The sequence below is a fragment of the Panicum virgatum genome, chromosome 2K, assembly GCF_016808335.1.
Source record: "Panicum virgatum strain AP13 chromosome 2K, P.virgatum_v5, whole genome shotgun sequence".
NCBI lineage: Eukaryota > Viridiplantae > Streptophyta > Magnoliopsida > Poales > Poaceae > Panicum > Panicum virgatum.
In genome coordinates this window covers 20635576-20707664 of record NC_053137.1, presented here as the reverse complement: position 1 = coordinate 20707664, position 72089 = coordinate 20635576, and the positions used below count along the sequence as shown (strand labels likewise).

General features: G+C 47.2%; 1 protein-coding gene, 1 long non-coding RNA gene and 1 pseudogene across 11 annotated transcripts; 2 read left to right on the top strand and 1 right to left on the bottom strand.

Moving 5' to 3' along the window:
* Positions 1-13783: 13783 nt before the first annotated feature.
* Positions 13784-19122, top strand: LOC120671104. 10 transcript variants are annotated; one of them, XM_039951385.1, is made up of 12 exons: positions 13784-14413; positions 14831-15272; positions 15317-15378; positions 16085-16251; positions 16354-16421; positions 16528-16571; positions 16649-16726; positions 16803-16978; positions 18063-18277; positions 18367-18423; positions 18534-18592; positions 18729-19122. In XM_039951385.1, the coding sequence occupies exons 1-3, from the start codon at positions 13844-13846 to the stop codon at positions 15337-15339; spliced, it is 1035 nt and encodes a 344-aa protein (XP_039807319.1). In that variant the 5' UTR covers positions 13784-13843; the 3' UTR covers positions 15340-15378; positions 16085-16251; positions 16354-16421; positions 16528-16571; positions 16649-16726; positions 16803-16978; positions 18063-18277; positions 18367-18423; positions 18534-18592; positions 18729-19122. The 10 variants fall into 10 exon arrangements, with proteins under 10 accessions (XP_039807319.1, XP_039807341.1, XP_039807333.1 ...); XM_039951407.1 differs by having other exon boundaries at positions 14831-15286; positions 15331-15378; XM_039951399.1 differs by having other exon boundaries at positions 14831-15291; positions 15336-15378.
* A 7501-nt stretch (positions 19123-26623) lies between these two features.
* On the bottom strand, positions 26624-27345 carry LOC120671099. Its single transcript, XR_005673509.1, has 2 exons — positions 27088-27345; positions 26624-27009 (listed from the first exon to the last, which is right to left on the bottom strand). It is a non-coding gene; the product is annotated as an uncharacterized LOC120671099 (long non-coding RNA).
* A 16458-nt stretch (positions 27346-43803) lies between these two features.
* LOC120671089 lies at positions 43804-65017 on the top strand (annotated as a pseudogene).
* Positions 65018-72089: the final 7072 nt, after the last annotated feature.

The following is a 72089-nucleotide window of genomic DNA, read 5'->3' as shown; positions in this document are numbered from 1 at the left end:
TCAAGTGTCGACGGAAAGCTGCCGAGGAGGTGCTGTGGCCGATGGACCCTGCGGTGGACGGCGGTGAAGGGCAGCCGGGACCGGAGCTCGAGCTGGGCGGCGGCTGTGGCGTCCACTCCTGGATCAAGGGCGCAAGCACCGACGGATGGCGGGTTTCTTGGTTTGCGCCACAAAACCAAGCTGGCGGACGGCGGTTGAAGACGCCAAGTCGTGGAGGCACGGGCGTCGGTCTCGGGACTGGTGGAGGAACGGGCGTCGACGGCGTCTAGGGCCTCGCTGCGGGCGAGGAGGTGACGGGCGTCGTGCGGCGTCTAGGGTCGTCAGAAGGCCGAGGCGGGAACGGCGTCCAGGGCCACGGCGTGGAGGCGGGAATCTTCCCGCGCGTGGAGTTTTGTCGGTTTTCTCTCAAAACCGGCCACCTACCCGGGTTTCGCGGACCCTTCAAAACCGCGAACCGGATCTTCATCGACCAGGCGGCATCGTGGAGAAGACTTCGACTCGAAGAAAGAACCTCGGCCGTCGGATGAGTCCTTGTATCCTTTTCCAGTTTAGCCCCTACGGGCGTTTTAGACTCTAGTTTAAGTCTGAGGGTATTTTGGACCCCTGCGTGGGCACCATAAATACCCCCTCCTCTCTCTCCCTCACCCCTGTGCCAGCCACCCAGACAGAACGCCGCTGCCCTTCTCCTGGCGCCTCCCCTCTCCTCCTCTCTGTTCATCCTCCTTTCTCTTCTCTAGGGGTAGGATTTGAACCATGGATTCTTGAGTCCTTGTACTGAGATTGAATGGGAAAGGAGGCCCTTCCCTCCTTGTGCCCTCCGGGGATTTGATTTCGTTTCGATCTCATGCATCTTGTGCTTTGTTTGTGACGAATTCGATTTTCCTTTGTCGATTCTTGAGCACGAGATGAGGGGTTGTTTCTTGATGATCACGTGACTCTTTGAGGTGATTCTAATCCATCTAGCCTAGTGCTAAAACCCCCGGAATCACGAGTCCACTCGAATCGAAGTTTTTGCGTTCTTGAGAAAACCCCATTCTTGCTCAGGAATTCCTCGATTCCTCCCAAACCATGGAGTGATTCGTCGATTACTTTCGTAGACATGTTTACAAGGCCTTTGTGATCATGCCTACCAAATTTGAGTTCATTTGGACTTGATTTGATCCTTCAATCATCGAGTTTTTGGCGAGGCGCAGACTGAAAAAATCATTTCTGGGCTCGGGTTGAGTTTTTTCCTATCACCGGATGAACCAATGTTTTTCAAAGTTACCCACGTCGGATCAACCGGTGAGTAGGTTGCTCTGAGTTAGGGTTTTTTTGGGGTTTTGATTGGTTGCACCGGTGCATTCTCTCTCTTGTGCATCGGATCAACCGGTGATACTGAGACAGTGCTTCTCTTATTGCAGTTTGACTCGTTTAACCGACGAGTTCATTTTACTCCTCACCGGTTTAACCGGTGAGCGATTCTGTGCCTTGACTGTTGTAGCACATCGGTTAAACCGACGAGGTGCCCTCTGTGCACGTCGGTTCAACTGGTGCTCACAAGTCCGTTTGAGCTCTCTCTGGACAACTACACTGATGTTTTAAGTCGATTTTGTCGGATCATCTGGTGCAGGATCGTCGGTTGAACTGACGCTGTCTAAGCCACTGCATCGGTTCAACCGGTGCTTACTTTTTACTGCTACCGGCTCTGTGACGTCGGTTTGACCGACGAGTTCAAATCTATACTCGTCGGTTCAACTGGTGTTTATATACCGTGCTGTTTTCCGCTGTCTCGTTGGCATTCTTTCTCTGATCCATTCTCGTTTGTTCCTAGGGTTGTTTTGTGTTTGTGTAGCTCCTCTATAGCTACTCTACACTTCACCTAGGACTCTAGGGTTGGGTGCGCACTTGGGATCATAGGCCGAGCTTCCGATTGCGAGAATTTTTGATCGGCTCCCATTCACACCCCCTCTGGTCGCCTTCTCGGTCCCTCAGAGCGGGCTGCCGGCAGCCCGCGCGGCCCGCGTGGAAGGCGGCGGCGAGGCTTCTTCCTTCTTCTTCGGTGGTTCCGGGCGGGCGCGGCCGCCCGTGCCGCCTCAAGGTTGGTCGCCGGCGACGCAGCGGCGGCGGCTGGCCACGGATCCGGTGGCCGCGCGATGGGAGGCACGTGGAGGTGCGTGGGGGGCGGCAGCCGGCGCTGGGATGCGGCGACGACGGTGGCAACCGGCACGGACGGCCCCGGCGGCCGCGGCTGAGGCTAGCGCAAGGCGGCGGCTGGTGCGGGGCGCGGCTTGCTCGGGGCTGGCGGCAGCCGGCCCAGGCCGTGGCTGGCACGGGGCTGGCGCCTGCGGCCTGTTATGGCTAGCAGCGTTCGATCTAGGCCGGCAGCGGCCGGTCTTGGCGGGCTACGGCCGGCCGGGGCTGACTGCAGCCGGCAGGGGCAGCCTGCGGCTTGGCCGGGGTTGGCGTATGGCTGCGGCTATGGTGGGGCTCCTTTCCCTCTCTCTGCAATGGTACTGCTGGGTCGGCGTCATCTTGGTGGTGGAGCTGGGTGGTCTGTGCTGGGCGTCTCTAGCACGGAGGCATGCTTCTAGCGTCGTGGTGGCGCTTTGGGCTGCGTCGGGCCTCCTTCCGGCATGTGACGTTGTGGTGGCGGCGAAGTGGGCTTTGCAGTAGGTTTGGGGTGAATCGGGCCAAAGCCTTCACCGATAGCTTCTGTTGGTGGCAATGGTGGCGGCGCCATGGTGCGTTGCTTTCCCTGCTGGGGGCATCATTGTGGTGAGCTCCTCTACCATGTTGCTTGTGGGTCTCGGGTGAAAACTCTATCCAGTTCTGGACGAGCGACGGCGGTGCCACCGGCACCGGCGTCGTGCCCTTCTTGGAGGCGTCGCTTTTGAGACTCATGGCGATGGTGGAATTGCGCTTAGTCTGTGTTGACAGGAAGGTGCAGAGGGACCATGGGTGCTGAGATCTTGAGCCGCTGCATGGTGCTGTGGTGACTCCGGTGTCGGCTGGACGGAGGTGTTGCTCTCATAGCGGTTTTAGATATCTGAGTCCTTGGCAGATGAGTGCGAGGCGGTGGGAGAGACGAGGCCCCCACGCAGAGTGGCTAGGATCAGTGTTTTCCATCGTCGCTGCGACGGGAGTGTTCTGCTGAAGTTCGACTAGGACTGGAGGATCAACGATCGTGTGTGGCTTGAGGGCGATTTTCCCATGGAGGAGGAGTTTCGAGTTGCCGCTTTTGTTTGCAGCGGGCCGCGTTGGTGAGGCACAGCGTTGGCGATGACGGCGCAGCTAGCAGTGGCTTCTTTTGGCTTATATCCCAATTTGTGGTGGTGTAGCGTTTTGTCGCGTGTGTTGTTTGCGTGCGTTGTTTGGGTGGTGGCGGTGGTGGTGTTTCGTTTCGGCGCGTGATGTAAACTTACTATCTTCTTAAATGACATGGCAGTGCTCCTGCCCTTTATTTCAAAAAAAAAAAGGCATCCAGGAGCTGGGGTAGGTGGCGTGGCTTCCACGCCGGTTTTGACGGAGGGCAGCGGCGGGAGGACGGAAAGCAGCTCGTACGGAGAAAGAAGGTGGAGACGGCGCTGTTCGGACGGGCGACGGAAGGGCAACGGAGGTTCTCTACTTCTCTCCTTTGCTGCGGCTGACAAGTGGGGTTCACTGGAAAGGCGTCCGTACAAGAGCATGCAGCGCCCCCGCGCGTGAAACGCAAGCGACACGGAGCGGCAGCGTTGCTCGTGCAGCGCACGTGAGGGGGAGGGCAGCTGGGTTGTGGCCGGGATGGTTCTTCGAACTGGGCCAACGGGAGTGGGGCACTAGGCTGGAGGCCGGCTGGGCTGGTGGCGCGAGCTGGGCCAAGGTGAAGGAGAGGTGGGCTGCAGGAATGGAGAAAAAGGAAAGGAATTTCCTTATATGATTTTGCCAATTTGAATTAAGGAATTAAGAGGAATTCAAAGGAGATGAGAGATATATCCAAACAGGATTGATAGGGATTTTCAATTGAGAGTTGGGAGATATTCGAAAGGAATTTGAGATGAATTTAAAAGGTATTTGACAGGGAAAAGGAAAAGGAATTTTCCCTTTTGTGACTCAAGGAATTTGCAAGGAATTTCGGAGAAGATCCGAGAAGAGTTCAAAAGAGATCATAGAAGTCACAAAGGATTGAGAGAAGTTGCTATGAATTTGTACACTTTGACACAAAACCCTAAACCAACTAAGAAACTCCGACAAACTCCTACAAGCAATTCTATATGAGTGAAACAATTTATTTATAAATTGTTCTTAGTTTGACCTAGCGACTACATGCTTCACACATTGCAGAAAAAAATTTAAAAAGTTCAAATTTTTGGCTTCCCCGAAAACCTAGGTTGTTACAATTTTCTTATCAAATATTTATATAGCAGTCATACTGGTTTGCTCACAAACTCTTTCTCAGGAGGTGGAGAAACTGGATTATAGGCTTGCTCACAAAGCCGAGCAAGCCAATATTCCAGTTTCTCCACTTTGTGAGGATGAGCTTATGGCACCTCCTCCACAGCAACTTGTGGAACCTCCACTTCCAACTTTACTCAGTGTGTTGAGGAGGACGCATATGAGGAGCACATACAAAGGATGCAGGTAATGAGACTTGGGATTGGGATGCAGCCGCTCATAGATAGGGTCCACAAGAGCGACTCAGCCTTCATGACTTTGACATGAATTGAGATTGATCATGTTTCTTCCCTTTTTGGCGCTTGATGACAAAGGGGGGAAATTTTAGGACATTCATGTCGGGTCATTTTCTATCCTTATCTATTGTTGTATCATTGGTGGACCTCTACATGTCTCATGTGATGTTTATGATGAACGTTATCTATGTGGTGCTTTGTTTGGACCTTAATCTATTGGCAAGACATTTATGTATGGGCTATATAAGACTTTGTGATGAACAATGTGATTGTAAACTAATTTGTAGAACTTCATTATTTATGCAAGATCATATTTCTAGCTTATGTTGCTTATCTCTCTTTGTGATGATGTATTGTTTCTTTTTGTTTATTGGGTGATATATATATATATATATATATATATATATATATATATATATATATATATATATATATATATATATATATATATATATTTGTCATATATGCATCATAGTTTTTATTGCCTGACCCCACATTCTTACACCCCCACAGATTCATATACATAGGGGACCTCACACATTTCCCTTTTGTTTTTGCAAATGTGGCATTTCATGGCCCTGAAAGATTTCAATTCTATATGCACAAATTTAGGGGGAGCAAATTCTATTATTATGAATTGAAATGTATTTCAATTAAAATATCTTTTGTAAGCTTTATTTGGTTGTCATCAATCACAAAAAGGGGAGAGCATTTGCTCCTACATTGGGTTTTGGTGGATTAATGACAAGCAATCAAAGATCTAATGTGTTTTTCAAGTGTTTGGGCAGGTTTAATCTGGGTGAAAATGACCAATTGGAAGAAGGACGGATTTTTATTCAAGATGAACTGTGGCATTGGAGCTTCATTGCAATTTTTATTCTTTATATTTTTGCATTTTGAGTATTGGAAAATACAGCACTATAAAGAGGGATTCCAAGTTTTGATCTTGCAGGTGTCTCAATGCTAAAAGAGTGGCCCCAAACATCTCTACGCAAAAGGTTTAATCAAAAACTATTTTTGACTTTTTTGACACCAAATTTTTGTAAGGATTTTTCTGATATGGGCCTGGGTGTCAGAAGGACGAGATGGCCAATTAGAGGATCGGCCCAAAATGAAAAGAGATCGACCGAAGCAAATTACGTCGTCATAAGAACATTACGCAAGTTGAAATCAGCAAGGACAAGACGTGTCGGGCTCCACCAGAAGGGAAAGATTGGAGCCCAAGTTATCTTTTTAGGTTCTTTTCCTATTTTGTAAATGTATTGGATTAGGACTCGCGTTATTCTCGGGATATAAATATAAAGCCCCGGCTATTGTAATCGGAATCAATGAATCAATCAAAACAACCGGCTTCATGCCAAACCCTTAGGAGTAGGAGCAACGTAGATTCTCGGCGAGATCTTCAAACAAGCTAGGCTGCATCGGCTGACCGACCTCTGGTTTGCTTGTAAGTATTGCCACGGTTTATATCATATTTGTACGGCTGCATTGTTATAACTCGTGCAAGTTTGGTACAAGCTAGTTATCAGTTTAGATCTTGTTTATAAGGTTGTATTGCTTCATTCTCTTATAGATATTGATCTAGGCTTTTGATTTCATCTTGTTTATCTTAGGCTGCAACGGTTAGGTCCGATCTCTACGCTAAATTTGATAAAATCATAGTTATCGGCTCTACTAGATCGGCAATCTAGTAGATTCATTAAGTTACCGATAAACATATAACAATATCTTTGCCCGACCGAGATTGGTAAGATTTGGCCTTAGATCTTTATGAATTCAACCATCTCCATGATCGTATATGCTTATATTGCCATGATGATTGTTTTCTTGCGCTTATCGGCTAAAATTTATCAATCTTGATCGTCACGTGTTGTGGGTTCAAGGCTTATCTTAGATACGGATAGATTTGAGGGTTGATTTAGAGCCGCCAGCCATTAGACCAGCTCTGCTTTAATTCAATAGTTTGTTCGTGTTTGGAAACGTCGTGTTCCTGCTTCATGGACCCTGTTTTGGCTAAATAGCCGATGTGGTTATGCTTTCATGAGTATCACATGTATATAGATCTATCTAGATGTCAGATGATTATAGCTTTGCAATGCTGGGTTTGTTGAAGCCCGTTGGTCGTCAGGTGAATGTAGATTTGGCATGCTTAGTGAAAAGGGTTTGCTAAAACCGCCGGCCGTTAGACCAGTTTTAGTAGATCCCTATTCGTTTGCTATTTAGGTTAGATCCGTATATATGATCTATCCATCTTTATATTATATCGACTAAGTTAGACCGGCTGAATGAATTACTATTTATATGATCATCTGCATAGCTGTTTTACCTTATTCTTTACTATTTCATTCATCGTACGCACAGGAGTTGACTTTCTAGTCAATGCCCTCAAGATATCGGTTATATTATAGTCGTACATTCTCGGAACTGTCTGGAAATCAAAGCCGGCATGTTCCACGTTGACTTCTTTCTTCTCCTTGTCAACACGCCAAGGATCGATCAAGACCTCACGTACCCGGCGTTGATCGAGGCTCAGGGAATCAACAAGTTCCTGCTTCCCACGGTTCCTGTCTACGGCCTCTACGTGTGCTACGCGAGGATCCACATTTTTGCGTCAACAGACTTTGACTGAAGGTCAGGATAATATTCAAATTTTAGTTGGACCAGGTTAAAAGCTCCTATCAAAGCTCCAATTCTTCAAACCGAAGGTCTACGATTTACTATAAAATGATTTTTTTTAACTTGGGACCTGGAACAGAGGTCTGTTTGGCCTGACCGGAGCTCTGGTTCTGCACTAATAGTTCCACTCTAGATTTGATTTCTAGAGCTCTTGTCCTCACCGAAGGTTTGGGATTTATCATTGTAGCGCTCCAACGGCCGGATCTGAGAGGGGTGGTATTTATACCCTCTCTCTCCGGCCATAACCCTTCACCTACCTTGAGCCAAAACGCTCGTGCACCATTACTCTCTTCTTCCTCTCTCACACCTTACTTTGACTTGAGAGCTTGTTCTAAGTGTGGATTTGAGAGGAGACTCCCGCAACCTTCACATCCATTCTATTAAGCATTTGAGATTTCTCCAAGGGAGCCTCTTGAGTTTATTGCTATTGAATTCTTATAATCCCAGCTAGCAAAGAGTTGTCCAGAGGCTTCAAATTTGTGGATCCGTCTCGGAAAGTTTGTACCCATTTGTTTGTAGTGGCTCAAGCGAACGTCGTGGTCACTTGAAGAGAGGCAAGGAGGTGAAATAGACTCTAACCTTTGTGGTCACCTCACCAATAGAGATGTAGGCTTTCCTTTATGGTTTGGCCGAACCTCGAATTAAATCGTGTCTCTTGTGCTCTACTTGTTCTTGTTGTTTTGCGCCATTATTGTGAAAATTTGTTACTCGTATATTTGAGTGCAGGAACCATTGGAACTTTTTTTAGCATAATCATTGGAACTCTACCTTGAGGTGCAAAGGGCTATTAAGGAGAAGAAGGGGTGTTTCAAGCGCCTCTACCTTGACAAGAGTGCAGCCAACATCGAGGGCTATAAATTAGCCAAGAGGGTTGCAAAGCGAGCTGTGAGTGTAGCAAAGGGTAAGGCGTATGATGACCTATATCAGTGGCTAGGCACGAAAGAAGGGGAGAAGGATATTTATAGGATGGCTAGGATCCACGAGCGGAAGACAAGGGACATCAACCAAATCAAATGCATTAAGGATGGGACAGATCGACTGCTTAAGGATGGGACAGATCGACTGCTAGTGAAGGATGAGGAGATCATGGATAGATGGAGAGAGTACTTCGACAAGTTGTTTAATGGGGAGAGTGAGAGCCCTACCCTTGACTTAGATGACTCTTTTGACGATACAAACAGACATTTTGTGAGGAGAATTCAGGAGGTAGAGACCGGGGAGACTTTGAAGAGAATGAAGAGAGGTAAAGCGATGTGCCCTGATGGTATTCTCATTGAGGTGTGGACATGCCTAGGAGATAGAGCAATAGTATGGTTAACTAAGCTTTTTAATCTCATTTTTCGGTCAAACAAGATGCCGGAAGAATGGAGGAGAAGTATATTAGTACCTATTTTCAAAAACAAGGGCGATGTTCAAAGTTGTACTAACTACCGTGGGATTAAGCTGATGAGCCATACGATGAAGCTTTGGGATAGGGTTATCGAGCATCGCCTAAGAAGAGTGACAAGTGTGACCCAAAACCAATTTGGGTTCATGCCTGGAAGGTCAACCATGGAGGCGATTTTCTTAATACGATAATTGATGGAGAGATATAGGGAGCAAAAGAAGGACTTGCACATGGTCTTCATTGACCTTGAGAAGGTATATGACAAAGTACCGAGAAATGTCATGTGGTGGGCTTTGGAGAAGCACAAAGTCCCAACTAAGTACATTACCCTCATTAAGGATATGTACAAAGGATGCGACGACGTTTGTCCGGACATGTGATGGCAACACCACTGACTTTCCTATTAACATAGGCCTACACCAGGGGTCAGCATTGAGCCCTTATTTATTTGTTTTAGTGATGGATGAGGTCACAAGGGATATACAAGGTGAGATCCCTTGGTGTATGCTCTTTGCTGATGATGTGGTGCTAGTTGACGAGAGTAGGACAGGGGTTAATAGGAAGTTAGAGCTGTGGAGACGCACGTTAGAGTCGAAAGGGTTCAGACTTAGTAGGACCAAGACCGAGTACATGATGTGCGATTTCAGCGCGACTAGGCATGAGGGGGGAGACGTTAGTCTAGATGGGCAAGTGATGGTCCAGAAGGATACTTTTCGGTATTTAGGATCGGTGCTACAAAAGGATGGCGACATTGATGAAGATGTTAGGCATAAAATTTCAGCTGGCTGGTTGAAATGGCGGCAAGCTTCTGGCATCCTTTGTGACAAGAGGGTGTCACAAAAGCTAAAAGGCAAATTCTATAGGACAGCAATTCGTCCGGCGATGTTATACGGTGCTGAATGTTGGCCTACAAAAAGGTGACATGTACAGCAACTGAGTGTAGCAGAGATGCGGATGTTGCGGTGGTTTTGCGGGCACACAAGGAGGGATAGAGTTCGTAACGAAGTTATTCGGGATAGGGTCGGGGTGGCACCAATTGAGGAGAAACTTACCCAGCATCGGCTGAGATGGTTTGGACATGTCCAACGAAGGCCTCCTGAGGCGCCGGTGCGTAATGGGGTTCTTGAGCGGGTCGATAATGTAAAGAGGGGTAGAGGTAGACCTAAACTGACGTGGGATGAGTTGATTAAGAGAGACCTTAAGGATTGGAATATCTCTAAAGAGATAGCTTTGGATAGGAGCGCTTGGAGACTAGCTATCAATGTGCCTAAACCTTGAACTTATTTCTTTCGGGTTTCATCTCTAGCCTACCCCAACTTGCTTGGGAAAAAAAGGCTATGTTGTTGTTGTTGTTGTTGTAATCATTGGAACTCTACCATTCTTTTTTTAGATTACTAGGTAGCATACCCATGCATTGCTACGGGACACTAAAGTTTTATAAAAAAACACGGATCACATGATAAGATAATAATACTATGCTATTATTAAATAGCGACAAGTGACATGTGTAATCTAAAAAGGCAAAGTTCATTAACACAGTTGGGGAGCGTGGCGTCACAGGCTCACTAACTCTACTATATAACCTTCTCATGTGTTACAAGGTAACAAATAATGCCCTGATAATTTGAGAACGTGTTGCATTGTTAAAAAGCGATAATGCGAACGTAATGTTCAGAATATCAATATTACAAATTGAATTTTGTGCATGGCTAAAATTCTCATTGATGGTTTGCAATCAACAAGGCCACCCTTCATATCTACTACTCCTATAAGAATAAAACCCCACTAGCTATTTCTCTCAACATGCAAACTATCCACCTAGACAATGCACTATCAGATACAATTAATATCCACTAAGAAAAGACCCACTAGCTATATGTCTCAACATGCAAGTTGTCCAACTAAGCAATGCACTATTACAAAACAATTAAAATCTACTACCAAATGCAACTACAATATCCATGTTATCAAGACACATGAGCATTTTATTGTCCACGTCATCACATCGCACAATCCGCTAATTCTTAGTGATATATATTGTACCATATCATGTTCTTGCATACATATGCATCTCCTGACTCTTAGTGATTAACATCCTAATCCATTTATATTACTTCTTCAAACCCGCCGCAACGTGCAAGGAATCCTCCTAGTTTTAGATAATAACATGCCTTCAACCATATGTGAAGGGAGCTAATTATGAGAAACCAAATGTTAATGAACAAGTACCCCTCTGTAACTACAAGTAGGAATATTTCACCATCTCCTTGAGTACCTTCTAGAATCCTAAGGTGATGCACTGCTAGCAGGATATAGAATCCAAAGGTGAAGATGGAATTCACCTGGGAAATTAAGATGGCAGAACCATGTTTTTGCTTGAACTGAGTATTGTTTGTGATCAGGTAGCACTTCGGAACGTCGCTAGTGCTTTTGATCTCCTTCGGTAAAGAGGCAAGTTAATGTAGCAGTGGTTGCTACCGTTTTGACATGTTATTTTCATCACCTAATAAAGCATAATGTGGATAACAATGTCATACCACTGTCCCTCTTATTCATTCTTATAATTATGGTCTTGTTTATATATTCATGGTGATACTTTTATTCTATATTGCTATATGTGGTTAGCCATAACCAAGAAGAGGAAGTTGAAGTTTTATTGGAGGTTTGTGTTAATTTAATTGCAGCATGCCAAGTGCATTGCATCATTCATTTGCATTGGAAGTTATGTCGTTGACCTATGGTCACGACCGTACCGATACAACGTCATGGGATGCAGCTCCACACCTTGTTGGGTGTGCAGGCAGGAGACATTTTGCATTGCATTCATATGCATTCACGAAGTGTATTGAAGTGATATGTCTATGTTGTTATGAAGCTATGTCATATGGTTATGTTTAGGATTATAAGGAAATTTATGTTAAGTTGTTGTTTAATTCAACTTGTGGTTTAAATAACTTGTCGAAACAAGTTCGTTTGTTGAGATGTTTTCATCTCACCCTTTCTTTACTCAATCCAGGTACTCGATGCTTGCGTGGAAGGGAAGGGGATTAGCTGCACGTTCCACACATCTTCATTTAGAGGCTTCATGCTTTAATAAATATTAATTTGGCTTGTTCATTAGACTTGAGAGTGAAGGTTAAACTATGGTTGCTAAATTTATTTCTGTTGGAGTTTCTCATAATCGGGGTAGGATGTTCGTTAATGCTAGTTGGATGTTCTTGATAATCTATATATATTGCTTCCGTGTTGTTTTAAAATGCCAAAGAAATGCTGCTAAAATCTTTATTTATCTTGTGCGGCTGTTGTTTGTGAAGTTTAGTAGCATCCCGGTGGCTAGTTGGTTTCACTAATTTGGCCGTCCTAGGTGGGGTGGCACGACAGACCTCGGCATCAACAACTCCGTCTTCTTGCTGTGTTTTCGTTTCGTCGATGCCGATATAATCACATGGCACATAATTCAATTATAGACACGTAAATTTGACAAATTTGAAACATTTGCTATTAGAAACATCATTTCATAAGTGCATGGAATATACCACGTGTATATACATTTATACTACAAGGACAAAACATGTATATACCATGTGAACATTGCAAAAAAAACTATATCATAGAACATCCTGTGTACTCCCTCTGTCCCACAAAGGATACAATTATGGGTTGCGTGCCAGTGAAAATACTTCCTGTTTGACCAAGTTTCTAGTAAATAATATTTACATTTGTAGCTCCAAATCTATTTATTATGAAAATATATTTCATAATTAATCTAATGATATTTATTTTATATTATAAACATTTTATTATTTTTTATTTATAGTTGGTCAAACTTGTTGGCGTGCTGAAATATGACACTGTTCTATAATTGCAGTCTTTATGAGACGGAGGTAGTATACTATATTATAAGAGTGATAGGAATGGTTGATTGTATTCCATATCTTGTACAGAGATACATATAGGCAGTTGGGGTGGCATGCAAGCCTATTGCACAAGCGCGGGATTACATCCACTAATAGGGGAACCTACTATGGTAACACTCCCCCTCAATCTGATCAGGAGCACGGCAGACGTTCAGGCTGGATTGAAACTCCTGAAACACAGAGGTAGGAAGGCCCTTGGTGAATACGTCAGCGTACTGGGATGTGGTAGGAACATGAAGTACCCGACACATGGCCGAGGGCGACCTGCTCTCGAAAAAATGGAGATCAATCTCAACATGCTTCGTCCGTTGATGCTACACTGGGTTGCTGGAAAGATAAACAGTAATAATGTTATCACAGTAACACAAGGGTGGCACGGTGGACTCCTCCTTGAAGCCGCGAGCAGTGGCGTACAACAGCGACGACACGTCGGCCTTGACGTCGGCGGCGACGCAGATGGAGTCGGTGGCGGACAACCGGTGGTTGGCCTGCGCGTCGATCCTTTACGGCTTGCCGTCCGCGGTCACCGTCCCACTTGCCACAGGTCGGCTTTCGCTCGTGACATGCGCTCCACCGCATTCTCCACCACAAGATGAGCATCTTATGGCCTTGATTCGAGTTTTCAAGGTTGCATAGGGGCTCTGGTTCCCACTACATGCGGTGCCTAAGTTTATAGAGCATATATCAACATTTAGATTCTTAGTTAGATTTATTATGAGGATACATCACATTATTAATTGATGAAACTTATTGTGCATCATAAACATCAATACTTTTATAAATTGATTTTGTCAGAACTAAGAATCTTTTGTCATCCCCGGACGTGAGATTTCCATTTTTTTAAACGGAGGAAGTATATAATAAATAAGCCACAAAACATATGTTGGCACAACTAAACTTTGGCCAAACGCAGCTTTATCTTCGCACATGCATCAACAAGGCAAAATAACTTTGGCAATTTGCCCCCTTTTTTTTAAAAAAAGAAGCAAAACTTTGGCAATTTGGTGTGCACAAATCTTGGCAGGATTTTTGTGGGTTATAAACCAAACTGGCCCTGCTACCGAGTTGGGCTTGTTGGCCCATTTGGCACCTAGGGTTTGCGGAGGGAATCATATATATATATATATATATATATCGGGGGCTCCCCCTCCGCCTCTTCTCCTCGGTCTCTCTAAGCCAGCCGCAGCCGCCGCAAAAGGGGTGAGCGGAGGGCGATGGAGAACGGGGGTGAGTGGGCGATGGAGAACGGGGGTGAGTGGAAGCGGAGGTTACCAGAGATGGTCATGTGTTCCACTTGCTCCGGATTTGTGTTGAGGAACAAGCGCAAGCCTAACCCTGACGAGGAGGTGGTGGCGGAAGTCGAGAAGATGCGGGACATGCTGAGGGCGGTGCTGGTGCACGGGCCCCTCCAGATGGTGGAGCCGGCTGAGGCGACCAGGAAGCAGCGGCAGATTTTGCAGAGGAGGAGGAGGATCCTGGTGGCGACCAAGAGGTGCCCGGCTTGCTCCGGTTCGCCGTTAGAGCCGTGCCTGACTCGCTTCTGTTCGCTGTTAGCGAAGAAGCGGGAGGAGGTCAGCGAGTTCATGGCCCTCCTTTGGTCGGATGGCGGGAAGGAGATTTCGACGGAGGACGAGGCGATGGTGGCAAACGCCAAATCGTCGGAGCACAAGTTGAAGCGATCGAGGGAGGAGGGCAGCAGCGGATCGAAGGAGAAGAAGAAGGCCAAGGGTGATGATAAGGAAGGCAGCGGATCGTCGAAGAAGAAGGCTAAGAGATCGAACGAGGTATTTTGTTTTTCTTTTCTTTTTTTGGCTTCAGAGTGCTTTCTTTTGAATCCAAGAAGGATAGATAGATGGGAATAGGTAAAGGAAAATAAAATATTTATTTCAATGACTTCTCCCATTTAGCTAAACTGTTTAAGTCCGACTTTCTATAACTACATTAGTATCAGTCTCGAAATGCTTTTAAGCTGGAAATAGCTTGTGCAGAATTTATATCTGATATAGAACACTCATATCGACAGAATAGTTTTAACTCTTTACTAGAAAAGGGCACGCATCCTCTTTTGAAATTCAAAATCGGTGACCTATGTGTGCAAAAAGTTTTTTTTATTTGAAGAAAAATAAAAGGAATTCTATCTTTTTTCCCTATATTTAGTTTGCGTTTCTTAATGAAATTAAAATTGTTAACTGACATAACAGGTGGAGGGCAGTGGATCGAAGGAGGCGGAGATGGAGGGCAGCGGATATGGGGTGTTGATTGAGGGCATCGTCGAATCAGTCGGTGGAGGTATGAAGACTAAGGTGCAGGTTAGGAGGGTGCTCAAGAAGATTATTGAGATTTTGGATAAGCCCCCTGTCAAGATTGAACGGGAGGAGCCAATGAAGGAGGACATTGAATTGCCCGGTGGAGATAGGAAGACTAAGATGGTGACTCAGAGGTTGGACGAGAAGTGCGTTGATCTTTTGAAGAATCGGCCCTGTCCCAAGCCTACCCCCCACGATAAGTATTTGACGAACCGACGTATTATTGATGCTATAACTGCCATGGATAAGGTTGATCGCTTGTTCCATGGGTACTTGCAATACCAGTCCATCATCCAGGGGTATGCTGAGTACCAGCTGGAGGTCCCGGGTGACGAAGGTGATGACTGGAAGTTGGCGTAGCACTGTTGTCACGTGACGAAGGTGATGACTGGAAGTTGGTGTAGCACTGTTGTCACGTGTGGTTGGTGTGGTAACGAGTTCAGGTTGGCTAGCATAATAATAACTATTATGTTTTAGTATAAGTGATGAACCTGTGCTTGTTTCAGAGATTCAACTTTGTTACCCTGTACTATATTTAAGTTGTAAAAGTGGTATCTTTTAAGTTGTAAAAGTGGTCTCTTTTGTCATATGAGTACCTTGATACTGATGTTACTCTTACATCTTTAAAACTTCCTAGAACTCGCTCGATTCAGATGTTATTTACTTGATGTCTCCGTATCATTGGCTCGTGTCTTGAGAGTTAATAGTAGTTGCTATATTTTCCTAGAAGATGTTATTTAAACGAGCTATTGTTGATGTATCCAACCTCTTACATCTTTAAAACTAACTAGAACTCGCTCGATTCAGATGTTATTTACTTGATGTCTCTATCATTGTCTCGTGTCTTGAGAGTTAATAGTTGCTATATTTTCCTAGAAGATGTTATTTAAACGAGCTATTGTTGATGTATCCAACCAGCATGTTGGCCATGCTATTGTCGGTGTTACCAACCAGTGTGGCTGTTATTCAGATGATGTCTCTATGTCATTGTATCATGTCTCAAGGCTTAATAGTTGCTATATTTTCCTAGAAGATGTTATTTAACCTTCTCTCAGGGTTGTACTAGCTCCTGTGTTTCTTTATTTCCCCGCTCCCTTTTTGGTGCGATCTCATTTTCAGATAAGAAATTCCACTGTATCTGTACCACAGGTGTGGAGCAAGTAATAGCATTTGTGGACGGAAGTTGGACTAATGTGGAGCAAGTAATAACATTTGTGGTTGGATCGGTTGGATCAACAACTTTCAACTCTGGGAACAAAATACTACAATTTCTGGATCCGTGGATTTCACAGGTGCTAAAGCTTTTGAGATATCAGGTGAGGGCCGTTCATTCAATTGTGCACAATTTGGGTCATGCATTCGTCAGCCCAGTGATCCCAATATTTTATCTTTGCTGACTTTGATGGTTGCAAACTTAGGCACGCCGGTTGACTGTGTCTCATTGGCCTTATCTGGGAGGCTGTTTCCTTGGTCATCTCCTGCTTTGGTATCGTGCTTGTTTATTATTTCGGAATTGGATTTCCAAATCTTACTATCCTGATGATTTGATTTGTGTTTTATAAATAATAAGACCTTTATTTTTGTTTATACAGGTGATCAGTGGTATCAACACAGGGCCAAATTGTGGATATGAGATGTATGCTCTTATTTCAGAAATGGTCTCTTTATTGTCCATTTTCTAATTTATTATTGATTCATTCCAGAACTCTGTAGGTTCCACTCTTCTGCCATTGCTGCTGCAAGGGAGGCCTTAGTGTATGGGGTGCCTTCAATAGCAATCTCATTGAATTGGTGAGATGCTTCTACCTGTATTGAATTTATATTTCAGATTTTCTGCATCATTAATGTGATTGGTCCATGACAACAGCAATACATGATGGGTATATGTGACTAGGAAGAAGGATGAAACCAAAGACAGTGACTTCAAGGATGCAGCTAAGGCCTGTTTACCATTGATAAATGCTGCCTTGGATGACATTGTGAAAGGAACTTTGAGGATGCCTACTGAATATTGGAGTTCCAAGTGCACCATCTGCGAATAAGGTCATTTTCTCAATGATATTCTGAATCTTAAACTCCACTTTAGTGGGAATGGCTACACCAGAGCTCTAGGATTATGTGAACTCATTTGGTTATTGTACTTTGACACTTGGTTAAAATCATATATAGGGCCCACCGTTGTGACCAGCTAGAGCAATAAGTTGCAATTAGAAGATCGGCTAAGCAGCAATACTGCTTCAATTTCCTCACTATTATTTAGGACTTACTTGTTATATCGACTTAATACATCATAATAATCATGTTGAGCTATCTGACATCTTGGCTGTTGGCTCTGAACTTCCTTGAGTACCATGTTGCCATGTATGCTGTAGCCTAGTGTGGCACTGTCTCAATTTGTGTCCCAGTGGGTTAATTGCTGCTTTCATCCATTATAAGTTCATAGCTTGACTTTGACTGCTGAGCTGTACAGAATGCTAAGCCAGCCCTGTAGGCATTACCTTAGCGGTTAATGTGATCCACAAGCGCACCAATATTCCTCAAGCTTTCTTCATAAGAATACGCTAATCATATGGTTTATTCAATTATCTGCAAAGCATCTCAACCTTTTGCTAAGTAGAAGCCAATTATGATCTGTGGACATAATCTGCCAAAAAAAAAAGATCTGCGGACATAATGATAGTGGTGAAGCACCTCTTCTTCTTAATATAATGAAGCGCAGTTCTCCTGCATCTTTCGAGAAAAAAAATAATGGTGAAGCACATCACTTGAATTTATCTTGAGTTGACTTGCATTCTTTTTTTACAACTGTGATAGAAAAAAAACTTGTAGCCCTGATGTTATTTTGGTTCTCCCTTTAAATCTAGTACGTGAAAATTTTTGGGTTGGGTGTCACATCAGATGTTTGACTGGATGTCGGAAGGCATTTTTGGAGACTAATAAAAAAACTAATTTCATAACTTGCCTGGAAACCGTGAGACGAATCTTTTGACTATAATTAACCCGTCATTAGCACATGTGGGTAACTGTAGCAATTATGGCTAACCATGAACTAATTAGGCCCAAAATCTGAAATTGACATTTACTTTGAAGAAGACTGTTGAGGATATTGAAAATTTTGACATTTTAGCTTGGAGGAAGGCACATGCCGAGAAATTCCCAGTCTTGTCAAGCATGGCACGTGATTTCCTTGCAATACCTCTTAGTACCGTGCCCTCCGAATCAGCCAAGCCTTGGAGGTAGGATTCTTGGGGAGTCCAGAAGCTCACTAACTCCTGAAATGTTAGAAGCACTAGTGTGTGTGGAAAAGATTGGCTGTTCAAGGAAAAGAAGCAGACAATCAAGGTAGAGCGGTTATTTGCAAAAGTTTCTTATTATTTCATTGTTGTTTGATTTTTTTTCAAGTAAAGGTGATACTAACATTTGCATGGCAGGTCAAGATCTTTGTGAAGATCAGCCAATTAATACTTCTGCCTTGGTCATTCCATCAGGTACAGCCCAACACGCTCATTCTAGATGAAATTTCATCGCATTTTTTGGGTTACCTGCATGGTTGTAGTAGTACTAATAAGCCCTTGAATAATATTGGTCAATCTATCAGGTACAAATATATCATTTGGAGGTCAAGATCCTGCATTCATGTGATGTTCTAGTGCTCATGTAAGTTCTGGTTAAGTATATAGAAGAGTATATTTTAGGTTCTTGAATAATACTAAAAATAATATATTTCACTGAAAAGTATTTCTGAAAGTTCAATTGATAAATCTCTACTGTTTTCTGATGATATTGTTTTTAGGTTTCAGTTTTGTTCAGCTTGAAGCCTGCAGTGGGTGAAGTTCTCTAATCACCCCTTTGCTGTGGTTTGATTGGTTGTGTCGATTTCCAAGATATTATGATACCCTAGCTGTTGATGGATTCAGATTCCTTTTAACTCATGATCTAGTGGCACCACTGCTTTAATGTAGCTAATGGCACTTGTAAGCATGTGTATGAGTGGTGGTTGATTGGTTGAAGACCGAGTTGCCATTTGGATAATGCTTGTATGAATGATTGTGTCCGTACCAGTCGCTCACTGCTCATTAGCATGATTGATTTTATTTTCTTATTTATGTTTATTTTTCTAATTCTCTCTGTATGAATGCATCTCTGTATAAATGCTGTAAGCATTGGGCAGTAGATAGTCCTTCCTATGATTTTGTAGCAAGTAGTGATAGCAGCTAGTTTGTGTAGCAAGTAGCGATAGCAGCTAGTGGCAGCTACTTGCCATGTCATTGGCGGAAGCAAATCCAGGGTTTTTGAAATGGTTTTTTAATGGGTGGAACCTATGGATAAAGCATTAGTTTGGATAGGTGTGGGGCGAACGGAAGCTAAAGTTTGGTGGGGTTTGGATTCTATATGTTGATGAACTGGTTTGGAGTGGTAAATTAATCATTATATGCTGCAAATGGGTTGGCTTGGGTGCAGTTTGGATGCTGGCCCGTTTGCAGTGCGAGGTGAGGTATGGAGAGGATTTATTTCTCTTTTTCTTTTCTTTTTTTCTTTTTTCTTTTTGCTGTAGAGGTTACTTGTGAGGGCTGGAGGAGCCTCACTACCGGAAAACCCGGCGTTGCCGAGTGCAATTGCCTTTGCTGAGTGCATTTTCTCGGGCACTCGGCAAAGAGCCGATTTGCTGAGTGTCAAAAAAAATGCACTCGGCAAAATAAAAACACTCAGCAAAAAATTCTTTGCCGAGTGCCAAACACTCGGCAAATATTTGGCACTCGGCAAATAGTCCCGCCGTCACTCTTTGCCGAGTGTCGGACGTCAGCACTCGGCAAAGGTGGGCTCTTTGCCGAGTGTCATCTTTGTCGAGTGTCAAGAAAAAAACACGCGGCAAAGATGACACTCGGCAAAGAGTATTTTTGCCGAGTGTTTTTTTTGCACTCGGCAAAAAAAATATATTTTTAATCTTTTTTTTGGGTTGGTACATACAACATTTGGTACGTAATGTTGAAGTTTCATGTTTTTTTTGAGTTTATTTACTATATTTAGACAATTAATTCAATTTTCGGCAATTTTTTGTATCGAGTCAAATTTGAACTGTAAGTCATTTGAATATTTGAAAACAAATAGTAGAAAGTTGATATTCATGTTACTCAACTCACATTGTGGCCATAACCATGAAACCAACCAAAATTTTGAACATATTCTTCCGGAAACACGACCTGCATGGCGTGCCCTAGCGATTTTAAAATTCTATAAAAAGAAAATGGTGACCGAAAATTATGAAATTTGACGACATGTCATCATATCTTATGTGGAAGCTGTGGAAAAAGATGAGAAGGTTCCGCGTAAGTTGTCACGTACGTTGTTCACAGCCCAGAACATCTCTCGAGAAGTCTCATACTTGTTGAGAGTGATCCGGCAGGATTTTGAGTGAAGGAGACGGTCGATTTATGGTTTGCCTCTGAAACTTTTTTCATAGACAATAGACATCAATAATAATACCATGTCAAATTTTGGTAAATTTTCGGATCCGTTTAGTATTTTTTTTATTTTTTTAGCACTTATATAAATTGAACTTGACCTAAAAACCACATGAAATAGTGGACAAATTTTCGCTAAATCATCAAATATGCATTGTGGAGTGAAGGAGACAAGGTGTACTCAAGGTGTATTTCAACAATTTTTGAAAAGATCCTCCAAAAAATAAATAGAAAAAAATAAAAAATTATCTGTAAAAATTCTTTGCCGAGTGTATTTCAAAAATACTCGGCAAAGAAGGATTTTGCCGAGTGCCTTACTTTTGGCACTCGACAAAGAGGGGGTTTAGGGTTTAGGGTAAGTGGAGAGCTGTTTTTTTATATAATTTTTTTTTGTCGAGTGCCAGATCGGCGGCACTCGGCAACGTGTGCCGCCGATCTGGCACTCGACAAATCTAATTTTTAGCCTAAAATTAAGCAGCGCCGCCGCCGCTCTCTCTCACTCGCTCTCTCTCACTCAGTCTCTCACTCGCTCACGCCGCCTCCGCCGCCCGCCGCCGCTCCGGCCAGCCGCGCCCGCCCCCGCGCGCGCCGCCCGCCCGCGCCGCCGCCGCTCTACTGTCGGATGAGGAAGGGGAGGAGGAGGGGGAGGAGGAGGATGAGGAGGAGGAGAGGAGGAGGAGGAGAAAGGGGAGGAGGAGGTGGAAGAGGAGGAGGAGCTCGCCGCCCGACGACTCCAGCCGAGCTCGCGCCCGCCGTTGCCCCGTGTCGCACAACGACCCCCACGCCAAAGGTGAGGCACTTAGCAACTCTTAGTAGTAGTGGTAGTTGTAGTAGGAGTATAAGGCGTCGTAATTGGCCATCGTGCCATATGTGAATGTGCATATGTGGTTGTTAGCGAAGTTGGCCCAGATGAATGTGAATGTGAATGTGTATATGCAAATGTGGTTGTTGGCCATCGTGCCATCCGTTGTTTTGCAGGTTTTGAAAACCTCACCATACAGGGGAGGTGCTGCCGAAATTTTCATGTGACACTAACTTGTTCCCTTTTTATGTAGGGAAGGATGTGTCGGAGCCGAGCCGATCATCGTCTTCGCCACTCGAGTGTCTGCCTGCACCGGCCCGCCACCGCTAGCCTGACTCCACCGCAACCTAAGGTATAACCTCTCTTTCCGTCTCGTGTTCTAGTATCGCGTAACCCAGTTAGGCGTCTCCCATTCGAAAGAGATACGGTTGGAAGTATGCAGATTTCTGCATATCTATAACCGTATCTGTTTCGAACCGTACATTTTTTGGACGGCCCGCGGATGCGTTGATGGGGTTAGTTTCCATGGTCTGCTTCGATCCGAGACAGAGTTTCGACATCACCTCCTGTTGTTCTCCGGATACACAATCTCCTATCCAGGACGTGTATTTGGAGAACGGCGGGGAGGTGCTGCCGAAATTCTGTCTCGAATCGAAGTAGACCATGGAAACTAACCTCATCTACGCATCCTCGGGTGGGATTAGGACCTATCTTCACCTATTAGATAGTAAGGTCATAGTGTAGATGCGATAGATTCTTATATTACTCGTGTGTATGTTAGAGGATGGATGACCGTGAGTGGATGTACACTGGCCGCTCGGGTTATGGACAGTGGACCGATGATTGGATCAACAAGACCAATGATTTCTTGGAAACAACATTTCGAAAGGCGGGAACCGATAAAGTTTGGTGTCCCTGCAGCAGTTGTGAGAATAGGAAGCAGCAGACAAAGAACAACATGGGCAAACATCTTGGCAAGTATGGATTTATGCCAGGCTACACCTGATGGATCTGCCATGGTAAAGCCGGGCGTATGAGAGACGAGGCCGTGAGACAACGCCTTGAGGATTTAGATGGTGATGGTGGGTACCAGACATGTTAGACGACTTTCATGAAGCACACTTCGGTGAAGGACGTAGGGAGGAGGAGGAGCCGGAGGCAACCACAAAGGCGTATTACGACATGTTGTCTGCCGCACAGCAACCACTTCACAGTCACACAAAGGTCTCTCAGCTAGATGCCATTGGTCGTGTTATGGCATTCAAGGCCCAGTATAGCCTGAGTCGTGAAGCCTGCGACACTATGCTGACAATTTTTGGCAGCATGCTTCCGGAAGGTCACATTCTGCCAAAGACCATGTATGAGTCGCGGAAACTCCTTCGTGCACTTAAGATGTCATAAGAGCAGATACATGTCTGTCCCAACAATTGCATCTTATTTAGGAAAGAACATCAGGAAGCAACGCACTGTCCAAAGTGTGAATCCTCTTGGTATCTGGAGGTAGACTATGGTAATGGTCAGGTGAGGCAGCTTAAGACCCCCGTAAAAATCCTATGCTACCTTCCGTTCATACCGAGGATCCAACGACTTTACATGACCGAGGAGTCCGCAAAACAGATGACGTGGCACAAGAAAGGAGTTCGATACAAGCCAGAAATGATGATACATCCTGCCAATGGTGAAGCGTGGAAGCATTTTGATGGCATTCATTGTCAGAAGGCAGATGAGGCTCGTAATGTACGTGTTGCGCTGGCAACAGATGGGTTCAATCCTTATGGAATGATGGCTGCCCCATACACTTGTTGGCCCGTTTTTGTTATCTCGTTCAAACCCCCCCCCCCCGGCGTCCTCCTTCAACGGCAGAACATATTCTTGTCATTGGTAATTCCTGGGCACCCGGGGAATAGTATGGGTGTGTTCATGGAGCCTGTGATTGATGAACTGATCAAGGCTTGGGTGGAAGGGGTATGGACATATGACCGAGCTACAAAGACAAACTTCAAGATGTATGTTTGGTACCAGTACTCCATGCACGACTTCGTGGCGTATGGTGTATTCTGCGGTTGGTGTGTTCACAGCAAGTTCCCATGCCCATTATGCATGACAGCTCTGAGGTTCATTTGGTTGAAGAAGGGTGGGAAGTATTCTTCGTTCGACAAACATCGACAATTCCTCCCAGTTGAGCATCCATTCAGAGTTGATGAGAAGAACTTTATGAAAGGTGTAGTAGTCACAGACCCTGCACCGGAGATGATGACATGTGCCGCGGTCCATGCTCAGATAGAGGCTCTCGTGGTCGAAGAAGGAGGCACTCGGTTTGTGGGTTATGGTGAGGAACATGCATGGTCGAACAAGGTAATGCCACACGGTTAACCTACCTATCCCAAACAATGAAGATTATAACTTTGACCCAAACACATATGCTGGAGAGTTCTATCAAGAACATGGGCTACAAGGGAGCTTTGAGATAGACATAACCGGGCTGTTCGGAATGGAAGTAGACAATGAAAGGGTTGTTGACGAGGAGGATGGAGATGAGGTTCAAAATGTGAAGGACCTAGAATTACTTCGGCGATTGCAATTAGGCGATGACACTGATGAAACTCCACCTAATGATCAAGCTAGTACCAGTCTTGATGCTGATATCGACATGCGTGACGGTGATGATGAGACTTATGATCCAGCTAATCCCGATCATGATGATTATTTCTAATACATGTAATACTATGTTACCTTAAAGTTATGATTTGTTTATTTTGCATCTATTTCTAAGTACATCCTTTTCATTGTGCATGTCTTTCTAATTATGTTTTGTTTATTTTGCAGGTGATTGAAAAAATATGCCGGGCGGTCGCAAGAAGATCACGGCCTTGTACGAAAAGGCAAAAGAGGTGGTGACGGGGCGAGGTAGGAGCGGAGGCTAGGGTCGCCGAGCTCCTCAGCCACGACGGGAGCCATGACGGGAGCCGACACCGCCCGTCTCTGAGGACGAGGAGGAGGACAAGGAGAGGGAGGACGGGGGTGGGAGCGGGGACGAGGACGAGGACGAGGCCGAGGACGATGAGGCGGCGGCAGTAGGTCTCACTTCCCCTGGTGCAGACGCAGGCACTTCCACTTCCACACCGTCTGTCTACCAGAGAGGTCCCTCGACGCTCCCGAGAAGGCCGATACCTTATGATAACCGCCCGTTGACTTGACCCTGTGGTGATAGGTAAGTAACTTTACATGTTATTCCTACTATCTCATTTGTTATCTTCAGAATCAAAATAGAGACTAATTTTTCTTCTTCACTTTGGTAGGGCATTCGAGTACGTGTGTCTAGCCAGAAAAGGGCGCAACATCAATGGGATTCTTGGTATTCTGTGCAGGCAACGCTACCCGGGCATGGTGATGTTTGCCAGTGTGTGGCAGGCGGCCAAGTCATTTGAGCACTACTAGAAAGGTCCAGCTGCCGTGGATACGGATCGCCGGATCTACAACAACAGGCAAGAGCGGGTGCTAGCGGAGTTTTGGGTAACTCTTTGTCACACTACATTGCTCAATACATCGCATTCATTAGACATTCTTCAGATTCAACCCGGATGAGGAGGCGGCGGCGAAGAAGTGTGTTTACAGAGCCTGTCACAAAATCGTGAAGGATTTCATTTACGATGCGCGCGTCCAGGCCGTCGTGGACTACTATGCAAAAATCTTGAAAATCAGCATCAAGAAAAAAGCTGCGATACCAATGCACCTGGACAAGGAACAATACATGAGGGTAAATATAGAACATTAATACCAATCTTCTCTGAGATTAAGCAAGCTTAGTTTTATATTCTTATATGTCATTACTTGTTGTCGTGTAGGTTGCTCCCTGTTGGTGCATCACGCACATGGACGCCTGGGAGGCGTTCGTGAACGAGTGGTGCGACCCCGAGTGGCGCCATTAGCACGACGAGATACGGGAGCGGCATTTGACGATGCCAGGTGCACCACACCACCAAGGCAACCTTAGCCTCCAGGCGTATGTGGCTTGATATGTAAGCTCAATCCATTTCTTTATTGTCATGCTTAACCCTACATGATTTGTAATCATCCTTCTGTTTCTCTCGCAGTCGGCGGCACACGGTGGCGAGCCAGTGAACACATTCCAGGCTTAGGGACTAGCACACAAGCGCAAGGCGACGTCCGACGTCGTCTTCAACCTGGAGGATGGGGCCAATGCGTACACCAACCCGACCGCCCACACCCGCATCCGTGCGTACACTGAGGGGGTAAGGGTATCACATATCTTTGCTTTACATATTGTAGGCCAGCTGGAACAAGAGAGGAAGGCACGTGAGGAGGAGGCGGCAGCCGCTCGGGAGAGAGAGAGGGCCAATCTCCAGAGCATTGCCGAGTTGTGGCGGTACGTCCAGGCTCAAGCCGCGGCAAACAATGGGCCTCTACCGCCGAACCTCGTTTTCCTTCCTCCACCGACTCAGCCGGCGGTTGTTGATCCTTTTCTTACTCCAGTTAGTTCTTGTTCTCTACCTTAAGTTAATAACTATAGTATTACGAATGTTTAAATCTTATATCACATGCAATGTCGTCTCTTTTGCGCAGATGCAATCGGCGGCGGCGAATGATTCACCAGCTCTAGGCACACCTCCAGGCTCACCGCAGCCTCAAGGACCTCTGATGACGTGGCCGATGTGGGATCCTCAAGGCACACCTACTCAAGGCACACAGGGCACACCTCAAGGCCCATTGGCACCTCAAGGACCTCAGAACACATGGCCGCCGAGGTAAATGTCCTACTAGTGCATGACGCGCGCTATCGCGCGCGTTCCTAAAGTCTTTGTATCTCGTGTTTTTTCCCTTTCTGCAATTGTTGGCATCCAAAAGCACAATTGGTTGTATGAAAACCACCATAGTATGTCTGAGATTTGTTAATGTGTCAAACCTTCAAGTATTTATTGAATGGGCCAATAATCCCCTCACTTGGTACATACAATAGATGCAATCCATGTGCGTTAAAGTATTGGGCAAGTTTTTTTTTAATTTAGTCGACCATAACTTATTTGTTAATTGGCCATCGATCTGAATAATGAAATTTGTAAATTTAGTAGATTGTGATTGTAGAGGAAAAGAATTTACTGGCTTTATTATAAAAAAAATATAATAGTACTTGCAGTTGCAGTTATATTACAATGAAAGATATGATATCGTGCCAAAGAGTTCTAGCAGTTGATTACATAGGAACTTACCAGGAAGTTAGGATCCCTGTGAGATTTGGTGTTGGAGCAACATACCATTAGTAAAATAGTTAGTAGGCGTGTATTTTGGAAGAAATAAAATAGTAATAAATAGAAATGTTCAGACCATAGTGCATGATGCGATGGTAATAAAGTTTCTCCTTTCTAAGTGCCGAAGGCCACTAATCAACTTTGGTGACGCTGCTGATTGAAGCTAAATTATCCTGGAATATAAATATTTTATCTGGGGGCAAGGCTTCTTGACTTTACATAAATCGTTTGATAGAAGCTGAATGATCTTGGAATATCAAGATTTTGTAGAAGAGCAAGGCTTCTTTGCTTTACACAGAATCGTTTGACAAAGTACTGGTAAAAGATTACCAGAAGAGGATATGGTCGGAGTAAACAAGGAGAGGAGAACCTGGAAAAAGCACAAGTCCAATTGTATGCTACGGATCTGGAGTAATTTGTGGGACACGTGCAATGTCATCATAGGTCAAGAACAAGAACTCTTCTATGATAGGCCATTTATATGATCAGCATGACAAGAGGAAGCATAACTTGTCAACGTTTTCATACTTGGAACACGAATACCTGCAAGTGAGCAGTGAACCGTGTTGTTAGTGATCATACGAAGGATATTTTTTTTATGTTTTCACACTATTTTCGTACCTATTTTCAAACTCTTTTGTACCTAGTTTCACGCGATCAGCCGAGTAAGCAGTTTTTTTTGTCTGCTACTAATTGCGTCTTCACACATCACCACATCACACACCACTGATCTAGCTAGTCAATCATTCAACCTTGTACTGCTGAAATAGAGTATGCAAATGCAGAGAACTGAAAAGCAGTTAATTAAAGAAAATGTATACTCGATCTTTGCGCAGGCAATACAACAAGCAAGCGGTGTGCATCAGAACTGAAATAGAAAGAGGGGATGGACACTTGAGCTACATGTTAGGCTTGCATGTCCTACCGATGATTTCTGAAAAGATCAGGCAAGATATGAACTTATCCATTCTTTGATCTCTCTAGAATTAGTAACACAAGTAGTATCTCAGTCCATGAAACCCAAGGGCTAAGAAAATAAATTTAGGTAAAGAGTTAATATCAGAGCAGATAAAATCAATTCTGTGGAGTTAAGGTCCAATAATGATGTTTCATAAACTGAAGGAGCTTATCACCTACGCCCCTTTTCCCTTATCTGATCTACAACTATGCATTTGGAAAAAAAACATTATGAAATTACCTTTGTTGAAAATGAATCCCTTCTTGTGGTGAGTTTTGCATTGTTCTGTTGAACTAATTGTCTAAAAGATACGTGAAGGTGCAAATATCAATCTACATATGTGTATATCCCAATCATTCATATATAAGATTAACTCTGAAAAGGAAACTATGTTATTAAAAGGGAACATTTTTTTTAAAAGAAAACCATAACAAAATAATCTTCAAAGCTTGCAAGCTACTACTGTGTATAAGTAGCAAACGCTGTAAGCAATATCGTAGCAAGCCATCTATGTGTGAGTAATATTTTGAGCTAATCATAGAGATAGGAAGGGTGTTTTTGATGGTTCTAACTTGGTATACCTAGAAACAAAAGATCCATCACAGCTCCAACTGATTATCTATTTTAGTGGTCCTGATGGGAGAAACAATTTGTAAATTTGAACCAGAATCCTAATAGGAGTAAGGCTCAAACTTAAACCATGTCGATTCAATGTTGTTGATAAAGTGTATCAGTAAAGGTGCTACCAGTTGCATAATAAGAGAACTGGCACTCTAACCTGCATGGATCCAGTTGATAAAGTGGGTCACTAAAGTATCTAACGAGGCTTTACTAACTACTGTAATTGTGCTAATTCAAATTCCACTCCATAAAGAATGGAATTATCTTCAACATTTTTCTTAACTAAGAATAGGTATGGCAAGTGGCAGTACATAACAGCAGCCTTTAACAAGGTCAGCCAAGAATTCCATCTGAACATCAACATATATACTGGTTATTTCCCCTGATGAAATTTTTTGCTGGCTGGTGCTGAGTTTATAGCCTGCAGAGAATCAAACAAAGAATTAGGAATCTCTAAATTTATAGAAGGCATGTGCAGCTTTATTTTAACTCTTTTCCAGTTTACAATACGAAGTCTGATTCAATTGAAATATATATGAGGAACATAGCTATTTGCATGGTATTTGACTCAGTCAATATAAAAGAAAATATCAAAGTTTGGAAGTGAAGGTCATACTAAAAGTCATGCAAATTAATAGTAGTAGACGTTGGGTAGTTTCTGTTCATTGGCTGGATGTAATATAACGAAATGCTTGGGAAATGAGAGTATCAGCAGCATTATATGTAGATATAATATCTGTCCATTAGATTAGAAAAGGGGGAAAATTGCTTGGATAAGTTTGCTGTGCGGATTAGTGGAAATACTGGTTTGGAGTTGCATGAATAAATTCCTCGATGTAGCATTTGTAGTACTTGAATTGCTACGCATTAGTTACTAGGTAGGGAAAAGGGGAAAAGTGGACATGCACTGGAATTAAATCGAAACTGCAACGCTATAAGATGACCACAGATTCTACAACGGCTGCATAAGAGGAATTATGACCTCGCTGGACGGTAGACACAGGCCGGAGGGAGAAGCACCTCGTCCAGGAAGGCCATGGCGGCGTGATGGTTGGGGACGGCAGTGGCGATGTCGATGAACTTGATGCGCTTCATCTCTCGCTCGCAGCTCACGCGCCCCACGATCATCGTGTATGGGGAGGGGGCCGCGGATGACGAGGATGGGGACGCCATGGTCCGGGCAGCCGCGGGGGAGGGGGAGGCGCTAGCGCAGGAGAAACTACGCCGGACCGGGACAGCGGCGGCGTCAGGCTGGGTTGGGAGCACTGGGGTCACCCAAACCCATCTCCATGGGACGCCGCACGCGCCGACCTACCGCACCACCAGTGGTGGAGCTTGAGCAAAATCTCATGGGGGGCCAGACTGTCAGAGTTTAACTCGGGGGCAGTATTAGACTGGTAGATCAGATTAGCTAGTAAAATTAGTTGGTCATAAGAAAAAATTAGAAATCCAGGGGGGCCATCGCCCCCGTTGGCCCTCACTATCCTCCGCCAGTGCACACCACCTCACCTGCGCGTGGGTCCCCGTGCACCGCCGCCTCTCACCCCCGCCGTCCGCTCCGCCCCGCCGCCGGTGGGGGACCCGATTGGCGGCGTCCCAGTGGCGGATTTGGTCTACTCCGTCACCGCCTCCCACCTCCTGCTCTATCCCGGTCATCATCAGCCGAGGTCCGCGCCCCCTCCCCCCTCCTTCTCCATCTCGGTCGTTGCCGGCCTCCGCCTTGGTGGATCCCGGCGTACAGGCGGGGGATTCGTCTGGTGGCGGATCTAGCCGACAGCGTGGAGGAGGAGGCACGCGGGTGGCGGATCTAGCTGTTATGCGCGCACCACTACCATGTTGCTGGTCGTAGGCCATGGTGGAAAACTTGACTGCGCGACGCACCAGTTCCCTGTAGCCGCCAAAGTTACTCGATGCGCCAGTGAGCCTTGCAGTTTCAGATCAATGGTGGGGGCAGCCTCTCTCGGATCAGCGGTGGCTCAAGTGGCCGGAGCAGCGCCACCCCCATACTACGCACGCGGTACTGCCCGGCCGGCCGGCCGCCGGGCCTCGCGATCCTAAGGGACACAGGAGGAGAGGAGGTGGTGGAGGAGGAGGAGGTGGAGGCGGCGGGGAGTAGGAGGAGGAGGTGGTGGCGACGGTAGCGCAGATCCGAGGCGGGGAGGAGGAACGGCGGCGGTGGGGGAGGAGGAGCGGTGGCGGCGGTGGCACACGGCGAGGAGGAGTGGCGGCGGCGGGCGAGCGGGACTACGAGCGCGCCGGCGAGGCATGCAGCCCGCAGCATCCTAGCACGTCCGCGGCGGCCGCCGCCTCACCCCGCTCAGCGCCTGCCGCGACAGGCGTGGCCGCGTGGGGGTGGAGATGAAGACGGCTGGATCCGAGCAGAGACGAGGCTGTCTTCGCGACTGTCTTCGCGAGGCGAGAAGAAAGCTCCAGAAGTAGAGATATTTACTGCTACAGTTGCATCGCGAGTGGAATGAATATGGGTGCTTGATTTACCATCTGACGGTGAAAGTTATTTTTACCGACGTGGACAGCCTCCCTGTGCGCCGTGGGAACGAACTTTCATCTATAGAAATTTGTGGACTTGGCGATGTAGTTGTGGATGATGGATGGACTAGGTGACATAGTTGTGGACTTGGAGACTTTTGAGAACTTATTTATCATCGATGGAACTTATGTGTGATGATGGATGGATAATTTGTGGATTTATGTGATGATGGATGGTTCAATGTGATATATTTGTGTGGATGGATGGATATATATGATCTTTGATGTATACTTGTCATTTCTGTGAGAATTATGTGATATATGATGATGTATGGACAAAATAAAGCAAAAAAAATGAAAAAAAATATTTTCCCAGTAATGCGAGTGCAAAGGTCAAGGCACTCGGCATTGCTAGCTCTTTGTTGAGTGTCATGACCTTGACTCTCGGCATTGCTGGAGTTTTTGCCGAGTGTCATGACTTTGACACTCAGCAAAGAGCAAGGCTTTGCTGAGTTTTGGCACTCGGCAAAGGGCAGAGCTTTGCCGAGTGCCAGATTTTTAACACTCGGTAAAGGGCAGGGTTTTGCCGAGTGTCAAATTTTCTGATACTCGGGAATGTCGTATATTTTGCCGAGTGCCAGAAAATTCGACACTCGGCAAAGCTCTGCCCTTTGCCGAGTGTCTAACATTAGACACTCGGCACGGCAAAGGCTTGATGTTTGCCAAGTGCCTTCCGTCAGGCACTCAACAAAATTTGATACTCGGCAAAGATTTTGCCGAGTGCCCGATAAAATACAATCGGCAAAGACGTCTTTGCCGTGACTTGCGACGCCGAGTACTCTTTATCGAGTCCGGCAAAGTCTTTGCCGAGTGTAAAAAGTCCTTTGCCGCCCTTTGCCGAGTGTTGAGGGGGATCCGGTAGTACTAGATGCTTCTAGGGGCAGGCACAGCGATGTACCGGGCACCGTAGGTGGGTAATCCGATGGACATGAATTGATGACGATGTGGACGAACGTGAGATCAGTAAATGGTGTTGAGAGGAGCCTAGATGCTTCTAGGGCAGGCACAGCGATGCACCGTGCATCGTCGGTGGGTAATCCGAAGGACATGAATTGATGACGACGTGGACGAAGGTGAGATCAGTAAGAGCAAGGCTTATAATTCAGTCTGCTGCCGGCTAAATAAAAGTGTCATGTCAGATACAGCCAGCTCATATAATGACTTGACTGTTAAATTGGTTGAGAGAAATTGTATTAAATACACATGCATTTAATGCTAATGGGAAAAGGAAGGGCAGGGAGACGCACGGGATTGGCAGTTGAAAAGAAAGCGACGGCTTCTACGCCCACGACCGGCTGGGAGCGAGTGTTTTTTCTCGGGCGCGATGAAACAACCGGGCGAAGAGTAGAGCGCCCGCTCCGTCTCTCTCTCTTCATTTCTCTTTCTGCCAACAGGGATATTTTTTCTTACGTGGACTCTACCTAGCCGGCTTCGTTGGCTCATAATACTTGCTCTAAATGGTGTTGAGAAATAAGGTAGATGGTAGATGTTATGTCTGTATGTACTAAATAAAAATGTAATGAGAAAGGTCCTCATCTGGCTTCTGTAATTTAATTAGTTGCATAGGCCAAATGCTGCAACAATCAAGTCATGTTTCGTGCCATCTTTTTTTTATATATATAATATGGATTCTAGACGGGTTTAATTCATCTAGCAGATGTGACCTGAACTTTTAGAGCACCTCCAAGAGATGTGCTATTCTTGTTAGGTAGGCTATTTATGTATTTTTAGAAGAAAATTAGAACTCCAACAGATGTGCTATATGGTTTTGTAAAATAGCAAACGTGCTATTCCTGAAATCTCGCTGGTCATATATAGTCAGCCATAGCCATTTGCTATATAGTTTTGTAAAATAGCAAGTCTATTGTGAACTTCTTTCTTTTTGACAAGTTTTCTATTTTACAAAATAGCTAAACAATTGAATTTGGATATTAAGTTCAGCCAAGCTATTGGAGTTGCTCTTAGGCTTAGGTCAGGTGGTAGGAATGTTATGGTCCTATCTGTCTTTTTTATTCATTTTGTGGTTTTTGTTTTTAAACATGCTATCCTTAATGATTTTTTTTCTTGTGCTCCTTAGATTTTTAGTCACCTGTGCAATATGCATAGGGAAACTTATTTTGACCTCTCATTCATGACGGCTTTCTTTAGTCAGACGAACTAATACCATGATTGTTTACTCGGGTGACCTCACAATGAATGAGGTGCAAAAATAAGGCAAGGCTTCAGGATTGTTTATTCCCAGGTTTTACTGTATCTGACTACGTGGAAAGTGGAGGGAAAATTGAAACCTCTCACATTTTTTTGTCTAACCTTCAATTCATTTAAATTAGTTTGCACGTGTATTATGACTATGAGAGCAAAATCATGTTTTATTACTTTTTCGGGCCAAAGGATGCTAGGTCAGCTGGTCTAGTCACTCCGGTGGCACCCCGATGTCCTAAGTTTGAATCCCGGTGGGAGCGAATTTCAGGCTGGGGTTAAAAAAATCTCCTCGCCTACCCCTGCAACCTACACATGGCAAGCTGCCCAATTGGACGGCCCATTCTCACGTGGGCAACGGCCCGGGTGTCTGGCGGCCAGTATATGTGTGGGGTAGGGGTTCGGGGATTTTCTCGGCTTGCGTAAGAAGGCCTCTTCTTCTTGCATGCAATGCCCCTGTGTATGGGTGGGTGTATGGGTTCGGGGATTTTTTTAGCCTGCATGAGAAGACCTCTTCTTCTTACATGCAATACCCTGGGGGCGGTTTGCCCCTCGCAGGTCGAGTTTTTACTTTTCGGTGAAACCATAAACTTCTGTGCTATCTATCTATAAATAATAATAATAAATAATAAATAAATATCTCTAGTACTATTCACCGGCCCTCTCCCTTCTCACAGTTTCCTGTTCATCCACAGTAGTACAGCTTTGCTGCACGTTCGATTGTCTCTCCCAGCAACCTGCCCTTCACGCCTCCTCAATAGGGCCCCAGCTGCAGCCCACACCAGCGACGCAACGAACCCCTCGCTACCCCACTGACGTCGCCGCAAACCCACTCTAGACCCTTCTTCTCCCTCTCCCGTCCACGCAAAATAAAAAAAGTTATTTAGATTCATAACCGCCGTGTTCAGATGGGAGCGTGGAAAAAATTCCAAAAAAAACAAATGCATGTATAGAGTATTAAATGAAGTTTATTTACGAAATTTTTTCATGGATGTGTATAACTTTTATGATTGGCTACATTAGTGCTACAGTAACTGCTCCTAATCATCTCCAAATCGCGCGGTCAAAGATCTCATTAGCTACATCACATACTACAGTACTTTAGTTGTGGAGTTGATTTTGTAATTAGATTTCATTTAATACCCCTAATTAGTGATCAAAGAGCCGAAAAGTTTTCACATAATTTTTTCCACCATGATCTGAACACGGCCAACATTAGACTATCCGTACTCATCGACCTCTATATTCAACCTCTACAAAGAATATTCCTCTATATTCAACCTCTACAAAGAATATTTTGTTCTGATTATCAAGATTCTCTCTTTTATATCTAATTTTTCAACACCCATCATACTTTATATCTCATCTTTTATATCCTGGTTCTTCTAGCTGACAAGTGGGACCCGGGTTCCACCATCCTTTCCAACCACCCCTTCTCTCTCCCCTCCCCCTCTCTCACCAGTCACCACGCCGCTGCATGATGCACTGGCCTTTATAGGACAAACGCTACAGATGTCTGACAACGCTGAATTTACCGGGTACGCAACTGTAGCGGAGGACATCGCGGACCCGCTGCAGCTGTCTCACACGGTAAATGCCACAGCAGTATCATTTGAAGGACGGCGCTGCGGTCAGTCTTACAATTTTGGAAATTCAGAGAAACACAATTACAATTCATCTATTTTGAAACATACCATTATACCATTATAGTTCTTTTAGTCTTGAGCCTGTCTATCCAACACCCATGTGAAATTTTATTATTCTTCACATGAATTTTTTTTGTCTCTATGACGTGCGGGCCCTACACGTCAGATTCGTCTTCTTCCTTCCTCCCTCCAACCTTCTTCATCTAACACATCACAGATGACAAAAAACCAGGGGCGAAGGTAGGTAGTGATTAGGGGGTGCCCATGCACCCACGAAATTTTGCAAAGAAGTGATTAGGTCTAATTTTTCATCATATATGCACCCCCCACAGCTCAACTCCATGCACCCACAAGACTAGTGCACCTCCCTTCAATTTGCTCTAGCTTCGCCACTGAAAAAACAGATTAAAAAAAACAGATCACAATAGCACGGCCTGCACCAGAACGCGGGCGAGCGGCCAGCGGTGAGGCTCACGTAGCGGCGGAGCACGTGGCCGGCCCAGAGCTCACAGTCTACGCGACGCGAGGAGCACGCAGCCGATACGGAGCTGGCGGCCCAGGTGGCGCGCGGAGCTCGCGGTTTGGACGGCGCGAGGAGAACGCAGTCAGCGCGAGGAGAGTGGCCCGGGCGGCCGTGGTCTGCGTGGTCCGATTCGCACGCGGCCACGCGCGAAGCTCGCGGTCCAAGTAGGACGCGGAGCTCGCGGTCTGGACGGTGCGGAGCTCGTGGCCCGGTGCGGAGCTCCCAGCCGGCGTGGAGCTCGTGGCCCAGTGCGGAGGTCGCAGCCTAAGTCGTTTGCTGCTGCTCGCACGTGCGCCGAGCTCCCAAGCGCGATGTGCTGCTGCTGCTCGCCTGCATGGCCGTAGCACCGACATCTCATCATCGACGACCACGGACGTTGCTCAGCGAGGGAGGACGCGGGGGGGATGAAGAATTTGACCGGTGGGGCCCACACATCAGTGAGGGGAGATGGGCTGTGATGAAGAATATGTCTTCTTGTACGTGGCTGTGACAGAACCGCCCAAATTAAACCGGCTTAAGTGCGCTAACTATCTTAATGGTTACTCAAGTTACTGTGCACTTAAAACGGTGTAATCCGGACGTCTGTCGGTTTAAGGATCGAAAAATACTGGAAGTCTCGCACGAAGACGAGCACAGATGATTACAAGCAGACAAAAGTTCTCAAGGTTAATTTACAAAGCTGAGTTTTACAAACAAGTTTACGTAAAATATCAGAGTTCAAAATGCAGCGGAAACTAAATAGAAGTTGAGTTTAGAAAAACAATGATTACTACGATGACGTGAGGACGTCACATCGAGCCCACCGATGTGAATCCTGGTTAGCTCCAGCCAGCAGCAGTTACCTGAAAACAGGGTGACAACAAGTCCTGAGTATACTAATACTCAGCAAGGCTTACCCGACTATGGATATACTTAGCCCACTATCTAGACATGCAAAGCTTTTTGGCTCTGGAGTTTGTTTTGCTAAAAGGCTACTACTAATGAATCCTTACTTTCAATATTTTAGCTCAATTTAAGTTTATCAAGTACCAACTAGATTTGCCTGACATCTAGAGCAAGCATGGTTGATCACATCAATCTTTACTGAGTATCATCATCATATCATTATCATTCCATTCTCATTTCAATTCTTTACTACGATGTGACAAAGAGATCAAGACTCTCATAACCGCGAGTCACGACGAATCGATCCGATTTAACCTTCCAAGGTGGACCTAACCAACACGACACTTATATGCCCCGTCGGGCTATACACCAACCCTTCACATATGCACACCGAATAGTCAAACTGCCCTGCGACCCGGGACTGCTAGCCCCACCGATACCAACGAAGGGTCAGCTATGAGTTTCTATACTAGCTCCACTGGTGAAGACAGTATCAAGTCCGCCTACCAGTGCGCATATGGTACTGAGCTTACCGGTTTCGACTACCTCCTACTTCCGGCATGTGGTTAGTACTGTTCAATCCTCGATCAACACTGCCAACAACGGTACGGTCCTCAATCGACACAGGCGGAGGCTTACTTTCCATCCATTCCATATCCATAACCAATTCATCTCCGCCCGGTCTCCAGTTTTCCTTTCTTTTCTCAATGATTCCTTCTTCAGTAACTTTTCCGTAAGTAACAAGACCTATATCTTGCGAGTGACAGGAATCACTCGACTTCTACCGGGTCCCTAATTAGCAAACCATTACTAAAATGTGCCTGTATACTAGTAGAGACTCATAGGTACTTAGGGAGAAACATGCATACTAGGGTTTCATTCAACTCCTAGAAAACTTAATACACAACACTTAAATAATAACATTGAATACTGAAAATAGAGGTTATGCTCCGGGGCTTGCTTGGGATTAACACTGAATTAGTTAGTGTTGGTTAGATGATATTCGCTTGGCGGACATCTTCCTTTGGGTAATGCACATCGGGTCCATCCATCCATCTTCTGGGTGCGTCCACTGTTACAACACCTTCTGGCTCGGCTGCTGCTTCGGCTTGCGGTTCCCCTGCTTGCGGCTCCGAGATCGTATCAGCAACCAACTCGTAGACGGCTTCGCTCGCAGTGTCTACACGTATGAAAGGATGCCATGGTAGAGTCAGAACCACAGCAATGCATGGATGCTCATGATGCAACGCATTTCAATACAAAGCAATTGAAAGAACCGACAGAGCTGACATGCATCAACTGAGTAACCACCACAAAGAAAGTAACAACTAACGATTTGAGTGCTTAGGTGCGGTTCCGAAGTTCAACTCGTTTTAGCCTGAAGTGTTTCCTTCAAAACAATAGCTACTAAACTACTTAGGACGACTAATCGCCCAACTAGAGCACAAGGAAAACATAAAACTACGGACTTAGAATTAACTAAAGATCAACATTTAACATGCCACAAGGATCTAGTAGCACAACTTTTCTATCATGAAAAGCTACTGATGAGGAGTGCATAAATAAATTACCAACCTTTATTGATATAGAAAAGTATTTACTTTAACTCTAGAAAAGAAAATCAAACAACAATATAACCACAAACATGCACATAGGCCAGGCACCTGCAAATTTTCCAGTGGACTACACATACAAAGAGTAATCTACTGAATAAATTTTATAATTTTTAGAGCAACGAAACAACCGGGGTTAATTAAACTAGCTAAAACACAAACTGAATTTTCATCAGAGCAAAAGTGATATTTTACATGCACAAGTATTTTTCCTCTGAAGATATTGATTTTAGAAACCTAACAAAATTTACTTTGCATTTTTAGGATTTTTCTATGAATTTCTACAAATTCTTGAAGTTTTCAGCCAAAAAGATAATAAAGAAAATCTATCCTTAACCCCCCTCTCACTGACCCGCGGGGCCCACCCGACAGTGGGACAGAGAGAGCAGAGGGGGCTCCCCTGCTTCTCTGCCCCAGCCGCGCACGCCGGCAGCGCACCGGGCGCGCGCGAGCGCGGTGGCCGCGGCGGGTCGGCCGGCCAGGAGGGCCGCGCGACGGTGTGCGCAGTGAGGCCCACGCGCTCGCGGCCCGCACAGGGGCAGCCCGAGGGAGGGGCCCGGCGGTGGCGGTCGGCGGCGGCGGCATGCGGCGGCGCGCGGCGGTGGCGCTGTTGCGGCCGTGGTGGAGCAGGGAGGCCGCAGGACGGGGCGGTGCGGGGCTCAGGGAGGCCGAGCAGCTCCGTGGCGCGCGGCGGTGGCTCGCGGGCCCGCGTTGGGGCACTCCGCGGCGGGCGAGCGGCGGAGGTGGCGCAGCCACGGTGGCGCGATGACGTTCCAGCGGCGGCAGCACCGGATTCGAGGGGGAAAGAGGTCGGGAAGGTAGAGGAGGTCGCGATTGAGCTCACCGTGGCTCGATTTGGGGCGGAGGATGGCCGGGAGAGGGAGCTCGACGGAGAGGGCGAAGCTCGGGGCGGACGGTGATGGCAGACGTCGTCTGCGGCTCGATTTCGGCCGGGGTAGGGCACGGCCGCGTTCGTGGAGGGATGGAGGAGCTTCGGGGCGAGGTCGCGCGGCACTGGGCGCAAGGAAACGGAGCGGGGCGGCGAGGGTTAGCCAGCGCGGCGTCGACGGCGAGCTCTGCTCGTGTTGGCTCCGCGCGAGCGCGAGGAATGGAGAAGGGGAAGGACGGGACGAGACGGGAAGTTTCAAGGGCGTCCGCGAGGATAAGAGCGGCACTCAGATGTCGAGGATCGCCGGGATGAGCAACGCGTGGGGACTCGCCGGCGTCCAGACGCCGACGCCGGTATGGGCGTCACAGGAGAAACACTGGAGCAGCACAGTGTCACATTTGAACGATTTTTACTCGAGTTTGACATGCCAAAACTCAAATTTTCATATAGGAACTTGAAATTTGGCCAATATAAAAGTTGTAGAGGAAGAAAAGATCTACAACTCTCGTTTTGGGCGAAAATTGATTTGAAGCTCGGATCACCGAGAAAAACAGGGTCAAACGTAGCTAGCTCGAACGTTACTATGCGAATTCGATTAGCGCTAAAGACGATGATTAGCCTCGATTAGTGATTAAGCACAATGTTAGCATCAAAATTAACACCGGGGTGTTACAGTGGCCCCATCGTATTTATATGTATTCCATGGCATTTTCGTGAGTAGAAAAAATGTAATGATATGCTTCAAAATAGATGAATTTGAACAGCATTTTTTTTAACCTTTCAAAATTGAAAATTGCAACGGTATGAATCAAATAAGTGGTCTGTCTAGACATCTGTCAACAGACGACCTCAAATCTGTCAGATTTTGAGCCAATCAAAAGAAAACAACTCAGCAGAAAAGAACGGACAGATACTACACAAAAAATCTATCAAATTCAATATAAACAAAAAAACAAACCCTTCCAAACCCAAGATCCACTATTAGAACACACTACATCTACATAGTTGTGAACCCAGCACCAAAGGTGACTTTCTCCCCAGTCTTGTGATCAGCCTCTGATTGGAAACTTGGGGCTCTTCTGCTTCATCAGCACCCACGGGAAATCCATGCTCCAAATAAATCTCTTTGCTCAGCGGCCTCAACTTTTTTTTTTGACAAGAAGCGGCCTCAACTTTGCTTCCTCATCCCAAGTTTCTTCTGCTGCTGCCTCAGCTTCCTTTGTGCTCCTCCAACAATTGCATGAGACAAAGGTTCCTTTGCTCTGACGACTGAATGAGATGTGCTTCATTCTCTCCTTTATCCTTTAGCTTTGTCTCCTGCCCCCTCATTTTTATGAGTACCTCTATCAACCTGTTTAGCTCAATCAGGAAGAAAACAACAGGGTGAGACACAAGTCAAAGTGCGACAAAAGAATAGAGACTATGAAACATGTAATGGCAATCATAAGGTAACGAAGCTAACTACGTACATAAAAGATTAATAACAACCATAAGACAACAAAGTTAAAACCAGCAATCAGAAACGATGCATGATGGGGATTGAAGATCAACAATCTGAAAATCATGCATGTCGTAACATTTACCTGCTTCATCTTCTTCAGAGATTCTTCTGCATTTCCTTTCTTCTCTGGAATTTTTTGCTTTAAGTTCAGATAGAGCAGCCTTGTCCTTCTTCCCTGTTAAAAGGCAACATGTCAGAGTAGCAAACTCATAAAACACAATTGAAAGATACTACCTATTGACTACTTAAAAAATGAAGATAACTGTTAAAAACTTACTGAAGAGGAAAGTGAGACAATATAGGCACATCGCACATTGCTCTATGGGTGATTTCACATTAAAGCATTATCCTTTTCTAAATCATGAAATACAGGGAAGTATGTGTGTGATAGTATAGGTACATCACAACACTAATGGTTACTAGCTACAAACTGCTAGCAGATTAACCTTACGCGAGCTTGTCCATAAATTTTCTATGATGATAATTAACAAAAAAAGGCCAACAACACATCAGTATAGGTACATTCCATTCGGGGTGTTCACAATATTTATTACTAAGAACCTATTTCAGTTCTTAATTTATAGCTACAACTAAAAAGGAGCACATCAGATATCGCTGCAGAAGCTAATGCATTTCTCCAGTGAAATCACTGGACGGCTGGTAATATGGATTAGTTATTTGCTCACCTTTCCTTCTCAAGCCTAGTCTTGGTGTCCTGTACCATAGTCTGAATCTCTGTTGCCAGGCTGAAAAATACCGAAACTTGTTAGCAATGTACTTAAGATAGCTCCCTGCAACAAGTACAACATCCAGATAGAAGAAGTCATGTGGACATTGGAAGTGACAGTAGAACAACAAGGATAGAGCTTAACTAGACCTTGGTCATAAAGATAGAAAATATATAAGATTCTATGATGCCATTGTTCGTGAACTATGGTCTCAATCTCAATCTACTTACCAGTCACCTTATGTGGGTTCAGTTTAGTAAATAATAATGCTCCCTTCAACCTGCCCAGGCCAAGGGAAAACAAATTCTCTAATCGTGAACTACAACAACCAATTATTCACTAAAGCACCCAGGGATCGGCGAACAACTTCACACCCATGGAAGGTGCCCTGCAAAACTGTGGTTTCAAGCACAGCCATCTGAAGTGCACAAATCAGTCACACACACAAACCAAAGCTAGCACCCAGACAAAGAGAGAAACAGCCATAGAAATAGACACATTCACACTCACACACAGATCCCAAAGCTAGCATACAAATATACAAAGAATCAAACTAAAAATATTAAAAACAAAAAGGCCCACACAAAAACACACACGCAGACATACACACAAACAGAGGGAGAGCTAAAAAAACCAACTCAACTCAGCTCAACTAAATTGGCCAAGACAACTAAGCTCAACTCAACTAAATTGGCAATGACAACTCAAAAGAACCCACGCATACAAACACACTCAGATGGCACAGCTATAAAAACTCAACTCAACTAAATTGGCTAATCAACTCAAATCAACTAAATTGGCCATCACAACTCAACACAAATAAGTGACTAAAGTCAACTATAGAAAAAGAACACACTCTCCAAGACATCAGCAACTCTCAAAGAAAATGCAACTAAAAAGACAGATCAAAACTAACAGCTAGACATAACAGTAAGAAAAATACAACTGATAGCAAAATAAAAAAAGGAAGAGACACTCAAACAAGCACAAGGCATCGGCAACAGACAGAGAAAAAGACACACATTGAAAGACAGAGAGAGATAGACATAACTCAAAGGCAAATGAAGCAGCAACCAGCTCCAAAAGACAGGAAAAAACCTTAAAAAACTCCAAATAGCAGCTACAAAATGAACTCAACTAAAAAAGACAAATAAAACTCTAAAAATTATAGCTAAAGTCAAAAGAAAAAGAAATATAACTCAAATAAACAAAACATCAAAAACTGAACTCTGAAAAGGCAAAAAAAAATCAAAACTCTAAACATTACAACTCATGACCTGCCACAATATCATGTTGCTCCAAATGAGGTGCGAGAAGAACACGAGGTGGCAGCACGAACATATGGCTGTCGGGCCACACAGGACATGATCGGCTTCGACTTGCCTCAGCCTTCGCCACCTCCTGCCCCATGCAATACCCCCCACCACCCACCCCACACGCACACACCCTAATCTCCCTTTCCTTCCAGGGTCTGGACCGTGACATCGGCGTCCAAGCAAAGGCAATACGCACAACAACGGCAAAAACTCCTCAAATAAGAGGCAAAAAGGAACAGGGACATGTATAGCACAAGAAGTTACGTATATCAAGCAGAACTATCATTCAAAAGTATACAAGTTCAGCCTGAAATCATAGACACGCATAACTAAAGAAAATTTAGAAACATCAATAAACTGGATCAGGAGAAACTAAAACAAAAGGTAGACAATAAAAACACAAAAGCTAGATCGGTGATCAAAGAAACTTCATGATAATGGGAAGTCGGAACTATGAGTATGCGAAGCAAGTTATAAAGATTAGGGCGCAAGACCAAATCAACCTTCATACAAAGAGCACCACGCAAAAAACTGAAAAATACACTAGGTACTTGTATGCATTCATATAACCACACAAAACAGGATCAGAGCTACTCATAATTATCCATGAACAAAGATAGGTAATGCACACCGGCTTATATATGGACATCTCCTAAATCATTGTGGCACATTAGATAACACCAGACAAAATTGTAGAAAAATTCAGCAAGGTTGCCTTTTGCCAAGATAATTACATTACCACACAAAGAGATTTGATTCACTCCACTCCATAGCAGCATAATACCAAGCCAGCCCGGCCTTCAAAAGGCAAAGAGGACAAAAAAAATAAAAAAATCAACGGTAAGCAAAACACATACAAAGGAAATGAAAAACAACGAAATCCAAATCTTTGAGTGTCTCACTCGAGTTGGTGCTGGTGTAGTGGTGTTGATGACGAGCGGCGAGGTGCGGGAATACCCGCGCCCAGCGACGGTCGCGCAGGTGCTAGAGGACGCCTCCATGTCCTCCAACGCCAGCAACAGGGACTGGTTCCTGTCTGATGCAGATGAGGGTCCGGTCCTGGCAGTGCGCGACGCTGGCTCCATGGACTTTTTTTTAAGTCTCTGGAACTTTTTAGTATTTAGAAGTATTAAATAAAAGTTAATTATAAAACTAACTGCAGAACTCTGGGGCTAAACTGCGAGACGAATCTAATAAGGTATATTAATATATGATTAGCGAATGGTCACTGTAGCATTAATGTAGCAAATTATGAATTAATTAGGCTCATTAGATTCGTCTCGCGAATTAGCACTCAGCTGTCAAAAAATATTTATAAACAGATTTTATTTAATACTATAAAATGTAAATTCTTTTTTATACGATAGGGACTTATGGAAAAAAAAAGTCTGGCAACCAAACAAGCCCTGTGGCGCTCCGCGCGGGGCAGATCTACTTCGTGCTCCCAGCCCGCCGCGGCCTGCAACGCGAGGAGCTCGCCGCGCTCGCCGTCAGGGCCTCCGCCGCCGTCACGCCGGCGCCTGTCTCCCCTGCCGTCCACCTTGACACCGACTTTCCACGAATCTCGCGGCTTTCCTCCCCAAATTTGTCTTCGATTGCGGATGAACCCGTGATGGCGGTCTCGCCTGGACTGCTGGAGGAGTGGCCGTCTGCAACAGTCAGAGCACGTGCCGCATGTTCCGCAAAGATCTGTCCGTCTTCCTCTCTGTTTCAGCCTGCCTCTTCATTGAGTAAATTAGAGTGAGCAGAGCTGCAACATATTGATTCCAAGTGCGTCAATCTCATCGATGAGCTCATTAAGTGGCTACCATGTATCTAACAAGCATAAACACCGGTGACTTCCCCAACCTCTCCCTTTGGCTATCAATTATTTATGCATTCATGACTGATACCGCTTCCCATCTATCTGTTGCAGATTACTACTATCCATGTACAGCTGGGACAAAGACTAATGGTACGATATTTGAGAAAATTTCTTCAGTTAGCAATGTTCCATGCTTTTGGTTGTATATATTGTCTGCAGACACAATGCAGTGAACCCACCTTTGTTTACAAAACAATTGCATCAAAGTTTGTGTTCCATGTCCTAAAATACAACACCAGTGGTTACTGATGCTAATTAATTTTGAACTTACTCTTAGCTCTTAATTTATCCTTAATTTCCAAGAAATTGTTGTGTCTGTAAAGCAAAGGCTCTTCGACATATGACACAATAGATTTAGTAGTTTCATTTGAAATTTTCCCTGTACAGCTTTGAATGTTTGGTATTAAACAGCAAACTAAGTTTCCTTATTTCCTTTTCCATTTTTCTCATGTCCTCCTTTCTTTGATGATGTATATACTTGACTCTTTTTTCATGGTGATAATTACTTTTCAAGTGTCGTGTTTGTCAGGTTACGCTAGCACTGGATATTTATTTATTTATTTATTTACATAATAGTCACGTAATATTATGCTACATATATTTTCAGCAGTGACACCCATTTAGATCTGTAGTCAGCCGGTCCTTTTTCTTTTTCAGCCAAAACAAGGAGGCCAGTGATCTTACTCAGGGATCCAGGACCAGGGCATTGGTCAACCAGTATAACCAGCCTACTCAGTGCCTTCTTTTAGACTACTCTATTTCCCTCATGTTATCTACAAAACTGTGATTGTCTGCTCCTATGTAGTTTGTTGCTACTTAGATTGGTGCCCAGCTTCATGATCTTTGCTTTTGAGATACTATAGATATATATATTTCCATCTTTAATAATATCGAGATACACTTTTATCTATTATTCTTAAAAACACAGTTCCTTAATAGCTAAATGCCATGGGTATAATTGGAACACGTATTGTGTAGGCTACATTCAAAGGTCAGTGCCTGTTTTGCCTTCCCCAAAGTGGCCATCTAAAATTAAATGGAATTAATTCCCTATTCATATTTCATATGCCACATCACGATAAATAAAAGCCGTTCACAAACATTTTGACTAAAGTTGGTGTCTACTTAACAAGCCCTGTGTTTTCCCATGCCCAATTGTATATATTTTCCTTTATCATGTGTTACATCTCCAGGAGGTCCACGAGTCCTCTTTGAAAACAATACCCGTACCACAATAATGTTGGCTACCTATTTTTCCCTGACGATGCATATAATACCTGTACTCGAACTGGGTAAGTATTCTAATCACCCTCTACTCTCTTTAGCACCAGCTACCTGTAATTATTAAATCTCTAATACAGCTTATGCTATTTCAGTTTAACTCCATTGTGTCAGGCATCCCCATTTATGGATTCCACATAGTTTGTATCATCTCTACATTACCTCTTTTTGCACAGCAATGCATTTTTCCATAGTATAGTAGCTTTGACCACGGAATCTGCGTTCCGAACAGCGGCTCTGCTCATCTGGTAGTGGCCGTCTATGTCTACGATTTGATCATCAACAGTACAATCGAGATGAACCAGGGTGTAGAAGGGATCACAGTGCTAATCTGCGAGCCTTCTAAATTTTCATTCAAAGATTTCTATGCTTGCCTCCTGTTAACTAAATATTGAATTTTCCTGCTTGCCCTGTTGCCAATCTGCGAGCCGTCTATGTTGCAGAAATTTGCGATGGGCATGGCGTTTGGAGCTGATGCCGATGAAGCAGCGACAACTGCTGCCTGTACCAGTCCCGCACTTCTTCCTCTCTTCTGCCTCCCCTCCTCTCCCATTTTGCTGTTTTTTTTTGTCATAGCGACGGGGGCACCCAGTTTTTTTAGCGCCTAGATGACTAGGCAATGCCTTAATAACCCTGATACTCTGATAGTAATTATTGATTATTCAGATATCAATGTTTCCTTGAGGTTAAAGATGCGCCCTGCAGGAAGCAACTGAATTGGGAAAGAAGGCCAGGGAGTTGGAAAAAGAGGCTGAAGCCCTTCACCATTCACCAAGAAGGAAGAAGTGGGAACAAGGGCTGGAAATTTCGCAAATGTGAAGGCTTTAGAAAAGGTACACATTTCATTGAAATTGCCTTTTCCATGCATTGGTAATTTTTAGCTATTACTTCCCCAGAAACAACAACAACAACCATATTTAGCCTTTTACACGCGTGGTCATAAAGTAACGCCAAGACATTAGTTAATGTCACTTGTCCTTTACAAATGTAGGCATGCTTGCATTTTGGAGTTTTAGTGGTTAACAAGTTCTCTAGTTGAGTTGGTGTCTATGTGCATGCCACATGATTTTTATGTGGTGTTCATATGGAGGACTTGGTCCCTGATTATTATAGTGTAGACCTTTCCCCCAATTTTCATGTCATACTTTTTTCTTTGTGTATTGCTGTATTGCAGTGACACTAACTGCTATGCGCACACTTTCGAATATCAGGAATTATTACTTCTGGAAGATGACATGAAGGCTATAGAAGAGATGTATACTCAAGGAGAACAGGTAATCTGATGTAAATTATCATGTCATAGTTTTTTTTATGTTTAAAATTCTCTCCTTGACACCTGTTATGGCACAGCCTGAGGCTACTTGGGCATTCACAGTCCTTGGTTACGTTGGAAAACTTATATTTGGTGTTGTTGGGTGAGTGCAGAACTTCTGTCCTCTTGTCTCTTAATGAAGTGCACTTTCCCAAGTGATCTCTTCAAAACGTTGTTGTTCTTGCAGGTTAATTGTTTCAATAGCTTGGGTTGCACATATAGTCATATACTTGTTGATTGATCCTCTTCTATCTTCTTTCCTGAATGAAGTATTCATAAAGATGGATGGTGTTTGGGGTATCTTCTGATCTTCCATTCTTGACAACTTATGCTGCTGATGAGAACAATCCAATTAATCCTGTGATTTATGTACCAGGTCTCCTTGGGACTGCTGCATTCGCGTTCTTCTGCTGAGATGATGCTTTGGTTTAAAACTTGTTTTCATCACAATTACCCGATGAAGTAACCAGATCATACCAACTTGGCATCCTTTTTTTTCCTGCAGTTTTACTTATTATAAATCTCATTAACAAACCAATTAATTTGTTTCAGATGGGGAGGCACTTTAATGAATTCCTTGTTTAATGTTGGGCTCATACTACTTTGCTCCATCAGGTATGCCATCAATGCCTTCCTTTACATGTTATGAATTGTCAAAGTGTTTAATTTTCATTTTCACTGAACATTACAGGGTAATGGATACTATATTTATTACTGTCGGTACCCTGTAGCAGGGATACCCACTTCTACTGCAGCAAGGCAGGACTCGCGTAGTCATCCGTAACTACGCCATAAGGGGCGGAGCAGCCGGGCCCCACGAGTCAGGCTCCTACCTCACCGGGCCAACGGCCCCGGACCCGCTCCCCGCTCTGGGACCCTGTAGCAGTGATACCCTGGATCGCCTCCTGCACCCGAGTGTCTAGTGCTGCCTTGGCCGCCTCCACCTCGCGGGTCCTCTCCTCGAGCTCGGCCTTCTTCTTCGCCGCCGACTCCTTCAGGGACATGAGGGCCTCGCGCTGGCGCTCGAGCTGGAGCTCCATGTTGGTGGTGAGGGATTCCCGCTTTGCAAGGGACTTCCTATCCTCCTCAAACTCCAACTCGGCAACAGCCTGCTTGCTGGCGGACTCCTACAGCTGCTCGCGCCATCCTTGCAGAGTCTCAGAGAGCTTGTCAAGCTCCTGCTTGCGGATCTCGAGACCCTGGCTGCGAGTCTCAAGCTCGGACCGCTGAGCCGCGAGGCTGGCCGCCTCCTTGGCAAAAGCTTCCTCCCGCAGCACCAGGGCCTTTTCCCGGCTTGCTACAGCAAACTCCCGGTCGAACACCTTCCGAATGTTGGCTCGGTAGGCCTCTTGGTCGGCCTTGAGTTCGGACTGGACACGCGCAGCAAGGGAGGCTTCGGCCTTCGTGCGCGCCTCCAGGCGGGTGTGCCAGTCGCCGAGGCGCTGGCGCTCGCTCTCCAGAGCAGCCCACTCCCGCCGGAAGGCCGCCTCGGCGGTAGAGGTTGCCTCCTCTATCGACTGCCGGACCCGGATCAGCACCTGGGGAAGGGGAGCCGCTTCCTCCTCCGGGGGACCCTACAGGAGCCGCCTACCAGAGACCACCTCCAGCTCTTCCTCTGCTGCAGGTTCGGAGCTGGGGGTGGGAACTTCCGGCACAGGCGTCGGGACCTCAGCTGCCGGGGTGCTCGCCGTTGCTGCGCCCTCTCCCGATGTGCTCGCCGTCGATGCGCCTGGTGTCGGCGCAGCTGCCGCCGTAGCTGGAGCTTCGGGCGCCACCACGTCGGGAGCTTCGGGGGCCTCCACGTCGGGTGCAGCTGCGCCTGACACTGGCGCCTCCGCCGTCGCCGCGTTAGGCGTTGCTGCGCCTAGCACTGGCGCACCCGCTGTCGCCGCGTCGGGCATTGCTGCGCCTGGCACTGACGCACCCGCTGCCGCCGCGTCGGGCGTTGCTGTGCCTGATGCTGCCGCACCCGTCGTCGCCGCGTTGTGCACCACCGGGTTAGCGGAAGCCGCCGCAACCGAGCTCCCCGCAACCGTTGTCGCTCTCGCCGTCGCCGTCGAGGCCCCGGTCGCCTGGACCCCCGCTGACGAGCCAGCGGCGGTGGAAGAACTGCTTGGGCGAGGGGCCCTGGCAAACAAAGAGAAGAAGCCTTCAGCAAAAAGCGGAGCACCGAGAATAAGGGGAGTGATCGGAATAACACTTACCCTGAAGCGCCGGGTCTCCAGCGTCCACGGAGGCTCGGCGACTGCTTCTGCTGCTGCTGCTCCTCCTCCCGTGGCGGCGGCGGAGGCGCACCTTGCTGCTGCTGCTGCTCCTGTTCCCGTGGCGGCGGTGGAGGCGCACCTCGATGCTGCTGCTGCCGCTGCTCCCGTGGCGGCGGCGGAGGCGCATTCCGTGGCTGCTGCTGCTGTTGCTGCCGGGGGGAGACATCTCTCGGCGGTGGCGGCGGCGGCGCGGCTACCCCGGGGGGCCCGCGAGGGCCGGGGATCCGGGAGCTACCCTGGTGTAACATCCCAAAAATTCACCAAATCAAATCGTACGCTTAATATTTTTTAAAAACCGTTTTCATCGTTGAGCTCCAGTTTTTCCCTAAAGCCCTAACCCTAATATTTCGGGAGCCTTCCCTGTTCCGAACATCCCGATGTCCATTCCCTGTTGCGGCCCTCTCTTTTTCCTGTGCCGCGCGTCACGAACCACCGACCGCCGCGCCACGCCCGACCAACGCGCGTGCGCGTGCAGTCGCGGTCGGCGCCGCGATCGGAGCGAATCCCGCCCTCCCTTTTTCTCTCTCTCTCTTTCCCATTATCTTTTCTTTTCTCTTTTCTATTTTCCATTTTATTTTTCTTTTTTTTCCTCCTCCTCCCTTCCCTCTCTCTTCTTTCTCCCTGCTCTCTGCCGCGCACCCCCCACGCTGCTGTGCAGCTCGCCACCGCGCGCTCCGCCCGAGCCGCTCCCCGCTACCGGCCTGCTCCCTCCCACGCGCGCCTACCCTCCCTCTGGCCCGCGCCCCCGCTACACCCGAGCCGCTCCCTGCCCGCGTGCCCGCGCCCTGCCCTTGCTCTCGGCCCCGCGCATGCGCTAGTCGCGCACACCACGACGCCGCACCACGCCGCTCCTCACGCGCACCACCCACGCGAACGCCGACCGGCCCTGCTCCCCGACCACGCGCCCAGGCTGGCCGCGTGCACGCGTGCGCGTGCACGCGCTCGCCGTGCCGCGGCGCACCGAGCCACGGCACCGGCCCGCCTGCACGCACACACACCGCCTCTCCCGCACCACACTCGCACACCCGCGAGCGCTCAACTCCCGCTGCCCCGCCCGCGTGCACGCACACACCGCCCGCCGTTGACGACCGCACAGCGCCGCCTGCGCCGGTCGCCGCCTGCCCGACGCGTCCCATCCCACCTCGCCGCACGCGCCGTCGCCCTGTGCACGCACAACACCGGCGACCTTGGCAGAGCGCCGCCTACCCCATGCCCGCCTGCCCGAGGAGTCGCATCACCTGTGCGAGCCTCGCCGCCCGCGCCGCCGCGTCGTGACGTCGGACACCATTAAGGCGCCCCGCTGTGCCCGCCGGCCGCCGCCACCGCCCTGCTCCCATCTCCACCGCCTTGGCCGCCTATAAAAAGGGGCCGAGGGGCACCCCCGAGCGCCACGACCCCCACTCCGAGCTAAACAACCCCGTGCCTCTTCTCTCGGAGCTCCCTAGCGCCGCCACCGGAACCGCCTAGCGCCGCCGCCTCCTGCTCCCGCTGCCCCGCATCCTCGCCGCGCCTCAGGCCAAGGTGAGAGGGGGAATCGAACCCCTGCACCCCGCTGCCCCTTTCCCCCTCCTCTCCGGCCGCCGCCGTGGCCTGGGACGTCGGATCCCAGAGCCGCCGGCGCCCCCCCCTACGCCTCCCCTGTTTCGCAGCGCGAGGGGGAGGAAGAAGAGAGGGCTTTTTGCCCAAAACCCCCTAGCCTCCCCTTTATTTGTTAAGGAAACCCTCCACTCTTATGGCCTTTTTACAGAAACACCCCCACCCTTTAATACGTTCACAAATAAACCCCTCTCTAGTAAAAACTTAATCCCAAAAAGACCCCTGACCCTCCTAGAATAACCCAGATGTTTCCAAAAATTACAAACAGGCCCCTGCCTTCTCAAGATTAACTTCAATTAGGTCCCTAGATCCTTATTTAACCCTCTGACCTATCATTTCATGCGCCAAAACAACTCTGATCAACCCGAAACTTCACCACGACTTTCATAATTTAGTTTTGACCATGCCATTAGGAAACCGCTCGAAAATATTACTCCGTACTCCATATCTTATGTGTTTCTGATTCGAGCTCAACGATAAATTTTTATTTTTCTGTGTCTTGATTGTGTGCTTGTTTGTATGCGTCATAGACAACGGTGTGAACGAAGGAAAGCCCGTTGACGAGCAGTACTGCGAGCAAGCAAACGTGGAGCAGTTCTGCGACCCCGAACCCGAAGGACAAGACCTCCCCGAAGGCTTCGAAGACGGCAAGTTCAATCCCATCCTTTGATGCATGCTTTTGTCCTAGTTTTTATAAACACAACCTATTGGTCTGTTTTACAAAATTGCATATGTTTTGCTTGCATGAAAACACGGTTGGATAGTCACCCCTTGATTTGTGATAACCATTCCTTGACCACCTAGATTAATGTCTGATTTTGCTTGGACGTTAATTAATACTAGAATGCTTAGGACCTGCTATTTTATACAACTTGTTTTATAAAGAAAAGGTGTGTGTGTGGGAAGGGATAAAAGTGGATTTTTGAAAGATGAGTCTAGACGGGATGGATGGCATTTCAGTGTGATTTGCCGTTTGGTGTGCTCATGCCGGTGTGGCAGGGCAAGGAAGGGAGATATCTATCTTGTCACCCCTAAGGACCGAGTTGGTGTTACATCTCACCTAACTCCACTTTCGTGCAAACCACTCGACCGTTGTATGGGCAACGGCTTAGTATAAATCACACTAGTTAGTCTGATAGCCATCAGGAGAGCTGAGAGCAACGTGTGACTAAGGAGAAGAGATAAGCCCCGAGTGACTTATGCCCCGGTTAAACCTAGGTGATAGGTCGATGACCCCTTGGTGCATCCCGTGGTGGCTAGTCAGGTCGAGCTGAGGTGGGTAATGGCTTTGTTGGGATCTTCACCGACACTAAGGTGATCGAGTTGCGGTACCCCGCTTGTGGGTAAAGTTACCCACCTCTGCAGAGTTAAGAATCTATTCGAATAGCCGTGCCCACGGTACTGGGCGAGTTACGGTGTGGTCTCACAACTAGTGTTTACTTTGGGATGGTTTGGCGTGAGTTGTTTTGGAGATGTGTCCGGCAGTTGTGCCGAGTGCTACGGCGGATGAGGAGTCCGGTAGCAGTCTTAAAACTTGGATCTTGTGCGGATCAACCCTTGGTGTTACTCGGTATAAGAAAACTGATTTTAAAAATGTTTTCTTTCAAACGAACCCCTGCATAAAATATTGCTTTCCGCAAATCAAACCCTAGCCTATCCTTGACTTACCATGTGTATGATATTCTGTTTATACCCCCTCCATGGGTGTGGTTGGACTTGCTGAGTACGTTTGTACTCACCCCATTCTTTATTTTTACAGAAGAAGATCCAGACTTTGTACCCGACGACGTTGAGTAGGGGTACCGTCCCGCACCCAGCCTTGCCTGTGGATTTGGGTCACCCGCAGGAGTTACCGCATGGCGCAAGACTCTGATGATTTTCTTTTTATATTTAATATCGTTGCATGTGTGTGGATTGTAATCCTCGCGATAGTGGCGTTTCTCTGCTCACTACCGCATAGAGTTGTACGGTAATGAACCATCTGATGTAATAAATGTGTCATCAGCCTCTTGGGACTGATGTTTGTAACACATTTAAGTCTTCTCTTATGAGGGGACGCTTCAGGTGGTATCAAAGCCGTAGGTTGGCCGTAGGACGTGACCCTAGGAGCGAAACCCTGTCTTAGGCCCTTTCACACTAGGATTATTCCTCCCTTAACCCTTTCTTCACACAAACACTCACCACTGGTTCTTGTCCTGTTTCAGATGGCTGACAATGGATGGATCAGCGGAATCTGTCACGCAGAGCCCGGCTTTCCTAAGTTGTTGATACTCAGCCTGGAACGCATCGAAGTTGTGGACCCACCAGAGTTTCTCTACCGGGAGTACGACTCCAAGGGCACTCTTCGGTGCGACCTGATGATCTTCGTGGCAAGGAGCACCCGCTATCCAGATGTGGACCCTTGGTTCATCTCCACCACTGGTTTTCGCTTCTCGGACACCTATCGAAAAGCCGCCCGTAAAGCCCTGCGACGTCTACGCGTGATCTACAGGCATCACCTCCAACGGACTCCTATGAGATTTTTCCCGCCGACTGAAGGAAGAGGACGCACATGGATTGCCCGGATGAGAGGACTTGGAAGAAGAAGAACCCATGGAAACCCATTGGGACATAGGCACTCAGACTGAGGAGGAAGAACCCAAAGAAATCCACTGGAATAAAGGTATTTAGACCGAAGATGACATGATGGATCAGTATCTCCCACTGAAGAAGCGCCCCCTTAGGATCGAGGAAGAATCCCCATGATAGGAGTAGTACCCCAAGCTAGAATCTTTGCCCTAATAATCGTGTATCCATGAAGTCTGTATCCCACCATGTTGCAATAATAAATATCATCCACTTCCTTTGTACCCAAATAATTGTGTAAGTTTATTCACCCTATCTTTGTTTTCAGATGGCTGAGGAAGGATGGACCCAGGGCAATTGCCAAGCTGCACCTGGCTTCCCCAGCCTCTTGATCAACGCCCTGGAAAGCCTTGGCGTCACGGAACGCCCAAGGTACTACAGCAGAGAGTACGAGCATCATGGCACTCTCCGCTGCAGGGTGATCCTAGTCATCGCCAGAAGTGACCGCTACCCCGACATCCAGCCATGGCGAGTGACCACTACAGGGTTTAGGCACCAGGACACCTATCCCTTAGCCGTCAGGAAAGCACTCCGTTACCTGTGCCGGATTTTCGAAAGACACCTCGCCCCCACACCAATGAGGTTCTTTCCGCCGGCCATCAGAACCCCAGTTTGGGAAGCTCGAATGAGAAGCCTGGAACGGCGCCGCCATGAAGAAGGCCTCCTGTACCAAGTGGCTACCTACCTAGCCTCCTTGGATCAGCTCTTTGACGAGCAAGCCAACTTGCTGAGGGAACAGACCCATCGAGCCAAGCAAGCAGAGCTCGCGGTAAGACTGCAACAGATCCGAGCAGTCCAAGCCGAGGCAAGAGCCGCAGCCGCGGTCAGCAGTGAGGCAGTTGCTCAGGAGAGCCTCAGGCAAGCCCGGGACCGGCGTATGTAGGAATGGGCTAGAAGTGGAACCCCAGTCCCGGCAATAGGAGAAGACCATGTTCTGCTCGTAACGCCCGTCATAGAATGGGGACCACTCTTCGGAAACCCACAAGCCCCACCCGAGAACCCTGGAAGGTCTACGGCCGCCGCCGCAAGAGAAGCCACTACGCAACCCTGGGAAAATGGAGATCTAGAGGACGGCGAGCAAGGACCGCTCATTCCCCTGGAGGACGTGAGTTCTCTTCCAAGGGAAGAACCCACTCAAGCCAATGAGTTTGCTTAAAGTGCTAGCGACCGTCAAGGGATGAAGTCGTGTGGTCCGAAGAAGATTTGTGCCCCCTTTCTTTTGAAGTTGTGTACCCGGACGTGTAGTACGCGTTTGGCCTTGCCCCGTGTTGTACCTTCCCCTGCAATAATAAAGTTGTTTGTGCTTGTTGTTTGGTATGTTGTGTGCTTGTTAGTTATGTGCTTATCGGCAGAAGTTAGATACTGTCTTTTCAAAAATACGAATTAAACAACTTAAACATCACCTAATCTTAGTCCCAATCCACTCGATCTACAGATGGTTTCCCGGAGCATCACGAGGGCCTCCCGCAACCGGATCCCTCCAGCCGCTGATGCAGGAGCACCGCCTCTTGAGCAAAACCCTCCGCCCGTAGAACAAGAAGTGAGCCAGTGCAGAGGAAAAAATGATGATGCGCCACTACCGCCACCACCACCACCCTTCACGGACCTGGCACAGATAATCCACAACTAGAATCTCATACTGGAGACACAGGCCAATGCTCTCGTAAACAAGCGGCCACGAGAGCAGACCTTTAATGACAAGCTTACGGCTTTTCTGAGGACCAAGCCGCCCACTTTTGCCGGATCCAGCAACCCCTTGGATGCAGATGATTGGCTCCGTGTGATCCAAAGGAAGCTTGAGCCGTTCGAGTGCCAGGATCGGGAAAAAGTTCTTCTAGCAGCCCACCAACTCACCGGGTCTGCCTTAGCCTGGTGGGAGAATTACTGCGCTGCTGCCAAAGATGCCTCCACCATCACTTGGGGGGAATTTGTGAAGGAATTCCGCCGATATCATATCCCCTCGGCCACCATAAAGCGCAAGGCACATGAGTTCCGCACTTTGCAGCAGGGAAGTATGTCGGTGGAGGAGTACACCCACCAGTTCATGGAGTTGGCCCGATATGCCTCAGAAGAGGTGAATGACGATGAGAAGAAGCAGGATATGTTAAAGAAAGGATTAAACCCAGAACTCCGGACCCTGCTTACTCCACAGATCTACCCAGATTTCAACACCCTGATGAACAAGGCTATGTTTACAGAGGGCCAAAATTGATGAAAGGAAAGATAACAAGAGCAAGTTTCTGGAGAGCAAGTCTCGCCAGCAGGATCATTTCCAGAAGCCCAGAAGCTTCAGCTACAACGCACCAAGGTCCCAAGCTCCAATGCAGTACAGAACTCAGTCTCAAGTGACAGGACCACGGGCCCCTAACACCCAGCCCAGAAGCCAGAACACCATAAGGGCCCCGCAGAGTAATGCAAGCCAGGTCACCACCAACAACAGCAATGTGAGGGCCTGCTTCAACTGCCGTGAGACGGGACATTTCATCGCCGACTGCCCCTATGCCAAGAACAAGCCAGCTACGTCGGCCTTCTCCAATACAGTGAATGGGCCAAGGCCAGTCCTGTCAAGTGCCAACCGAGTGCCCATCCGCAACAACAGCAACGCCAACAACAGTCAGCAGATGAGGCAGCCCCAGCAGTCGTTTGGACGAGTCCACGTCAACCATATCAACGCACAGGAGGCTCAAGGAGCTCAGGGCGTAGTACTCGGTGAGTACCTAGTCAGCTCAGCCCTTGCAACAGTGTTATTTGATTCTGGAGCATCACACTCATTTATATCCTCGAGTTTTGTGGAAAAGCACAAAATACCTACAATACTACTAAAAACACCCCTAATAATCCGGACGCCTGGAGGTGACATCAAGTGTCAACTAGGTTGTCTACGGGTAAGGATCAATTTAAGTGGGGTAGAATTTTTAGCAGACTTAGTAGTACTAAAGTCCAAAGGAACAGACGTGATCCTTGGAATGGACTGGTTAACTCGACACAATGGTCTCATAGGATGTACTGACAATGTGGTACACCTCACGAACCCGGAAGGAGTCCGAGTGACCTGTCATACCCGGGAGAGTGGATCAAACCTAATGGTGTTTAGCATGGAAGCCAAGTCCTTGGAAGAAGTCCCAGTAGTGAATGAATACCCAGATGTCTTTTCTGAAGAACTTCCCGGTATGCCACCGGATAGGGATGTAGAGTTCGTCATTGACCTTGTCCCTGGAACCGCCCCTATAGCCAAGAGACCCTATAGGATGGCAGCCTCGGAGTTAGCAGAATTAAAGAAACAGCTGGAAGAACTACAACGAATTGGCTTCATCAGGCCAAGTTCGTCTCCTTGGGGAGCCCCGGTTCTATTTGTCAAAAAGAAGGACGGAAGTATGAGGTTGTGTGTAGATTACCGGGCACTAAACAAAGTCACTATAAAGAACAAGTACCCCCTTCCCAGGATCGATGACCTTTTTGATCAGTTAAAAGGGGTCAAGTACTTCTCCAAGATCGATCTGAGGTCCGGATATTTTCAGCTCAAGATTAGGGAGAGCGATATCCCGAAGACAGCCTTTGTCACCCGATACGGGCAATTTGAGTTCACAGTAATGTCTTTTGGACTGACAAATGCACCTGTTTATTTCATGAACCTTATGAACAAGGTGTTTATGGACGAGTTAGATAAGTTTGTCGTAGTCTTCATCGACGACATACTTATTTACTCGAAGAGTATTCATGAGCACGAGCAGCACCTGAGGGTAGTTTTGGAAAAACTGAGAGTGCATAGTATATACGACAAATTCAGCAAGTGTGAGTTCTGGCTAGAGAAAGTAGCTTTCCTTGGTCATATTCTGACCGCGGAAGGAGTAGCAGTGGATCCCGAGAAGGTTGAAGCAGTCTCCAACTGGCAACAACCGACCAACGTCAGTGAGATTAGAAGTTTTCTCGGATTAGCTGGGTATTATCGGAGATTCGTTGAAGGATTTTCCAAGATAGCTCGGCCCATGACAGAGCTACTTAAGAAGGAGAAGAAATTCACCTGGACGGAGTCGTGTGAAAGGAGTTTCCAGAAATTGAAGCAAAGACTGACGACCGCTCCAGTACTAACCCTACCGGATATTCATCGGGATTTTGTCATCTATTGTGATGCGTCCCGGCAAGAATTGGGTTGTGTGCTGATGCAAGACGGGAAAGTTGTTGCATATGCTTCCCGCCAGCTCAGGTCTCATGAGCAGAACTATCCGACCCATGATTTGGAACTTGCAGCCGTAGTGCACGCTCTTAAAATTTGGAGGCATTATTTGATCGGGAATAAGTGCGAAATTTATAATGACCATAAGAGCCTGAAGTACATCTTCACCCAGCCGGATCTGAACCTAAGGCAGAGAAGATGGCTGGAATTGGTTAAGGATTATAACTTGGAAATCCATTACCACCCGGGGAAAGCAAACGTAGTAGCTGATGCCCTAAGTCGGAAATCCTATGGACCCAAGGATGATCATCTGCGAGAGGAAATGGCACGATTAAATGTGCACATTGTCCCTCGAGGTTCCAGCCAAGTGCTAAACGTTCAATCCACGCTAGAAGACAGAATCCGAAAGGCACAAAGTTCAGATAAGGGGCTAATGTAAATCCGAAGGCAGACTGGAGAAAATAAGGCGCCAGATTTTAGAGTGGACAATAAGGGAACCTTATGGTATAAAAATATGATTTGTGTGTCCCAGAAAGGAGACTTCAGGCAAATAATCATGTATGAAGCTCACAACTCGGCATATTCCATTCACTCAGGATCCACCAAAATGTATATGGACTTAAAACAAAAATATTGGTGGAATGGGATGAAGGCAGATATTGCACGATTTGTCGCCCGGTGCGATACTTGTCAAAGGATCAAGGCCGAACATTTGAAACCAGCAGGGTTGTTGCAACCCTTACCCATCCCGGTTTGGAAATGAGACGAGGTAGGAATGGATTTTGTAGTAGGTTTGTCCAGGACTCAGAAAGGGCATGACTCCATATGGGTAATAGTGTATCGACTTACTAAATCAGCTCATTTCATATCCGTACGAACCAATTACGGCGGAGAGAAGCTAGCCAAGCTCTATGTGGAAAACGTAGTGAAGTTGCATGGTGTGCCCAGCCGAATTGTTTCAGATAGAGGGACCCAGTTCACCTCTAGATTTTGGAAAAGTTTGCATAAAACCATGGGCACCAAGTTAGATTTTAGCTTCGCTTATCACCCGCAAACAGATGGCCAGACAGAAAGGATAAACCAGATTATGTAAGATATGCTGAGAGCGTGTGTCCTCACTTATGGCAAAAATTGGGAGCAGAGTTTACCCTATGCCGAGTTCTCATAAAACAACGGGTACCAAGCAAGTTTAGGCATGTCACCGTTCGAAGTCCTCTATGGAAGGAAGTGCAGAACACCGCTGATGTGGTCAGAAGTTGGAGAACGTGTCCTAGTCGGGCCCGCACTCATAAAAGAAGCAGAAGAAAGAGTTGCTGAGATTAGAGAAAAGCTAAAAGCAGCCCAGTCCCGACAGAAGAGCTACGCCGACAAGAAAAGACGGGAAATAAGTTTCAACCCAGGAGATTTCGTGTATCCCAAAGTGTCACCCATTCGAGGAACCCGAAGATTCCAGGTACAAGGGAAATCCCCCCCCCCCGGTACATTGGACCGTATCGAGTTTTGAGGAAAGTTGGAGCAGTAGCATACCGCCTAGAGCTACCAGAAGAAATGTCGGATATACACCCGGTATTCCACATCTCACAATTAAGAAGGTGTTTGAGGGTACCCGAAGCAGAACACGTGCCAGTTGAAACGATAGATTTGCAGCCAGACCTGCGATACCAGGAGGTACCGGTTAAGATTCTTGACACTGTCACCAGGAGGACCAGAAACTCCGAAGTACGGATATGCAGAGTTCAGTGGAGCAGACACGGAATAGAAGAAGCGACGTGGGAACGCGAAGACGCTCTGAAGGAGTTTCCCCACTTGTTTAGGAGCCAGCCGAATCTCGAGGACGAGATTCATTTTAAGTGGGGTAGGTTTGTAACATCCCAAAAATTCACCAAATCAAATCGTACGCTTAATATTTTTAAAAAACCGTTTTCATCGTTGAGCTCCAGTTTTTCCCTAAAGCCCTAACCCTAATATTTCGGGAGCCTTCCCTGTTCCGAACATCCCGATGTCCAATCCCTGTTGCGGCCCTCTCTTTTTCCTGTGCCGCGCGTCACGAAACACCGACCGCCGCGCCACGCCCGACCAACGCTCGTGCGCGTGCAGTCGCGGTCGGCGCCGCGATCGGCGCGAATCCCGCCCTCCCTTTTTCTCTCTCTCTCTTTCCCATTATCTTTTCTTTTCTCTTTTCTATTTTCCATTTTATTTTTCTTTTTTTCCTCCTCCTCCCTTCCCTCTCTCTTCTTTCTCCCTGCTCTCTGCCGCGCACCCCCCCCCACGCTGCCGTGCAGCTCGCCACCGCGCGCTCCGCCCGAGCCGCTCCCCGCTACCGGCCTGCCCCCTCCCACGCGCACCTACCCTCCCTCTGGCCCGCGCCCCCGCTACACCCGAGCCGCTCCCGGCCCGCGTGCCCGCGCCCTGCCCTTACTCAGCTCGCGCAACGGCCGCCCGCTTACCCACGCTCTCGGCCCCGCGCACACCACGACGCCACACCACGCCGCTCCTCACGCGCACCACTCACGTGAACGCCGACCGGCCCTGCTCCAAGACCTCGCGCCCAGGCCGGCCGCGTGCACGCGTGCGCGTGCACGCGCTCGCCGTGCCGCGGCGCACCGGCCCGCCTGCATGCACACACACCGCCTCTCCCGCACCACACTCGCACACCCCCGCGCGCTCAACTCCCGCTGCCCCGCCCGCGCGCATGCGCACACCGCCCGCCGTTGACGACCGCACAGCGCCGCCTGCGCCGGTCGCCGCCTGCCCGACGCGTCCCATCCCACCTCGCCGCACGCGCCGTCGCCCTGTGCACGCACAACACCGGCGACCTTGGCACAGCGCCGCCTGCCCCACGCCCGCCTGCCCGAGGAGTCGCATCACCTGTGCGAGCCTCGCCGCCCGCGCCGCCGCGTCGCGACGCCGGACACCATTAAGGCGCCCCGCGGTGCCCGCCGGCCGCCGCCACCGCCCTGCTCCCATCTCCACCGCCTTGACCGCCTATAAAAAGGGGCCGAGGGGCACCCCCGAGCTCCACGACCCCCACTCCGAGCTAGACAACCCCGTGCCTCTTCTCTCCGAGCTCCCTAGCGCCGCCACCGGAACCGCCTAGCGCCGCCGCCGCCTGCTCCCGCTGCCCCGCCTCCTCGCCGCGCCTCAGGCCAAGGTGAGAGGGGGAATCGAACCCCTGCACCCCGCTGCCCCTTTCCCCCTCCTCTCCGGCCGCCGCCGTGGCCTGGGACGTCGGATCCCAGAGCCGCCGGCGCCCCCCCCCCCCTACGCCTCCCCTGTTTCGCAGCGCGAGGGGGAGGAAGAAGAGAGGGCTTTTTGCCCAAAACCCCCTAGCCTCCCCTTTATTTGTTAAGGAAACCCTCCACTCTTATGGCCTTTTTACAGAAACATCCCCACCCTTTAATACGTTCGCAAATAAACCCCTCTCTAGTAAAAACTTAATCCCAAAAAGACCCCTGACCCTCCTAGAATAACCCAGATGTTTCCAAAAATTACAAACAGGCCCCTGCCTTCTCAAGATTAATTTCAATTAGGCCCCTAGATCCTTATTTAACCCTCTGACCTATCATTTCATGCGCCAAAACAACTCTAATCAACCCGAAACTTCACCACGACTTTCATAACTTAGTTTTGACCATGCCATCAGAAAACCGCTTGAAAATATTACTCCGTACTCCATATCTTATGTGTTTCTGATTCGAGCTCAACGATAAATTTTTATTTTTCTGTGTCTTGATTGTGTGCTTGTTTGTATGCGTCATAGACAACGGTGTGAACGAAGGAAAGCCCGTTGACGAGCAGTACTGCGAGCAAGCAAACGTGGAGCAGTTCTGCGACCCCGAACCCGAAGGACAAGACCTCCCCGAAGGCTTCGAAGACGGCAAGTTCAATCCCATCCTTTGATGCATGCTTTTGTCCTAGTTTTTATAAACACAACCTATTGATCTGTTTTACAAAATTGCATATGTTTTGCTTGCATGAAAACACAGTTGGATAGTCACCCCTTGATTTGTGATAACCATTCCTTGACCACCTAGATTAATGTCTGATTTTGCTTGGACGTTAATTAATACTAGAACGCTTAGGACCTGCTACTTTATACAACTTGTTTTATAAAGAAAAGGTGTGTGTGTGGGAAGGGATAAAAGTGGATTTTTGAAAGATGAGTCTAGACGGGATGGATGGCATTTCAGTGTGATTTGCCGTTTGGTGTGCTCGTGCCGGTGTGGCAGGGCAAGGAAGGGAGATATCTATCTTGTCACCCCTAAGGACCGAGTTGGTGTTACATCTCACCTAACTCCACTTTCGTGCAAACCACTCGACCGTTGTATGGGCAACGGCTTAGCATAAATCACACTAGTTAGTCTGATAGCCATCAGGAGAGCTGAGAGCAACGGGTGACTAAGGAGAAGGGATAAGCCCCGAGTGACTTATGCCCCGGTTAAACCTAGGTGAAAGGTCGATGACCCCTTGGTGCATCCCGTGGTGGCTAGTCAGGTCGAGCTGAGGTGGGTAATGGCTTTGTTGGGATCTTCACCGACACTAAGGTGATCGAGTTGCGGTACCCCGCTTGTGGGTAAAGTTGCACACCTCTGCAGAGTTAAGAATCTATTCAAATAGCCGTGCCCACGGTACTGGGCGAGTTACGGTGTGGTCTCACAACTAGTGTTTACTTTGGGATGGTTTGGCGTGAGTTGTTTTGGAGATGTGTCCGGCAGTTGTGCCGAGTGCTACGGCGGATGAGGAGTCCGGTAGCAGTCTTAAAACTTGGATCCTGTGCGGATCAACCCTTGGTGTTACTCGGTATAAGAAAACTGATTTTAAAAATGTTTTCTTTCAAACGAACCCCTGCATAAAATATTGCTTTCCGCAAATCAAACCCTAGCCTATCCTTGACTTACCATGTGCATGATATTCTGTTTATACCCCCTCCGAGGGTGTGGTTGGACTTGCTGAGTACGTTTGTACTCACCCCATTCTTTATTTTTACAGAAGAAGATCCAGACTTTGTACCCGACGACGTTGAGTAGGGGTACCGTCCCGCACCCAGCCTTGCCTGTGGATTTGGGTCACCCGCAGGAGTTACCGCATGGCGCAAGACTCTGATGATTTTTTTTTTATATTTATATCGTTGCGTGTGTGTGGATTGTAATCCTCGCGATAGTGGCGTTTCTCTGCTTACTACCGCGTAGAGTTGTACGGTAATGAACCATCTGATGTAATAAATGTGTCATCAGCCTCCTGGGACTGATGTTTGTAACACATTTAAGTCTTCTCTTATGAGGGGACGCTTCACCTGGCCCGCGTCCTCAGCGGTCCTCTGACGCTTCGCGGTGGGATCCATAACTGGGGTCCCGTCGCCCCGGTGCAACCTGCGCCGGCCCGCTTCCCCCGACGACGCGCCGGAGCTGCTCCGGGCCTGGCTGGGACCGCTCGTGGCGGCGCTACCAACCACGGCCTGCTTGCCCTTGGCAGTGGGGCCGAACCCCGCGGTGCTCGGCACGGCTTGCTCCCCGGACGCTCCAGGGATCCGGATCCCGCGGTCCGGGTCGCCTCCAGTCTGGCGCGCTGCCAGCCCGCCGTCGTCGAGGGTTGGCAGGGTGGCCAACACCGCAGTCCTCAGGCGTGAGTCCTCGCAGAGGGAGGCAACACCCTGAGGAAGGATCAGGTGCTCCGGGATGAAGATCTCCCCGGTCACCGCCCGCACCAGGACCTCCAGGGCTTCCTGGGTCAAGTCGCTCTTTTCTCTGCGGTGGGTCCTGCTGCTGTCGTTGGGGCCGGTGAAGCTCCAAGCAGGACGCAGCTGCCGCTTCAGGGGGGCCACGAGTCAGTTAGCCGTTGCGATGTGATGAGGCAGCGATAAACCCGATGGATGGTCAAAGCCGGGCAAGACTCCTGCAGTAAGAGGCTTCAAGTTATGCAGAGCCAGATCACAGTAGTGGCCCCACCTGCGGGTTCGTCACCTCTCCCAAGGTGGGCCCGGGGGCCACTGTCGGTACCCTGTAGCAGGGTTACCCACTTCTACTGCAGCAAGGCAGAACTCGCGTAGTCATCCGTAACTACGCCATAAGGGGCGGAGCAGCCGGGCCCCACGGGTCAAGCTCCTACCTCACCGGGCCAACGGCCCCGGACCCGCTCCCCGCTCTGGGATGGGTCCGGAGACGCCACGTGTCCCTGAGGAGGGGAAGCTCCGAGCCAACAGCCGAGGGCCCGGAGCCCCCATAGGGGTCCGGCACCTCCCCGGGTCTGTCCGGACCTCCCACGTGCACGCGCGTAGAGCAAGCATACCGCCGGGGGGGGGGGTCCGGAGGCTCCACGTGTCCCACAGGCGCGGGCGCCGGTCTTCCGTTGGAAGACTCGTCCACCCACCGCATTCAATGCGGGTGGTTGAGGCGTGCTCTGCCGCCGCGGCACGCGGGGCAGCCTTTGTCAGGTCTCACTGTAGGCCGCGTATTACCGAGGTATACAGTGCAGCCGCCTGCGCAGCATCCGCGCAGAGCTGTCTACCGCATTAAATGGATACGACGGCACGTCACTTTTCCATCATGCCGCCTAGGCCGCAAGCTACGCCTGGCGCCGTTTCGACAAGACAGCGCATGGATATGCTGGACGGAGGATTCCCGCAGGCAGTCAAGGAAATCCAGAAATGAGATCTCTGCCGCCTGCAACGCCATAATGTATGAACATTACATTACTTTATACTACATCGTTTGGGCCCACCTGTCGGGGACCCAACGGCCATGTATGCGCCTCCCTTGAGATATAAAAGGGAGGCGCTCGCGACACACAGACTCACGCTGGACTCAGCACCAGAGGCCCTCTCAGACTCTCTCGAGACTAAGGCAATACAATACACAGTGGACGTAGGGTATTACGCTCCGACGGCCCGAACTACTCTAAACCTGGTGTGTTCATCGTGTTCTTCGAGCAAAATCGAACTAGCCCTAGCTAACCCCCGAGTACTCACCCTCTGGGCTTAGGCGGGTGCATTCCGCCACCCGGCTGTGGTTTGCCACACCACGACAATTACATTTCTGCAGCATGATTTGCATCTTTTCCTCAACAGTCGAAACTGAATTTCATTACCAAACATGCATGATTTTTATCTGAAAATGTTTTTAAGCTTTCATTTGGGAAGACAACCGCCGTCAGTTAGAATGATCATATTTTCATGTTCCTCAATCTACCATGGTGAATGGAACTATTGTTTTTCTTATGTTGCATGCACTGTAGATGAAAATGACTTCTGAATGAGCACTAGTTTTGTTGAATTTACTTTGTTTAGAGACTTCCATGATGTTGACTGCCTATTCTTGTATACTTTGTATTTCGTGATGTAAAACCCATTATCTAATTGTCATAATTTCCGTGCTATTCTATGTGCAGTGTGATTCAGTTATGTGCCATGGCTTTTGCCTACTATGCACAAGCAACTGCTGCTCAAGAGATCTTTGGCCACACATTGCAATCCCTTCGTGGAATTGAGTATCTTTACAAGTGAGTCTCTTCTCTCAAATGAAAGAGTGAAATTAGTTGCTTTGGTGTTGCAGACATTTAGAACTTAAATGTATTTTGATACTTGAACCACAAAATATGCAGGTACAATGTTTTCCAGTATGGCTTTGTTGCTCTTGACATCCTCACTCTTCTGCTATATTTGTAAGTCCTTTTCATCAAGTGCTTAGTCAATAGTCATTTACATTAATCAATCTTGACTGTATGATATTCCCAATACTTGTTAGGAAACCAATAGGAAGGTTCCAGCTCTCAAATTAATTTGCTCTGTAAGTGAAGTTTGACTGATAGTTCATTTAGTGTCTTAGTGTGATGTGTATTACTAACCAAACAAAACCAAATCATCTTCTCAAAGAGTTGAGGAACAACTGGTGTAAATTATCAACTAGTATGAGACTTCTATTCACAATGTATTCGAAGGCGAGAATGGGGGAGCTGTCGGTTACTACGGACATGGATGTTAATAAAGTAGAACCCAGTTAACTTTGCAGTGTACACATTTCTCGTATGGCTCGTTATTGTCTCTTCATGATTGGCTAATGAATAGTGATGTTATTATTCAGAGATGTTTGGTGTGTTTGGGGGCGCTTTGTCCGACGTTGACATTCATTTCTTGGAGTTAGGCCAGTTCATTGCTTTTATATGTATTATTATTATTATTATTATTATTATTATTATTATATACTGTGATTACAGCACAATGGTTCTAGGTTGTATTAACATTGATTATCCCTGTGCGGCTGTGCCTGTCTGTGACCTCCCTGCGTGAGTGTCCACTGTTGGTTGTTGCCACTGCCAAACAAGACTTATCAGTTACTCTCTCCGTTCGCATATGACTATATGAGAGACGTCTAAAAGGATTTTACCAAGATCAAGGAATCAAATTTCCATCTAAGACTGGGAGCGGACGAGGTGGAGGAGAAAGAAATGAAAAAAGCGGGCGTCTTGGGACCCGGCGGCTCTTAGTCGGCGGATGCGCCCCCTGCATGATTATTTGCTGCTGCTGCTGCGCTTGCAGCTGATTGGCTGCGTGCGCTGGCTGCTTGCCACCCCGCCGCTGCAGCAATAAATGCAGGCCATGTTGGCGTTTTGTTTCCGCCTACTGTCGGCTGCGACTATTATCTTTGCTCTAACGTGTATGATTGGCTCCGTAAAAAAAATCCATTTCTACGATTAAAACCATGGAGGATCTAGATATAAAGAAACTTTTACATAAGTGACTGAATTATAAAAATTATAGCCCTACCGTCGAGTACGAAGGCATCAGTTGGTGAAGGCACAATTTGGGAGCCGAACGAGACGCAGTTCTCCACGAGTGGAGAAGCTGGGTTCTGGGAGCCGGTTCGAGGGGCATCTCCAGTTCACGTGGTAGGATGGATGGAGATTGGTGGAGGAACCGTTGGAGGTCCGTTTTGGCGCTTAATTGGTTCCGTGAAGATGACGATGGAGAGCCGTATAGGCATCCTCCTGAAGATACTCTTTAGAGTGAGTCTGTGAACAAAACAAGCTCCTCTCACGCCTCGTGAAAAAGGCCGGGATTGGACGAAGCTCATGAATAGAAAGCAGCGTGTGCTTGTAACTAAGGTGTTAATAGGATAAGACCCTCCACAGTGTAAGCCTTGAGTGATGCTAGAATAGGAAAGAGAGAGTTTAGGCACCACTTCTCACGTTGTGGCATGTGGTGCTATCTTAGAGTGATGCTCAGAAGGAGAGCGGATCAAGAACATGCAACGATGCTCAGTTAGTAAAAAAACATATCATTGGTCCTTTTTAGTCTAAGCCTAGATGCCTCCATTGGCAAATTGAAGGCTACTAGAGCACTATTTTATTCATGCAGACATCGAGGCGTTCAAGATAGCTCCGGTGCCTGTAACTTTTCACACTGCAGCTCTCTAGTAATGGATGTTCATTTTCACTGTGGAGCCTATCATTTTTACCGGGCATCACTCCACACTGTGGAGCGTCTAACAAGACGAGCTGCTTGTGACCTCTTGACATGTGTGTTCACTGATCGAGCTGTTGTTATAGGTTCGTTGAAGTTACTTGTGCAATTGCGTGCGAAGTTGCTTGTGCAATTGCCTTTTTGACTGAAAAAAAATGGTTGGACGAGAATGCATAATTTCTTTAACTGACTTCATTTAGTATTCTTTGTGTGAACCTAGAGGCAAAATTGTATTTTGTTATGGACGGACCGAGTATAAAGGTAGTAGAGCTCCGAAATCCCAAATCAGAAGCAAAAGCCGTGAAGTGGCCGCACACTTTTTGTCACCGGCCCGTGGAGGCATCGGCGCACGGCGAACGGGCCGACGAGCATGGATGTCCACGGCGCACGCGAACCTGGGTGAGCGAGCGAGAAGCCATCGGATCGAAGGGGATCCACCCACCCGGCTCCGGCTCCGGCTCCGGCTCCTGCGGTTTTTTCTTTTTTATATTTTTAAAAAATAAAAATTTTAAAAATATATGTCCAAATATTTCAAAAATATCCCCCGGTCGCCCCCCATAGGGCGATAGGCCCTAATTGTAATTTTTTTTCTTCAAATTCGCAACGAGGTCCCTGACAAAAAAAAGGGGCTTGTCGCCCCCCCCCCCACGGGCGACAGGGGCCTGTCGCCCACCCCAGGGGCGACAGGGGCCTGTCGCCCGTTGGGGGGGCCACAGGGTCCCTCCCCCCTATATAAGCCCTGGCCGCCATCCTCTTTGTCATTTCAGCCTAAAAATTCAGGAAAAAAGAGAGGGGTGAGGAGAAGAAAAGCGGCGAAGCTCTGCCGGATTGCGTACTTGTGATCTACCGGTAACTTCCGTATGAATCCATTGATATTGTATAAAAATTTAATTTAATTAGCGGATTAGCTGAATTAGATTTGGTGCTTTAGAATACTCGTTTAGTATTACAATTTCAGTACTATTACAGACTTGTTTTTAAATTAATTATGATTTAGAATAGAATTATGAAAGTACCTTATTGATATTGCAGCATAAGGTAATGGCTGCCTCCAATTGTGGAGGATTTTCATGGACCGAAGAAAAATCTAGTATAATACTTGATATCATGACCCATCTGGTTATCAGTAAGAAGTTGGATCCGTTAGCGGATGGTACGATAGAGATGGTGTTGTCCAAAGTAGTAGAGTTTAAAGATTTCACATTATTTCGAGGTATTACGACGCAAGATGTAAAGGGACACCTGATAGAACGTCGGAAGATATACATGAGAGTGTGTGAACTAGCGAATCATCCTAATATCATTGGATTCTTACAAAGTTCTGGTAAGATATGGATGCGGCCAGAGGTGTATGAGATGCACATTAAGGTAACTCTCATTCAGTTGTAATCCCGTCCGTCATTTCGAATCCATATTTATGAAACAGTAACATTGTTTCTTAATTATATGCTAGGATTACCCCGAGGACACGGAGTTGATTAACAAAACGATATCAAATTTCCGTAAATTGGTATGTATCTTCGGTGGTGGACTTATGCCGCAAACTAGACGAAGGAGGCGGATAAGATCTTCGGGTGATAGTACTTGGCTTGCGCAAGAACAGATGCCCGGAGGTTCGTCAAGTCATGTTGCACCACCTGCAGCACAAACTTATGTTAACTGGGATGACGACATGGATGACTTTATACCCCCCAAACCACGGCCTCCAACACATGATGTTTCTCCCCCTGTATATGAACCTAGAATCAGAAAGGATACAAAGGGAAAGGCAAGAGGTTCGTCAAGTCATGTTGCACCACCTGCAGCACAAATTTGTGTTAACTGGGATGACGACATGGATGACTTCATGCCCCCCAAACCATGGCCTCCAACACATGATTGTTCCTCCCCCTGTACATGAACGTAGATCCAGAAAAGAGAGAAAGGGAAAGCCAAGAGGTTCGTCGAGCCATACTACACCATCTGCAGCACCACCATCTGTCAACTGAGATGACGACCTAGATGATTTCATGCCATGATCTATAACATAAGATGTTCATCGGTTTAAGATGTATTCGCATTTAGTATTGTTAATATTGTATTATGCTTGTATGTATGTCTCGTACCTAACTTGCATTCACTGGACATGTACATAATGTCGAGTTTGAATCGTACTTAGTCGTAATAGAGCATCGAAGTATAAACATGTCACTAGAATACTAAAAAGCACACATGTAATTAATATAACGATAAGAAATAAGAACTAAGAAATGCATTACATAATGTGAACCATCAAATTTTACATCATAATATAACGATAATGAAACACACATCACACATGCAGTGGCATGGAAGAACCCGTTGCAAACTACGGTAAACAAATTCCGGACTAACCTAACATGCCTTAGGTAAATTTAAAAAAAACAGAACAAACACAACGATGCAGCATGTCAGTACCACTAGGGTAGTCCTAGTAGCCGTACCCCCACGTAGCAAACTGCGTTGAGCCTTCTCCGCAGTATCCACCCATTGCAGGTGGTGCAGGCGGTGGTGCCGGAGGCGTAGGGCCCTTCTTCTTGTGACAAGGGCAGTTGCAGTAAAGAATAGTGCATGATTCATCCTGTGAACCGGCAGCATTGCTGGTATCATCAACTTCGTCGTCTTTGTTACCCTCGCTCACTTCCTCATAATGGTTCACCTTGCATTCCAGATCAAAGATCTTTATCTGGAGGTACTCGATGAACTCCTGAACAGAATCAATTGGTGCAGGATCGACCCACCTAGTAAAATCACAGTTTTCTGGAGCATCGGAAGACTGCAAAATAAATTTCATGTAAGGTGTCTAATTGAAGATAAAGAAATGAAAGAACCGAGTATTACCCATGCGTGTGGACATTTAAAGAAACGCCGACCGCCATCCATCCCGTCGGTGCACATCTGCACTAAGCAGTTCTCACCATGTCTGCATTTTGGCCACGGTTCTCTACGGTTATCGTATTGTCGAAGAGGAGTTTCATTGGTAAATTCACTCTTGTGATGTGGCGGAAACTCAAACACTGGTTCCGGAAAGGAAACAGGTCTAAGAGGCCCCTCCCATATTATGGGGTCTCCCTTTCTTCCACCTTTTCTTTTACCAAAACCGTAGTAATTCTTCCCGCTAGACCCACCTCCAGACATTGGGTATACAATGAGCTTTGGTGTATAAGTGCTGCTGGGAGTTCACAAACTTCGGAGTATTTATAGGCGCACAAAGGTCTGATACCCAGAGTGTAGAGTGTAAATGCACCCAAAAAGCCTACATGACAACACAGTGAAGAGGCTAGCTGACCTAACACTGAAAAGGCTAGATTCGATTCTCGAAATGACTACTCGATGCATCTCTGTGCATGCAGACTCACAGCGCTGCATTGATGCCGCTCGGTCGATCGCGCCTAGATGCCGCCTTCCCCACTACACGCCACAGACCTGCGCTGTAGAATGACAGGTTCGTCGTCCTCGCCGGAGAGACTGCTTTGAAGGTGAGCTGGAGTGGTTGCCGTGTTGTCACATCTTTTTGAAATGGTGGAAGGGCACTGCTAAACATGTCACGTATGTCTGGGCAAAGAATGCGACATTTGGGAAACCCGTGATCGCCGTGCTGAGCAGTGGCAACCTGTGATCTCGTACTCGCAGCTAGATACACTATGGTTCCTATTTTGAGCTATTCGAGCGTGTAGTCGTCATCATCGTCGGCAGGATCTCGGCCGCTAACTCCTACCGCACCTAACTTGTCCTTCAATAAATCACAGAAAAAATTCGCAAGAACTTCCCTTATTTCACGAGCATTATGGAACCCACAAACATAACAAGTTCACATCAATAGTATGTATACAAACAAATGACAAGTAAACTAGCACAATCATAAACATCGGATACAAATAAGCGGTCCACAGCTATCTCATTACAAATAAACATCACATATATCTAACCACCCCTAGGGCGTCGGACCCTCTTAGCCCTCTACTGGGCACGGACATGGCACTCGGAGTAGGTGAGAACATCCGGAGACCTCACCTGTCGCTCAGGACGCGCAAGGAGCTGCGGTGTCTGCTGCTGAGAGATCCTAAGTGGTGCTCCTCCTAGCTGTGAATACCCCAAGACATCGGGGTCACCTTGCGCGGCAGGCTCTTCTGGAGTCAAGCTGTCGAAGTCGTCTAAGTTGAAGGTCTCGTTATCTGGTCGAAAGGAGGAAGAAGAAGGTCCGGCGCCCGCATCGGGGTAGAATCCTACGCAAAAAATGTGGATGTTAGCGTACGCTCGTATATTTCGTAATGACATGTAGAAACCAAAATACGAAACATAAACTAACCTGTGTAGACCGGTATCTGTGGCCCCGGTACCATCCCTGGATACGGTTCGCCAACTGGTGCTGTCCCTCTAAACATTCTAGTATGGCCGAACGCAGTAGCTGGATTGTATCCTGTATGTGATATTAGTAAATATGTAGGAACACTTGATCTAATTTGAAGAGATATGTATGTTACCCACACTTGGGAAGAACTGCGACGTCGGCCCGTGCACGATCGACGGACACGGGAACGACGACGAGGCCTGGGACGATCCGTGGCTGTCTTCGTACTGCACACGGCTTCCCAAGTTGTGCACTACCTGACGCAACTGATCACGCTGTCTCGACCATGCCTCTGTCTGCTCGAACTGGGTCATTGGGGATCCGGCACGTACCCTCGTCAGGTAAGTCGAGCAGTCCGTTTCCATCATGTTGCAAAGGCGAAACTGCATCCATTCAGTAAAGGTACAGCTAGAAACACATGAATTATCTTATGAATATATATATATGCAAATATGATCGAGAGACTCACCGCGCCAGCTAGTGCCTCCACGTGGTGCCGGTCATAGCCATCCTAAGGCCTCGCCTGGTGTGGCTGCGGGTGAGTGTCAACATAAACCAGACGACCCCGAGTCCGGGGTAAGTACCAGGTGAGGTAAGCCCTAAAGGAGCTGTCTGTGTGTGGTCCTGTTGGATGGACCAAGTGCTCGTCTGCCTGTTCCCATTGGTCCACCCACGGCTGCATCTTGGTGAGCCAAACATCAGAGCACGGCAAGCCACTCCTTGACAACCTACAAAAGTGGACCACGAAGAATCGTTAGATTCGACACGAATGTATGAGCCAAGTTCATTCATAATTACCTGTGGTCCTGGCGACTGACAAGCTCCAACGCGGTGGGCACCGGAAACTCCTGGCGCTGCCCAAACTGTCTCCTGACTCTCCAGGGGCAATATGCCTCAACCGCGATGTCATAAACCAGGATGGCAGTAGTAAGCCACAGGCTCGCATTCGCGGAGCAGTGCGAAGACAGGCCTGCTGGTGCACGGGTAGCCACAGCCTCTGGGCTGTAAGGCTCCTAGACAACATCCTCGGACGTCAGCATGTCGAGCTCCGAAACAAACTCAGGATATGCGCGTCTAACCTGCGCATGCGCCCAGGACCTCTGCATTCCGAATAAGTAAAATTTCCGGTGTGCTAATACATCATGTAACAATGAATAACAAAATTAGATTTGTTGCGAACGTACCTGACGCCAGATCCAGATAGTTCCCATAGTGGGCCTCTCGTCCTCCTCGTCGCCGTACATGCCCCCGTGGTAAG

Coding starts and splice junctions, on each gene's coding strand:
- LOC120671104 (XM_039951385.1), top strand. CDS start 13,844: ATGGAGAACGGGGGTGAGTGGGCGATGGAGAACGGGGGTGAGTGGAAG. Junction 14,414..14,830: donor AGGCTAAGAGATCGAACGAG/GTATTTTGTTTT, acceptor CTGACATAACAG/GTGGAGGGCAGTGGATCGAA. Junction 15,273..15,316: donor GGAGGTCCCGGGTGACGAAG/GTGATGACTGGA, acceptor CACGTGACGAAG/GTGATGACTGGAAGTTGGTG.